General features: G+C 46.5%; 3 protein-coding genes across 3 annotated transcripts; all 3 read right to left on the reverse strand.

Moving 5' to 3' along the window:
• Positions 1-13651: 13651 nt before the first annotated feature.
• LOC308133275 (uncharacterized protein) lies at positions 13652-15263 on the reverse strand (the record flags this gene model as incomplete). Its single annotated transcript, XM_080500578.1, has 2 exons — positions 13652-14357; positions 14770-15263. 2 exons carry the CDS (start codon positions 15261-15263, stop codon positions 13652-13654), a joined length of 1200 nt encoding a protein of 399 aa, XP_080356704.1.
• A 5657-nt stretch (positions 15264-20920) lies between these two features.
• Positions 20921-25326, reverse strand: rpz (rapunzel). Its single transcript, XM_080500329.1, has 3 exons — positions 25285-25326; positions 23257-23296; positions 20921-22155 (listed from the first exon to the last, which is right to left on the reverse strand). The coding sequence occupies exon 3, from the start codon at positions 22146-22148 to the stop codon at positions 21450-21452; it is 699 nt and encodes a 232-aa protein (XP_080356455.1). The 5' UTR covers positions 22149-22155; positions 23257-23296; positions 25285-25326; the 3' UTR covers positions 20921-21449.
• Positions 25327-28041: 2715 nt separating this feature from the next.
• LOC308133977 (uncharacterized protein) lies at positions 28042-32601 on the reverse strand. The gene is made up of 4 exons (XM_080501550.1): positions 32058-32601; positions 30546-30815; positions 29705-29795; positions 28042-28783 (listed from the first exon to the last, which is right to left on the reverse strand). Exons 1-4 carry the CDS (start codon positions 32521-32523, stop codon positions 28438-28440), a joined length of 1173 nt encoding a protein of 390 aa, XP_080357676.1. The 5' UTR covers positions 32524-32601; the 3' UTR covers positions 28042-28437.
• Between the last annotated feature and the right edge of the window lie 20882 nt (positions 32602-53483).

The raw sequence follows: 53483 nt of genomic DNA on the forward strand, positions 1-53483 counted from the left end.
CACCAACACCTCCACCAACACCAACACCTTGACCAGCACTAAATCTGAGCCGTGCTACATGCTACATGCTAAAGGGATTTAGGCTCTCACACCAGCAATGCTACATGCTAATCATGATTAAAGTGACCAATCCTCTCACCAGCAGCTTGGTCGCTTGTTCTACACTCTACGGTCTACCGTCTACAGTTAGCATAGCGCCTAGCGGTGCACTATGCTACTGTAGACAGGGGTGACGTAGCGTCCACACTGGTGCAGGTGGAGGAGGTTGACGCTGATGTATAGACTTCATGCATGGTATATGAATTACACTTTATGGCAGTTAATAAGTACTCCTTTAAGTACTCTGTATCAGCAAGTAGCTAAAGGTCAGAACTAATACTCTACTAAACACTTTATATTTTCCAGTGTTAAATTGGATATTCCTTCAGCTCACACTACGTGTAGAACCATTTATTTATTGTCTGATTTCTGGTTGTCTTGCTGTGATTTGTAACTCTGAGCGTCGTTGGAGACCAGAGATGAATCAGACTCGCTCTTGTGGCGCCGGCGGCAGGTTCACCCACTCTCATGTGGAAGTGCCACGAATAGAGACGTCCTCCTACTCGTTATGAGCAAACTGGATTCCCACTATGAGGAAATGTGTCTTTGTTGTTCTTCCCCCCCTACAAAGTAAAACTCATCAGAACTGAGAGCGGATGACGACTCGATGTAAACGTCTTGAGTCACTGGTGGTTTTGAACCACGTCGTCTGTGCTGTCCGGAGTTTTGAGGAGATCCCCTCTACGACACTGTCGACATCCTGAGGGTTGTGAGCTCCTGCTGGGGAACTCCTCAGAAAATACAGAGGCGACAAAACAAATGTCACTGCAAGCTCAGACTTCAATCATGGGTAGAATGTAACATGTAGCATGTAGCATGTAGCATCGCTGTTGTGTGAGCCCAGAAACTCTTTCGCATGTAGCATGTAACATCGCTGTTGTGTGAGCCCAGAAACTCTTTAGCATGTAGCATGTAGCATCGCTGTTGTGTGAGCCTAGAAACTGTTTAGCATGTAGCATCGCTGTTGTGTGAGCCTAGAAACTGTTTAGCATGTAGCATCGCTGTTGTGTGAGCCTAGAAACTGTTTAGCATGTAGCATCGCTGTTGCGTGAGCCTAGAAACTGTTTAGCATGTTGCATCGCTGTTGTGTGAGCCCAGAAACTCTTTAGCATGTAGCATGTACCATTGCTGTTGTGTGAGCCCAGAAACTCTTTAGCATGTAGCATGTAGCATGACTCGGAGTAGCAGTTAAACTAATCACAGGTGATAAACTCCACTGGTGATAAAGTTGGGGATCCTTTTGATATTTTCTCAGAACATAATTTAGGTCCATCTTTCTTTTGTCGTTTTGTTCTCATTAATATTAAAGAATCTCCACTCTACCGACGTCGCTCGTCCCTCTTGCTTACGTAGTAGGAGTTTTAATAAACACAAGTACTCTGTAGTGTCAGTGCCGATACCGCGATCGGTTCGTCTCTAAATATCGTTTTCTCGTGAAGTTAAAGTCGTCTCTTGAGACTCTGGACACTTTCCCCTCTTTTCCTGTGGCGTCTATTGAATTAATGCAGAACCTGCTGAATCGGCGCTCCGCGGTGTCATGTGGACGTGAATCAAGTCCCAGATTACCCTCATGAATCGATATGAAGACACGCTGGCAGAGGAAGCGCTCCGGCCGGTGAGTAAAACCCTCCCACGCCGTCTCCTCCTCGACCACGAGGCCCGACGACGTCATGCCGGTTCCACGTTCACGTTTGTTTGTGTTTCACGACGGGAGAGAAACACGTCCTCTCTGTGTTTCCCCAGGAATTGCTCCAGTCTAGTTTTCCCTCGTTGTTTGGCGGCCACGCGCCAGATGTTTCCAGGTCACGCCGGACGAAGCATCGAGGCCAAGCGGCGGCGGCGGCGGTGGAGAGAAAGTACCCCCCCCCCGTTCGGTTCAAGGTTTGTCTCGTGGAAACTGACAAGCTGCCGTCACTTCCTCTTTCCTGACAGTGCGACAGGGAAGAAGTTCCACTTTTCAGGTCGAATCCTAGAGCTACACTCGGTAGAGCGCAGACCTTCGCCAAACGCCACGTCCGTCACCGTGGAAACCAGAAGGTTACTTGATCCGCCACACCTTCCATCATCTGTCGTGGTCGATTGATTTGCTTTATATTAGAATCTGTTTGACACTGATATACACACATTTTACAATTTCCTCTAGATCCCCCCTCACCCCCCCGAAGTCCCCCCCCCCGCAACCGATAACCAGAGAAATTACGTCACTGCATCATGTCCCATGTCAGAGGAAAGGGAATTGAAAACGGAACAGTTTGTCATTGGTTTGACATCGATCTGATTAAAGCTGACTGCGTTTTGACAAAATATGTTTTTCTGACCTTTGACCCTATTGCCCTGAACATTTTATAAAACGAATTCTTGAATGATGACAAATCACCCCTGAAAATTCAGAAAGAACCTAGAGCTATGTTCGGTAGAGTGCAGACTTTCACCTACGCCAATTTTGTTGGGGGGGAGAAACGAGTTAGCATTGCTACCATGATAGCCGTTAGCTCATATCGATGAGCACTGAGCAGGGAGCGTCTCCATGGCAACAGACTCTGATCTCCTTTGATCCCCTCTATGAGGTGCTCCTTTCATCCGCTTAAAACAGGCAATCTGTTCGCAGTTTTTTTATTTTTTATTTTATTTTTTTAATAAGAACATAACCGTCACCTTCAGCTCTTGTTGGTGAAGGTCACAGCGCCAACTAGTGGCCCAACATGGGAACTGCATATTTTTTAGACTGTTGCCGCGTAAACGTGAAACGAAAACGATGCGACGTCGTCGCGTGACCGCGGCCCTCGATTTGAGGAGTAGTCCCGTCGTGCCGGTGAAGCTTTAATCGCTGAGTCGACACAAATGTTAAAGATTAACTTCAATAAAGCTGCGTGAGGGCTGCAGGTGGAGCGGGCGGAGCAGAGGGCAGCTGATAACCAACCTCATTGTTCTGCGCTACAGCCGCGTTCGCCTGCCGCCCGTTTCCTCCTAGGCAGCAGTGACCTTCGGCCCGTCGGACTGAGGGAAGGCCTCCGTCAGCCTCCGTCAGCCTCGTTCTCCTCACAGTCTGACGTCCGATCAGAAGTAAGATCACAAACAGAACGAGGCCCGGACAGGAAGAGCCGGCGGGAAAAGAGGAACCGAGAAAAGCTGATTAGAAACTCCTTCGAAGTAGAAACACCTGGATTCTAGAGTTCGTCAGTTAATCGGCTGGTAGACTCTGGTAGAGAACCTCAGACTCCAGTGGAGAACCTCAGACTCCAGTAGAGAACCTCAGACTCTATTAGAGAACCTCTGATTCTAGTAGAGAACCTCTGATTCTAGTAGAGAACCTCAGACTCCAGTAGAGAACCTCAGACTCTGGTAGAGAACCTCAGACTCTATTAGAGAACCTCAGACTCTAGTAGAGAACCTCTGATTCCAGTAGAGAACCTCAGACTCCAGTAGAGAACACTAGACTCTATTAGAGAACCTCAGACTCTGGTAGAGAACCTCAGACTCAGGTAGAGAACCTCAGACTCTGGTAGAGAACCTCTGATTCCAGTAGAGAACCTCAGACTCTGGTAGAGAAGCTCAGACTCTAGTAGAGAAACTCAGACTCTAGTAGAGAACCTCAGACTCCGGTAGAGAACCTCAGACTCTGGTAGAGAACCTCAGACTCTATTAGAGAACCTCAGACTCTAGTAGAGAACCTCTGATTCCAGTAGAGAACCTCAGACTCTAGTAGAGAACCTCTAATTCCAGTAGAGAACCTCAGACTCCAGTAGAGAACATTAGAATCCAGTTGAGAACCTCTGACTCTCTTAGAGAACCTCAGACTCCGGTAGAGAACCTCAGACTCTGGTAGAGAACCTCAGACTCTGGTAGAGAACCTCAGACTCTGGTAGAGAACATTAGAATCTAGAAGAGAACCTCAGACTCTAGTAGAGAACCTCAGACTCCAGTAGACTGAGACGTCGGGACTTAATAATCTCAAACTTCTAGTTTTATATCATTAAGTTGCAGCTTTTCACTGCCGTCTGCATTGAGAGATGTAGAAAAGCCCAAACCGAAGGAAACCGCGGGGAAGGAACGGTTCCAGGTCACTGATCGATACAGCGATTAGCACTTTAATCAGCTAATGCTTCAGGACGGAGGAATTCGTCTTCGGGGGCCGATGATGCTGCAGCACAGCTTCCTGCTGAGACGTCACTTCAGACCGGACAGGTTCTGATTACAATATGGATTGAAAACGGTTTGAATGACGCTTTGATCGAAGGAAACGTTGATTTTGGGCAAAAACAACGACAATGAAATGTAATAAAATCACACAAAACATATAAACAAAGGAGCAAAGCAAAACAAATAAGTAAAAAGAATAACGAATGACCAGCGTGTGTGAAAAAGAGACGGATGGAGTTTGAGCTTCTCCTCCTCAACCTGTAGTCATTTTACACCAGAGTGGTTGTTTCACAAATAATAATAATAATAATAAATAATATACTATTTAAATGTAATCAATTACATTTTAAATACAAAATATAATGTGGCAGATATTTAAGTTAACATTCGCCGTAACGATATATAACTTGTATCATGGTCATTGAGTATTCATATATTTCATACAGTTCTTTTATTTTGATAGGGTTGGGGCATGTTGGGGGTCCCTGCTTGTTGCCCCGGGCCTTGAATCCGTCAGAGCCGCTCCTGGTCAGTTTGAGTCTCTGGAGGAATCAGACTGAGAGACGTGTCATTTCCTGTTTCTGCTTCATTATTTCCTCTTTCTCACGCTTTTACTCGTGTCTACCCTCCCACTCCCCCGAGACGACCCCCCCCCCCCCCCCCCCCCCCCCCACCCTCACCCCCCACTCTGCTCACATTGAAACCATTAAAGTCAAACATGAAGAGGTTGTTCACTTCCTGCTTGGAGGTAAAGAGGAGGATGGATGGAGGACAAGAACCATGATTGATAGTCCTGGGAGGGAGATCTTGTACTGGGGAGGTGGGGGGGGGGTATCTGGTGCTGCAGACTCATGAGTTCACCTCCTGCTGGATTAACACTGGAAACTCTCCTCTAACATCAGATTATAGAGCATCTTCCTCCCCTAACATCAGATTATAGAGCGTCTTCCTCCTCCAACGTCAGATTATAGAGCGTCTTCCTCTTCCAACGCCAGATTATAGAGCGTCTTCCTCCTCCAACACCAGATTATAGAGCATCTTCCTCCTCCAACGTCAGATTATAGAGCATCTTCCTCCTCCAGCGTCAGATTATAGAGCATCTTCCTCCTCTAACGCCAGATTATAGAGCATCTTGTCACGGCTGAGAGCCGGGGAGTGGAGTTTGAACCCAAAAGCAGACCTCAATGCAGAATAGGTGCAAATGTCAGTTTTTATTGCGCAGACAGGAAAAGGGGAGCTGGAAAGGTGCGTTGCACCCGAACCAGAAGTGCTGCGCCGGCAGGGACCTCAGCAGCAGGGACGGTGCGCGGCACCCCGTGGAGGAGTGCGGATGGCGCACGAGGACACTCACTCCCCGGGGAGGACAAACACAGACTCGCGCTAGACAGCAGTCGACAGGAGACTAACAATCCTCTGGCACCGGACCCACCTCACTGCAGGGTTTAAGAGCTCGGAACAATCAATTACTTGATTGCCTGCAGGAGCGTCAATGAGGGCGGATCCGGTGCCGGAGCGAGGTGTGGATCCTCACACATCTTCCTCCTCCAACATCAGATTATAGAGCATCTTCCTCCTCTAACATCAGATTATAGAGCATCTTCCTCCTCTAACATCAGATTATAGAGCATCTCCCTCCTCTAACATCCGATTATAGAGCATCTTCCTCCTCTAACATCTATATTTAAAGCATAATTTCTCCATTGAAAGAAACAACAGTTAGTTCCCTGAGTAACTAGTAACTAGAGTAACTAGTAACTGTCTTCAGGCTAGACATTTACACTGTTGGTCAACAATTAATCATCACTTTCCAACTCTGATCTTCAGGGTTTATTCAGATAAGTACTCTGTTACTGCAGTAACTCACTACAGCCTCCTGTCCACCAGCAGCTCAAGTGAAGGGGGCGGGGCTTGAGCAGGGGGTGGGCGGGGCTTGGCTCCGGGCTCCGGCCAGCAGCCGCCGTGTCACCGAACAAATGTTTTAATGCTCCTGATTGAGTTAGTTAGTCCAGTCAGAGAGCCGCTCGATGCTCCAGGGGGCTGATGGGTAATGGGCTGACGGACAGCCGCTCTCCTCCCATCGATCCAACCCCCCCCCCCCCCCCCCCCCCCCTCCTCCTCCTCCTCCCCCCGGGGGGCCTCGCCGGCGGCCATCCCGCCTTTATTTGTTTATGAAATATTGATGTCGGCTTCTATGTGGTCCTGGAGGGCAGATTGACTCCGAGGGGGAGGAAAAACCAGCCGCCGCTCTTCTTCAGCCTCTCCCGACTCACAGGAGCGTTTTAATCTGGGTTATTATGGGATGGAGGGACGGAACACAGTAACTGTAATCCTGACTTTGATATCAGATTACACTCAAGAAGAGAACATTAGCTCTCAAGTCAGAATCTTTGTCATTTCTCCTTTTTCATACAATTATTATGGGATGAATGAATGAATGAATGAAATCTTATATTGGAGCTATTTTGATTTCAAACAAAATATATATATGAAGCTGGAATTAAACCGTTCACTACACTAATGTCACTCATAATAGTGTTATAAACAAACATGAAAAAGCAACAAGAATGACGATAAATGACAATAATCTGATGACTTGAGTTGCTCTCAGAGAAGAAAACTCAATTTCCTATCAGACACTTTTAACACTGCAAAGTCCAGCCTTTTGTTACACCTACCATGCTGAACAAATGTCTTAGCTAGGCTAATTAGCAATTTACTGGGGACATTTCTTATCTAAATGCAGACATTAGCACTCAGAAGTCCAGCCTTTTGTTACACCTGCCATGCTCAACAAATGGCTAAGCTAGGCTAATTAGCACACGAGGTGCACAAGGAAAACCTCCAGCAACAACCCCCGACACCTGAAGAAGGGAAAAGGGCAATGTGCCAGGTGAAGTGTTGCTGCAAGCTAAACCACGCCACTCAGCGTTGTGTTTACTGGAACAAGTTCACATGTGGCAAATGCAGAAAGCAATAAGCAATAAAGATCAGCAAGAATGCAAACATGAACTGTGTTGACTTCTTGCTACTGCTACTTTCTGTTGTGATCACAAAAGTGGAAATATCATAAAACGCACAACAAACCTTTTATAGTCGGCTGTAACACAGTAGAGCACACATTAGAACTGTTTCCACCTTTATTTTTGATTGTAGCTTTGAAGCAGCAGCAGCAATAACACAAGTTGCTCCGCGGAGATCAGATGGATCAGATGTGAATCATCTCACAATATATTACAGTACAGAACAAATCCAGTCAATGTGAACATATATCAAATGGGCTGGAGTCAAATGATTTATACCTCGTCATATTTAAACTTTTAATAAGATATACTCAAGTACAAGAACTATCTAAATATAAACTTTAGTCTAAGTATACATATTAGTATAACAGTATAGCCTATTTTTAAATAGACTTGAAATTGACTTGGTGAAGTATACTTCTGAGAAGTGCAGTAGCAGTATAGTCTAAATGTAAGTGAACTTTAGTATAAGTATATATATAAATATTGAACACACCTGCACACCGGCTATTTATTATTCACACAGCTTGTTTAAAACTTCTTTGTTTGTGACAAACTAAAACAAGCCTTCCCGATTCCAGACATCCTGTAATCTGAGTAGTAAGGATTAATCAGATTACTTTCACGCCGTCGGACGAAACCAGCAGCAGCTCGTGAGGTTGAGTTGTGCAGGTTGACGGCGCCCCCTGTCGGCCGGCTGCATGCAGCGCGTCCTCAGCGGCCTGATTCAGGAGGATTTCCTCTGTAGCCTCAGATTAGCCTCAGATTAGCCTCAGATTAGCCTCAAACGAGCAGCAGCAGCAGAGTGAGGCGGTGGTCAGGCTGCAGTGGAGGTTTTCCACCGCAGCGTCGCAGGAGAAGATCCTGATCGATGGTCGTTACCGCGACGACCGCTGATCAATACTCTGGTTTCACATCCTCTGTGTGTGTGTGTGTGTGTGTGTGTGTGTGTGTGTGTGTGTGTGTGTGTGTGTGTGTGTGTGTGTGGAGGGGTCGATGTTGATGGAAGCTGGTGGAGATGATTTAAGACACAAAAGGCCGCAGGTGGAGTGTGTGTTCCTCCTCCTCCTCCTCCTCGTCTTCCTCTTCCTCCTCCTCCTCCTCCTCCTCTCCATCCTCCTCTTCATCCTCCTGCTCTCCATCCTCCTCTTACTCCTGCTCCTCCTCCTCTTCCCTCTTCATCCTCCTCCTCCTCCTCTCCATCCTCCTCATCCTTCTCTTCCTCCTCCTCTTCTTCATCCTCCTCCTCCTCCTCTTCCTCCTTCTCTTCCTCTTCCTCCTCCTCCTCTTCATCCTCCTCCTCCTCCTCCTCCATCCTCCTCCTCCTCCTCCTCCTCCTCCTGCTCTGCTCTGCTCTCTACCACTCAGATAACTCATGATGAAGAGTGACAGGCTCTGCAGATCCTCAGATATGAGTCCCTCCTCTTCCTCTGCTGAGCTCAGCTCTTCTGTGCCGGAGCCTCTGAGCGTCTGTCTACAGACCGTCTGTCTGCAGACCGTCTGTCTGCAGACCGTCTGTCTGTAGACCGTCTGCCTGCAGAGCGTCTGCCTGCAGAGCGTCTGTCCGCAGACCGTCTGCAGAGCGTCTGCCTGCAGAGCGTCTGTCCGTAGACCGTCTGTAGAGCGTCTGCAGAGCGTCTGTCTGCAGAGCGTCTGTCCGCAGACCGTCTGCAGAGCGTCAGAGGGTTTCCACTGCAGCAGGTCCAGCCTCTCGCTGGCCCAGGAACTGCTGACGTCCCAGTAAAGATCCATTCAATCAGCGCAGAGCAGCTTCAGAGCTCTGGTGCAGCGTGAATCAACCTCTGGACAGGAAGAGAGGCCAGATTAGATTAGACCTGTTTTCACTTCCATCTGCTGCTCGTTAATTGGCGGAGAAACAAGGAGGACCTCAGACTGGGGTGTGTGCATGTGTGTGTGTGTGTGTGTGTGTGTGTAGAAACACCTGGATTATCCACCAGAATGAGGCTCGTCAGTGGAACAATTCATCACGTTATTATCGTCAATCAGCTGTTTTGGCTGCAGGAAGTCACGTTTTAAAAAAACTAAAAATCTGAACTTTTAATCACCTGATTTATGACTTTACACCCAATTTAAAAACAAATCAAACAGACGTCATGGGATTATGGATTAAAGCTGCATCAGTCATTGGAAGAAGATGCTCGATAATCTGGATTTTAGAGGAGGAAGATGATCTAAAAGGAACAAAATATGTGAGATTATCTCCCAGGAAGCCAGCTGGAGTTACTGATGCGACAAGCTAATGCTAATGCTATAGGACACAGAGACGCTGCCCTGCAGCTCTTCAGTTGTTTTCACGAAAAACTTAAGTTTATATTAACTTAAGTAACTGTTACCAACTCCAGTAGTACTCAGTTACTATGAAAAGTACAGGTATTGTTCAGATTACGGCTCTTAAATAGAAAAGAAGTACAAAAACACAGAAAACCTTTGATCTTAATCTGACTTTATTGACGCGTAACATGAGCACATGACTGACGTTTGCATGTATTTTAAATACTTTTCACTCCTCCAACATTCCAGTATTATGAAACATGACCTGCAGCAGGATTGAGACACTCGATGATCCTCGTCTCCTGATTTCTGCCAGAAACTTCTGTCGGTTTTGAGAAACGAGCCGGCGAACGGAGAGAAAATTCAGTGTGGAAGGAAACGATGGATGGAAGGAAGAAGCGCATCAATTATTCAACGTTTTGAAATGTAGTAAACAAGAGGAACGTCGTGCGAGTTCAGGCTGCGCAGGTTCAGGCTGAGTGTCTGCAGACACAGGCCCGGCGTCTGCAGACATCGTCACTGTCAAGCGTGTACAGACACTAGCCACGACGTCTGCAGACACAGTGACTGCGTCTGCAGACAGTCATGGCGTCTGCAGACACAAGCGTCTGCAGACACAAGCGTCTGCAGACACAGGCCCAGCGTCTGCACACACAGGCGTCTGCGTCTGCGACTGTCAAGCGTGTACAGACACTAGCCACGACGTCTGGAGACACAGGCCCAGCGTCTGCAGACATAGTCACGGTGTCTGCAGACAGAGGCTCTGCGTCTGCGACAGTCAAGCGTCTGCACACACAGTCACAGCATCTGCAGACACAGGCGCTGTGTCTGCGACAGTCAAGCGTCTACAGACTCAGTCAAGCATCTGCAGACAGTCACAGTGTCTGTAGACACAGTCATGGCGTCTGCAGACACAGGCCCAGCATCTGCAGACAGTCATGGCATCTGCAGACACAGGCCCAGCGTCTGCAGGCACAGTCACAGTGTCGGTCTCCAGCAGGTCTGTGTTTCTCTCAACATGTTTGAAAAACCAGACACGTCTTCGGCTCCTGAAGCCAAAGTGAGACTGTTTTGTTTGTTTCCAGAGGAAAGAGTCGGACTGGAGCAGCAGGATTATATAATTCTGTTGTTATGTCGTATTTGGAAATAAAGAACTTTATATTTGTTGGTTTTAACATTGTTTTTACTGTTATTTCATTCAATACTTACGTCACAATATGACAGTATTGAGTCAAATATTTTAATATCAAGTGATTAAATAATCATTACAGTGTGTTAGATTTCACACACACACACACACACACACACACACACACACACACACACACACACACACACACACACACACACACACACACACACACACACACACACACACACACACACACACACACACACACACACACACACACACACACACACACACACACACACAGGCGAGCTGTTAGTGTTTAAACGAACATAAATAAAAACCCTCTGAGTTTCTATATTTCCTGTTTCCTGTGTCAGGGATTACGTAAATAAATAATCTTCCCTTTAATTTCACGTCAGATTCAGGTTTGTGTTTCTGCCTCAATAAACTTGAATTCAGCCTGAATTAATTCTAAGGATTTTTTCCCCTTGAAATAAAATATAGAAGACGAGATTATTAAATTCAGCTTCACTTCATGGTGCGTTCAGGGTTTCACCAGAACGTGGGAGAACAGAGTGACGAGGGTTTTAATAGCTAAATAAATAATTAAAACCTGAGTTTCACTGTATTTTTTATTTTTACCCTTAAACTGTAAATATTTGACATGAATAACATGAACTGGTAAATAGTATTTTCATTTTCTGAGTATAATATATTTATGTTCAAATAAATCATTTTTGAACAAAGGTTAAAAATGTTCTGGAGATTATATATATATATATATATAGGCGCTGGTCATATTATTAGAATATCATGAAAAAGTTGATTTATTTCATTAATTCCATTTAGAAAGTCAAACGTGTAGAATGTATATATTCATTCCAAACAGACTGATAGATTTCAAGTGTTTTTTGCCCCCCAAAAAAAGGATTATAGCTGACAACCAATGAAAACCCTAAATTCATTATCTCAGAAAATTTGAATATTAGTTACAACTAATACAAAAAATTATTTTTTAGAACTGTGGGCCAACTGAAAAGTGTGAACATGGAAAGTTTCAGCATGTACGGCAATCAATACTTCGTCGCAGCTCCTTTTACCTGACTTGCTGCAGCCATGCGGCGTGGCATGGAGTCTGTTGCACTCCTCAGGCGTTATGAGAACTCAGGTAGCTTTGATAGAGACCTTCAACTCTTCAGCATTGTTTGGTCTCTGGCATCTTCCGCGTCACAATACCTCAGAGGTTTTCTCTGGGGTTCAGGTCAGGTGAGTCTGCAGGCCAATGAAGAACAGGGATAGCACGGTCCTTAAACCAGGTACTGGTAGATCTGGCACTGTGTGCAGGTGGAAAAGGAATTCTTCACCTCCATAAAGTTGTTCAGCGGCAGGAAGTGTAAAGTCTAAAACTTCCTGGTAGACTGCTGCATTGACCCTGGACCTTAGGAGACACAGTGGACCAACACCAGCAGATGACATGGCACCAGACCATTACTGTGGAGGGTGGAGGGGTGGGGGGGGGGGGGGGGGGGGGGGGGGGCAGACCATTACTGACTGTGGATATTTGACACTGGACTTCAGGCAACGTGGATTCTGTGCCTCTCCTGTCTTCCTCCAGACTCTGGGACCTTGATTTCCGAAGGAGATACAAAATGTACTTTCATCTCAAAACAAAATGTACTTTCATCTCAAAACAGAACTTTGGACCACTCAGCAGCAGTCCAGTCCTTTTTGTCTTCAGCCCAGGCGAGACGCTTTTGACGCCGTCTCTTATTCAAGAGTGGCTTGACGCGAGGAACGCGACAGCCGAAGCCCAGATCTTGCATCCGTCGGTACGTGGAGGTTCTTGAAGCACCGATTCCAGCTGCAGTCCACTCTTTGTGGCTCTCCCCCACATTTTTGAATGGGTTTTTGTTTGACAATCCTCTCCAGGGTGCGCTGATCCCTCTTGCTTGTACACTTTTTTTTTCTACCACATCTTTTACTTCCCTTGGACACAGAGCTCTGTGAACATCCAACCTCTTTGGCAATCACCTTTTGTGTCTTGCCCTCCTTCTTTAAAGTGTCAATGGTCATCTTTTGGACAGTTGTCCGGTCAGCAGTCTTCCCCGCGATTGTGTGTCATGCAGAATCAAACCGAGAGACCATTTAAAGGCTTCGCCAGGTGTTTTGAGTTAATTAGCTAATTAGAGTGTGGCACCAGGTGTCTTCAATATCTGACCTTTTCACCATATTCTCATTTTCTGAGATAATGAATATAGGGTTTTCATTGGTTGTCAGCTATAATCATCCTTTTGTTTTGGCAAAAAACACTTGAAATCTATCAGTCTGTTTGGAATGAATATATACATTCTACACGTTTGACTTTATAAATGGAATTAATGAAATAAATCAACTTTTTCATGATATTCTAATTATATGACCAGCACCTGTACATATATGATGGTGCATTCAGGGTTCACCAGAACATGGGAAAACTGAGTGTTGGCTGAAGAAATGCTGAACATGACTTTGTTTTTGATGAGGAAAATATAGAATAAAAATGTTAATAATTTTAATGATAAAAAGACAAAACAATACATGACTATTCTTTCTTGTTTGGTTATACATTTTTTATGATGGATTTTTTTTTTTAATGTTAATTAAGAATTAAAGTGGACTATTTGAGAAAAGTAGTAATGTTTCCCTGAACAAATTGAACCGAAGGTTTACAATTAAATGAAAAAAAAAAAAAATCCTCAGAGATTAATACTTCAGGAAAATCTCGGAAAGTTTCAGACGGGTGTCGAACTTGGAATTTCCCACTGGGAAAGCGGAAACTTCCCGCTCCGAGGAGCCGTCAAACTCTTTTCCCTCTGACTTGATTTTCCTTTAAAACTCCGGAACAAGCGGGAAACGGCGGGAAAAGTAAAAAAAAACCCAGCTCAACACCTGGGAATTCCCACCCTCCCATTCCCGTTTCCCACCCCGCTCACTCGGAGTGCACGCACAGCGCCACGTTCTTGTGGCGCTCCCAGTAGTGGCAGTCGTCCGGGAAGCTCCACGCCGCCGCCGCCTCCTTGTGGCGGCTGACGGCGTGGACCACGAAGCCGTCCAGGCCGTCCAGCCCGCGCAGCGCCTCCACGGCGGCGGGGGCGTTGCTCCGCCGCGCCGCGCCCTCCATCAGCTCCCGGACGAGGTCGCGCGGCACTGGCCGCGGGCCGCCGCTGTACGACGCCACCAGGCTGACGTCGTTGACCTGCGGCACCTCGAACCAGCTCCGCCCCTCCCCCCCCGCCACGTGGTGGAAGCGCTCGCCGGCGCGCCAGTTGCGGTACGAGCTGCCGGCGTGGTTGACGAGCCGCACCGACCAGTGGACCCAGTCGTACTTCTTCGCCAGGAAGTCCAGCAGCCGGCGGGCGGCGTCCGGCAGAGGCTCCGCCCCCTGCTCCCGCAGCAGGCGCTGCGCGTCCAGCCGGGCCTGCTCGGGGAACGCCGCCACGCAGGCCTCCACCGCCGCCTTCATCCGCCGCTCCACCTCCTCCACCTTGGCGCTCCAGCGCCGGATCTGGTCCTGCTCCTCGGCGGCGCCGGCGCTCAGGGCGCAGTGGCCCAGCAGGGCGATGAGGCCCAGCAGCAGCAGCTCCTTCATGCGGACGCAGAAGTCCTCCAGCAGGCGGCGGCTCCGCGACACGTACCTGCGAGACACGCTAGCGCGGGTTAGCGGCGCACGGGTTTTGAGAGATAACGTCCAGATTATAGAGCATCTTCCTCCTCTGACATCAGATTATAGAGCATCTTCCTCCTCTGACATCAGATTATAGAGCATCTTCCTCCTCTGACATCAGATTATAGAGCATCTTCCTCCTCTAACGTCAAATTATAGAGCATCTTCCTCCTCTAACATCAGATTATAGTGTCTTCCTCCCCCAACACCAGATTATAGAGCATCTTTCTCCTCTACCACCAGATTATAGAGCATCTTCCTCCTCTAACTCCAGATTATAGAGCATCTTCCTCCTCTACCACCAGAGTATAGAGCATCTTCCTCCTCTAACATCAGATTATAGAGCATCTTCCTCCTCTAACATCAGATTATAGAGCTCTCACCTCTCCGCCACCTCCAGGATGGACTCGCCGAAGCCGCCGGCGCCCATCAGGGCGTCGTGGAGCACGAACAGGTTCTTCTCGCCGCCCGTCCGGGCGAAGTGCTCCAGGAAGAGGCGGGTCTTCACCTCCCTGAAGCGCGGCTCCGCCTCCAGGATGTCCAGGTACTTCCGGAACTGGTTCCTCAGGTTCTCCTCCACGGAGAAGTACTGGGCGTCCAGCCGGCCGCGGCGGATCTCGCTGTCGATGTCCTCCATCTGGCCGGAGAGCAGGTCCAGGCGGCTGCGCACCGCCACGAACTGCTCCTTGACGTAGAACACCTCCTTGCTCTGCACGTTGTCCAGCGCCAGCCGCAGGACGGGCGCCGCCGCCTCGCACAGCGGGAACAGCTCGCCCACGGCGCTCGCCATCACCTCGGCGCCGCGCTCCAGCGTGTCCATGGCCGCCTCGATGGCCTCCTTCCTCTGGGCCACGGCACGCTCCAGGGGGCTGCTCATGGCGCCGTCGGGTCTGGAGGACAGGGAGACCAGGAGAGAGGCTCAGTGGTCATTTATTCATTCATTCATTCATTCATTCATTCATTCATTCATTCATTTATGTATTTATTTTTTATTTATTTATTTTCATTTATTCATTTAGTGATTGGTTGATTGGTTTATTTATTAATAAAAAAAATTCAATGTATTTATTTATTTATTTATTTGTGTATTTATTTTTATTTATTTATTATTTTATTTATTTATTTATTAGACAAACTGAATCTATTACATGACACGCTCGATGCTCAGCCTTTCTCTGGAAAATCGTTGCCGTGGAAACGCGGCTTCAGACTCCAGAAACCGGAAGAACATGCAAACTCCAGTGGTGAAGAAGAAAATTTAGTTTTTTCTGCACATAAAACTGTTATTTTCCCTTTTTTGTTTTTTTCTCTCTCTTCCTTTAATACGTGAATTGAAACATTGAAGAATTGTAATAACTACGCTTGAGATTTTAATATTCTACTTATAATTCTAATCATTTAACAAGCGTGTATTATTCGTGTGTGTGTGTGTGTGTGTGTGTGTGTGTGTGTGTGTGTGTGTGTGTGTGTGTGTGTGTGTGTGTGTGTGTGTGTGTGCGCGTGTGCGCGCGACCTGCGAGTTGAATTGGATGAAGCAGCGCAGAAGATGGATGGACGGTGGATCTTATCAGCCGCAATGAGCCGCTCCGGTGCGCAGGACGCAGGACTCCTCCACCCTGAAGGACGCAGGACGCAGGACTCAGGACGCAGGACGCAGGACTGCTCCACCCTGAAGGACGCAGGACTCCTCCACCCTGAAGGACGCAGGACGCCTCCACCCTGAAGGACGCAGGACGCCTCCACCCTGAAAGACGCAGGACGCAGGACTCCTCCACCCTGAAGGACGCAGGACGCAGGACTACTCCACCCTGAAGAACGCAGGACGCCTCCACCCTGAAGGACGCAGGTTAAAATAAGCCGAGGGGGGTCTGAGGACGGAGGCGCGCGCACGTCCTTCAGTAAAAGTGACAAAACAAAACGTGACTTTCCTCCTTTAAACCTTTAAAAAAACAAAAACTCCACAAATCAAAGCAACTTCACTTGAGCTCAGGTGGGAACAAACCAACATTAAACCGGAACAATAGAATCAAAATGTAAAGATCAATTAGTGGAGAGGTTTCGTGCGCGTGAGGTCAAAACCCACAAAGAAAATGCGCAACAACCCGCAGCGGCTTTTTTTTTTTTACGCACGAACCGCGGACACACCTTAACACCCCCCTCACCCCTATATGACGCAAGACGGGAGACATTCAGCGCATTCTTGCGAGTACCGCACTTTATACCCCCCCTCCATCACCCCCCCCCCCCCCTCCACCACCCCCCCATCGGTACCTGAGCGGCGCCGCTTCACGCCTGATGAGCCGCAAACAGCCGCAAACAAGTTCCGCCGTCTCCTCCGGACTAATCCTCCACCGAGGCGCAGCGCGAGGTTCCCACGGTGGAGAGAGAGAGAGAGAAGAGAGAGAGAGAGAGAGAGAGAGAGAGAGAGAGAGAGAGAGAGAGAGGTGAATATCTTCGCGGGGTCCATTTTCTCTCCAGTGGTTGTTTGACCGCAGGACGCAGCGGATCCTTCCTCTTCCACCATCGTCACTATAAATTAATATTAATATTAATAGAAACATCAATTTGGTTATTTTCTCCACCTTTTCAACGCTCTTGGCGCAAATTCTTCCACATTCGGTCCCTCAAGCTCCTGATAAAGGGATTTAAAAGGATTTTTTTTTTTTTTTTTTAAAAAGAAGAAAAACTTGAGGTAAGGAGACTAAAATGTTAATTTTAACGTGTATTTTCCTTCTTCTTCGCGTCACGCGTCAAATAATGTGGATTTATCTTTCAAGATGTTATAACTTGCTCGTGCTCAGCGGGAGTCTGGACGTTTAAACCTCCGCAGATGAAGTGATTAATGCGCTCTGGTGAGGACGTGAACGTGTTCATTTAGAATCAATAATGTTCAGAAATAATCACATATGAAAAAAAAAAAAAACCTTTTCGAACCACACGAGTCTTATTTTTTTAATGGTGATGATGTGATAATAATTAAATAAGCATCACGTCTCTCCTCCTCCGGTGCGCGCGCTCACGACGCACGAGCCTGAGCCTCCCGCGCCCTGAAAGAAAAAAAATTAAATTAAAAATCAATTTCTCCTCCGGTTCTTTTTGTTTTCTTCTCTAATTGGATTTTCCAGCTTCGGACTGCGAGAGTTGGAAACAATCTGCTTCACGGCTCGGAGGAGGAAAAGAGGCTCCATCGCATGACGCACGAGACTCCGGCTCCGTGTTCGGGTGACACGCGCTGCACGCGCGCGCGCGCGCACACACACACACACACACACACACACACACACACACACACACACACACACACACACACACACACGTCGCACCGACTCGCGTCCGCGCGTCACGCGCGCTTCTGTTCCTGGTTCGGTTCTTCAACTGTGAGTTCAGCCGGTAACCGGTTCAGCTGGATTCAGCAGCATGAGGGTCATTCCTGGGACGTTTTACCCCCCGGGGTGGATGTCTGTCCTCGTGACCCCCTCTGGGTGGAGGTACAGCTCTTTCTGCCCCTGTGGGTGGAGGTAAACCTCTTTGTGGTGGAGCTAAACCTCTTTCTACCCCACTGGGTGGAGGTAAACCTCTTTCTGCTCCAAGAGGGTGGATGTCTGTCCTTGCGGCCCCCACAGGGTGGAGGTAAAGCTCTTTGTGGTGGAGGTAAAGCTCTTTCCACCCCCTGTGGGTGGAGGTAAACCTCTTTCTACCCTCTGTGGGTGGAGGTAGACCTGTTTGTGGTGGAGGAAAAGCTCTTTCTACCCCCTGTGGGTGGATGTAAACCTCTTTCTATCCCGACAGGGTGGAGGTAAACCTCTTTTTGGTGGAGGTAAAGCTCTTTCTACCCCCTGTGGGTGGAGGTAAACCTATTTTTGGTGGAGGTAAAGCTCTTTCTGCCCCTCTGGGTGGATGTCTACTCTTTCTGCCCCCTGTGGGTGGAGGTAAACCTCTTTGTGGTGGAGGTAAAGTTCTTTCTACCCCCTGTGGGTGGAGGTAAAGCTCTTTCTGCCCCTGTGGGTGGAGGTAACCCTCTTTGTGGTGGAGGTAAAGCTCTTTCTCCCCCCTCTGGGTGGAGGTAAAGCTCTTTCTGCTCCAAGAGGGTGGATGTCAGTGCTTCTGGCCCCCTGTGGGTGGATGTCTACTCTTTCTGCCCCCTGTGGGTGGAGGTAAACCTCTTTCTGCCCGCTATGGGTGGATGTCAGTGCTTGTGGCCCCCATAGGGTGGAGATAAACCTGTTTCTGCTCCCTGTGGGTGGAGGTAAACCTCTTTCTGCCCCCTTTGGGTGGAGGTAAAGCTCTTTGTGGTGGAAATAAAGCTCTTTCTGCCCCGACAGGGTGGATGTCTGTCCAGCTTGTGGCCCCCACAGGGTGGAGGTAAACCTCTTTCGGCCCCTGTGGGTGGAGGTAAACCTGTTTCTGCCCCCTCTGGGTGGAGGTAAAGGTCTTTCTGGTGGAGATAAAGCTCTTTCTGCCCTGAGAGGGTGGATGTCTGTCCTTTCGTCCCCCTGGATGGAGGTAAACCTCCTTCTACCCCTGTGGGTGGAGGTAAACCTCTTTCTGAGCGGAGGAGGAGGGTTTGTGGATTTGGTGGATGTCTGACGGAGTTCAGAGGAAAACGGGTGGAGAGAGGAGCAGGATGGACGCAGGACGCCCTCTGGTGGACAAACCTGGAAACGACCTGTGACGGTGTAACGAACTCGAAATACTCGAGTAGAAATACTGAGACCCGGAAAAGAACAAACAAAAAACAATAACGAAATTATTAATATTATTATTTTAATACTATTATTGTTGTTGTTGTGGTTTATAATAATAATAATACAGACAGACAAGATTAATACATGAATAAATAAGTGAACATAAAAATATTTAAATAAAGACATTGTGTTTGTTTGTTTGTAATATAAAACTGAAGAGCAACACTATTATTGTTGTTTCCTAGTCTTGATCGTCAGTTTATTACACACAAACACAATGTTTAGATTTTTGTTATTCCTTATTTTTAACCATTGATTTATGTATTATATCATGTTAATATTTTACAGTGCGCTCATTTAGAATTTATTAGAAATATAATAATAATTAGTCTCCCAGACACAATGAGACCTTCTTTAAATAAGACCAGGCAGCGCCATCTGCCGTCAGGCAGGGGAACTACCTGCCCTGGAGCAGGGGGTGTGTAACTTGAAGTAACTGAAGTACTTCGTTACTCGTGTTTCTTCCGCGATTCGTATGGAATCAGACGAGTCAGCGTTTTTTCCACACATGTTTTATTTATACTGGCGTCAATCATCCGAACAAACAATAATTAAAAAGAAGGCCACATAGACACATGATGAGTTTCCCACCACAATAAGAGCTTCGGCGATGATCCAGAGATGCAACGAGAAGAGAAGCAGCCACAGAACGGAAATATATAAATATATACAAACTATATAAAGCCGAGGAAACGATATAAAACTCCTTCAGGCACGTTGGTCACGAGAGACGAAGGTATAAAAATATAATAATAATAAAAAAAAAGATGATTTGAAGGTTAAGTCTTTAAAGTTTTCAGCAGCTTCAGAAAGAGGAAGTCGGCAGGTTTTTTATTTTGGTAATTGATCTATTATTCCGTCTGAAATGATTTAAACACATTTTCAGCCAAGCTGGACTCGAGCAAAGTGGGAAGATAAAATTCTTTAAACTTTAATGAATCTACATAAAATAAAGCGTTGATTAATCCTCCTCAGGTCTGTAATTCACTTTCAACTTGGATTTATTGTTTTAATCTTGCGGATTTTTTGTGATTTTTAAAATTTTTTCATCCGATTTGAATCCTGCGGTTGAGTCGAAGCACAGCAATCAGGATTTCTACTGTTTTTCTGGTTATTTTATTTATTTATTTTTTGCTGTTGATTTTTCCTGCTCAGGACGTAGTGATATATATATATATATATATATATATATAACATTTTATTTTTTTCTACATGTGATTTGTCCCATACCACTGGGGTACAAACAAAGATTGTGTGATATGACTTATTAACGATTCAGCGAAACGTTTCTGGAAAAAAAAAAAAAAATTCCCATATCTAGAATTTTTTTTAGTTTTCGTGTTACTATTTGTTGCTAAAAAAAAAAAATTCCAATATTGTCTGGAATTTTTCTAGTTTTAGTGTTTCTATTTGTTGCTATAATAAAATAAAATAAAAAATTCCCATATCATCTAGAATTTTTCTAGTTTTAGTGTTTCTATTTGTTGCAAAAAAATAAAAATTCCCATGTCTGGAAATTTTTTAGTTTTAGTTTTTGTTTATTGCAAAAAAAAAAAAAAAAAAAAAAAATATATATATATATATATATATAAAAGAAATCCAATATCGTCTAGAATTTTTCTAGTTTTAGTGTTTCTATTTGTTGCAAAAAAATAAAAATTCCCATGTTTGGAATTTTTTTAGTTTGTTTGTTTATTGCAAAAAAAAAAAAAAAAAAATCCCATATTGTCTAGAATTTTTCGAGTTTTAGTGTTTGTATAAAAAAATTAAAAAAAATTCCCATGTCTGGAATTTTTCTAGTTTTAGTGTTTCTATTTGTTGCTAAAAAAAAAAAAAAAAAAAAAAGAATTCCCAGTTCGGAATTTTTCTCATTTGTGTTTCTTTTGTTGCGAAAATTTTTTTTCCCCAAAGTGTCTTGAATTTTTAGTTTTAGTGTTTGTTTATTGCAAAAAAAAAAAAAAAAAAAAAAAATCCCATATCGTCTAGAATTTTTCTAGTTTTAGTGTTTATATTTGTTGCAAAAATAAAAAAAAATATCCAGTTTTAGTGTCTAAAACAAATACTAGTTGAGTTTCGTTCTCCGTTCTGAAGCAGAACCCGGTTGGATGTTTGGGTTCTAAGGAAAAACCAGCAAGTAACCGAACGGCGAAGAGAAAAGTGGGATGTTCCCAGAAGAAAGTGCGACGACGTTCCTGCAGCGATAGAAGAAGCACAGTTCGGGTTTCATGCGGGTTCCTCACAGACAAAAGTGGTGGTGCCCCCGATCCACTCCCCCATCCCCCCCTACCACCCCCCCCTACCACCCCTCCCCCACCCCCCTACTTGCAGCGGCGCAGCGCCTCCTGCATCTTCTCCTGCACGTGCTCCATCTTCTCCGCCCACTCCTCGCTCAGGCCCTCCTCGTCGTCGCCGATGACGGCGGCGTAGCCCATGAGCGCGATGAGGCCGATGCAGAAGAGGTAGGTGAGGCGGGTGCAGAGGCGCTCCATGGTGCGGCGGTCGCCCTGCGAGTGGCGCAGGTACACCTCCAGCACCGGCCGGCTGAACAGCTTGGGCTTGCCCGTCACGCCGTCGTACAGCGTGTGCAGGTTCTGGTCGCCCAGGTCGTTGGCGTAGCTCTCCTCGAAGTCCTCCTTCTTGCGCTCGCGGTGCTCGGGCCGCGCCTCCACCATCTCCATGAACTTGCGGAACTGGTTCTTCAGGTTCTCCTCCACGCCGCAGTACTGGCCGTCCAGCGTCTCCTTCTTGATCTGCACCAGCGTGTCGCGGTTCTGCCGCGACAGCTGGTCCAGCGCGCCGTTCACCGAGCCGAACTCGCGCTTCAGCGTGCGGATGTCCTCGTCGTCCACGTGGTGCAGCACCACGCGGATCAGCGAGCCCGCCACGCCGAAGATGGGGTTGACCACGGCGGCGGCCGAGGAGATGGTGGCCACGCACTGCAGCACCTTGACCAGGCCCTGCTTCAGCTTGGCGCGGTCCTCGCTCAGCTCCGGGTCCTCATCCAACATGGCCGACATGCCCGCGCTAAGGGCGATTTAGTGTGGAAGGAAGAAGAAGAGAGGAAAGTGGATCATTGCAGCTTTTCACTCTGAAGTTCTACTTTTATTGTGAAAGAACAAAGTGAAGAATTTAAAATTCGAGGGTACGTCACTTTATGTTATGTTTTGTATGTAGTTTAAGTCCTTTCAATTATTAAACTCTCTCTCTATATATATATATATATATATATATATAGGAGGCACTGATACCATCCCCGTTACATTTTCTGTGAATATATTTAAATGATTTTAAAATAGATTTTAAAAGTAATATTTATTCAAATAAAAAGTTCCCTGTTGCATCTTCTGTGCACAACTATATTTAAATAATTTTTAACTCATTTTAAAACTGATTTTTATTAAAATAAAAAGTTCCCTGTTACATTTTCTGTGCACAAATATATTTAAATATTTTTAAAATTGATTTTAAAACTAATTTTTATTCAAAAAAAAGTTCCCTGTTGCATCTTCTGTACACAAATATATTTAAATATTTTTTTAATTGATTTTAGTAAAACAAAGTTCCCCGTTACATTTTCTGTGAATATATTTAAATAATTTTTAAAATAGATTTTAAAACAATTTTTTTACTAAACTAAAAAAGAGAATTTAAGCCGATTATTCTACGTGCAGAACTCTTTAAAACTAAGCTAAATATATAAATATTTTTTTTTTTAAGTAATTTCCAAAAACGACAGTTTAGTGAACTAGCGTTTTAAACTGAAAACTGTTTTAAAAGAAGTTTATATTTCTATTTTGTAAACACAGACGTGCAAAACTTCATTTCTGTGCACGTGACAGGATTTAGTAGTGCCTTATTTTGAAATTGTAAGTATTAAGAAAGGAAAGATCGAATCAAACACGAAAGGATTGTGACTTTTAACAAGTAATATTTATATTAAATATCTACATTAGAACACTCTTATTAGCAAAAGTTTCATATCAGGGTGTAAATTCTATATAGAGAGAAGTGACCCGGGGGGGGGGGGGGTCACAGTTCTATGTGGCACCGGCGGTGACATCATCACTTCACATCAAATAATTTTTCACACAAATGAGATCAAAGTGTCGTCAAGAAGAAACTCACTGAGAATCTTTCCTCTCCGAGGAACTTCAGGGTCGAACTCCTGAAACGACACAAACACAATCAGTGTGTGTGTGTGTGTGTGTGTGTGTGTGTGTGTGTGTGTGTGTGTGTGTTAGAAAACACTGTGTATTTTTAGACTCACCAGTAAAAATAGATGCTCTGTTTTCAATCACTGCTGACACACACACACACACACACACACACACACACACACACACACACACACACACACACACACACACACACACACACACACACACACACACACACACACACACACACACACACACACACACACACACACACACACACACACACACACACACACACACACTTTCTGTTTTGCTTCCTGCTGCCTATAAAAGTCCCTGTGCTGCCGACAGGGGGCGCAGTTTCTCCCCCTCAGACCTGCAGCTCCTCATTTCAGCACCACCACAGTGGACTGACTGATTTTAACCCTTTAACTGCCGGATTGATTAAACAAAAATGTAAAAAGAAAAAAAAACCCCAACTAAATTAAATTAAAAATCGCTTTAAAAGCACAACACAGCAGGAACCGTCTACCCTTTGTCCTCATCCTCCACCTGAATGACCTCACAGAATTTGAAACGTATAAAATATGAGCCGTCGTTCATTTCTTCTTCAAAAACCTCCAACAAAATCCAGTTTATCCTGCTTTTAAACTGATTTTTGTTAAAAGCTTTTTTATTTTTTCTGCATTACTTGTGTTTGACAGAGACTGAAATCACATTTCTTACGTTTTATTCTATTTTCTCGTGTCTTTTGTTCGCAGGCGACGCTTCAGGTGTGGATGTGATGCTTCCGGCCGCAGCAGGTAATGAAAGGGTTAATGGGGCTTAAACGTACCTTTAAAACAGGATCAACGTGATGCGTTTTAATTTTTACAGCACGTGAATTGATCACAGCTGCACTCAGGACAGTGGGAGACAGAAAAACAACCCGTTTTAACTATGGAGGAGTTGTTAAAGGGTCAATTAACCCTTTGTGCCAATAACACTTCCCCTTTAAATCCACTTGGGCCTTAAATGTGTGTCAATGAAGTAAATTAACCATTTAGAGACATATTTCATCATTTTGTCGAATAAATAAAGAACTTTTTGGTCAGATGGGGAATTTTTATATTTTTTACAAAAAAAGTCTAATTAAAAAGAAAATCTCTGACCAATCAGAGCTTTTGTGATTAAAATCTGCGTGTCATTCAACCAATCACAGCCCGAGAGAAGAACTTGGCCCTGAAAGAGCTGCAGAGGAAACAAACTCACTTCACATCGTGACTCTGGTTTTACTTCAGTGCGTCATTACGCCAAAAAACAAGCTTCATAAATTCAAAAAAAATGAAGAATAAAGTGGCAGTTTGGAGGCGTGAAGATGAGATTTGATGAACGGATGGTGTGTGAGGAGGAGGAGGAGGGAGAGAGGTGGAGGAGGAGGCAGAGAGGTGGAGGAGGAGGTGTCATCCTGCTCTCACCTGGTTAAAACACAGAGGCCATCTTGAATGTTTGACGTGACCACGGCACTTTTACGCTTCAAACCTAATAATAAACAAACAAAAACCCTGTTCCTTTACGTTTCTCTGGTCTTTCCGACTCGTTTTTAGTCGTTTTGTCCAGGTGTCAATGTCAGATCTGCTCCTTCCTCGGGCCTTTGGAGCAGATCTGAGGAAGGACACGCAAACAATGCGCTAAAACGAGACACGACAATGAGGGTTCCTTCGGAGTATCCTGTGTTTGTGAGCGTTAAGATGATTAAATCATCCGGTGTGGAGCCGCCGAGGGCCCGTCAGCCGCCTCCCGGCCCTCCACAGCTCCCCCTAGCCGTCCCCTCCATGTTTCCTCGTTAGTGCGCACCGTGAAGCCCTGACCCTCCCTGATCCACCACAGTCAAAAAACACCCCAAAACACCCGAAAAGTCGGGACTTTTCGGTGTGAACGTGAGCTGGAGGGTGTCGTGGCGCCTCCAGAGCGTCGCGAGGCCGAACGGGGCTCCGCAAGGCTCCGGATTACTCACCTTAAACAGGCTGGACGCGCCTCAGCCTTCCCCTCACCAGAGTCCCAGGCTCGACGCACTCCTTCTTCTTCCCAGCAATCCCTGCAAAAAGGACACTTCCATGTTACTACAGTCTGCAGGGGTGATCACATCCAACTAAATCACCTTTAAACACCTCAAAAAGCCCCAAATAGCCCAAAATGGCACCAAGAGGCCTTAAAAATTTACCATTTTTAATATTATATTAAAAAATGGCCGAAAATTGGCTTTAAATATAAAAACCCCTTCCTCATGTATGTACAGTCGTACCCCCTATATTGTCGACTTATTGCGGTCCATTCAGCGTGGTACGGTTGAAACTCGGTAGGGTTTGTCATTGGGAGCGCAGCGGAACTTTGCGATGCGTCCTGCGCTGCAGCGCACCGGCAGGAGGCTCTGCACGCTCCTCTACAGCCCGTCCCAGGCCAGACTGCAGCCTCTCCTTGTGGATTTTCACTGACAAATCGCGAAGGAAAGATAATTTCACGCGAGTAGAATCCAACAAAGTCGAGGGAGTCGCGGCGGATCCAAGCGGACCTCTCCAAAAGTGCACTGGCGTCTCCAGCGGCACAGAGAGCTCTCCGCGGGCTCTGGCGCAGAGGTAACAGGGTTTTCCCCAACATAAAAAAGGTATATTTTTAATTATATTTGGTAAAATTGATCAATTATACTGAGAAAATGAAAGGGACGTGTGAGTAATGTCCATTTTTATCCACAGAGAAACGTTGCGCACAGAGAAACGTTCCCAATGACGCAAAAGCACTTCATACAAAAGATTGATGTATTTGAATATATAACTGGACAAATTCTACATTTCTTATTAATATTGAGTCTTTAGTATACGCTGGCAATAGAATTGACCTTTTTAATGGAGATGTTTATGGCCGGAGGGTCCAGAAAACGCGCCCCAGACGCTCGTTCATCCAGACTGCAGTGCGTAAAATTCCGTCCTGGAGCTTTTAAAGGACGACGCAGATCAGTCCTCGCGAGGAGGGGGGGAGGGGTGGGGGGGGGGGTTCCGCTCCGACGGTTGAAGTTGTTTACCCAAAATAAACCTCATGCAAATGAGTCCAACGGCCTCCAGCGCGTGTCTGCGGTGACGCGGCGTCCTGATCAGCAGCCTCCCGTGTTGACGCTGCTCGTTTCCACACAGCGCATCGCGATTACTGGGCGTTTTCAGGCCCTGCGTGTCCGGACCTGAGCCTCCTGCATGCGGGCTGGGGACCCCGTCATCTCCCACCCCCCCTCCCTCATCCATCCCCTCACCCTCTCACCCCGGCGGGCATGCGACATAACAGCCGAGCGCACAAGGAGGCCCTGTGTCTCCGGGAATGAAAGGACAGCTGTGCGCGCGCGGAGCCACAAAGACCCGGTTATCTGCCCGCGAGATGCGCTCGCCTCTGATTGGCGCTCCATGTTTTTTTTTTTTTTTTATCATCACGTTTCATCACCAGAGCGCAGCAGCCGCAGCTTTTGCGCGCCTGTCCGCCTTTTTACGCACGTTTGCAGCGCGGCAGCTGTCGAGGCGACTCGTGTTTCAAGTCACCAGGCTGAAGATCCGCAGACCCGCAAGGCAGCCGCGCAGAACATGTGCGGGGGAAACCGCCGCACCTGCGCGGCATCAGCTGATGCGCGTCGTTCTGGAGGAGGAGGAGGAGGAGAGGCGCTTGTTTGTCGCAGCTGGGAGGAGCCGCGGCAGCTGTCGGAGGGGCGGAGACAAGCAGGGACACGTTCCTTCGTCATGACTGAAAATATTAAGCCTTTTTATTTATTCATCTAAATATTGTGGCCTCTGTAGTAGAAATACTGATCTAAATGCATTTAATAGTAGGGGCTATTTTTATTTCTTAAAAGCCACAATTTCGTGAAAATAAAACATAAAACCTTCAGATGTTCCAAGTTCTCTCCACAATATGAACATTTTCAACTAAATATGTTCATATCTTTCATATTAAACACGTTCATCACCTGCTAATGTGTCAGTTATGGAGGTAAGTGATGGTTTTTTTCACATTGTGTAAAATCTCTATAAGAAATACAAATGTTATTTTATCGTGCATTAATAAAATGAAAAATAAAGGTTTCTTTTACTGCAGTGGAGGTTTTGCTTCTTGTCTGTGTGTTTAAATAGTTTTAAATGAAGAAATGATTCATATCCAACAGTCTGGCATCAGGGAATTTTATGGTAAAATGTAAAAATAACAATTCCTGTGAACATTTCTGAGAATCTTCAAGCTAAAAATGACATTTCTTGTGTTTCTGTTCGTATTTTTAGCCCCAAAATGTCTTTTTTTCCCTCCATTTTACATCTTTAAGTTTTTTCTACTGTAAAAATAGAAATCTATTTAAAACTAGAAGGCACAACAGTTGAATTGTAATTATTTAAAGTATGAACACAAGATGTCTATGTTCTTCTGGTGCACTGGCCACAGTATCCAGTGCTGACCAGCAGGGGCGCTGCTCCATCACTGTATATGTTAAATATACTTTATGATCGTTTTCAACCTTTATTCTGGTTTTATTGAAGAAATTGAGATTCTGCAGCTGAAAACTGAAGTGATTTACTGTAAAATAGCAAAAAATGTCCATGTTTGTGTCAAAATCTCTGAAATATGTCCACTTAATGTCTCTTTCATCCAAAAGTACACATTTTACAGACAAATGCACTCATTAGTTAAATGGTTATCATTTTTATTCATATAAAGAGAAAAAAATGCATTTTTTAAAGTTTTAACGAGGTTAAAGAAAATGAAGTCAAGTTTCAAGCCATTTTCACTGTAAAATACAACAAAAAGGGAAATAAAATGTAAATATTTGAATAAATTACCTGAAACAGACATTAGATTCCAACAGAAATTCACTTCATGTCACTTGTTTTTCTTCAAAATGAAAACTTTTTCTTTTCTTTTCTTTTTTTTGAAAAACTAGAAATCTCAACAAACGTAACACTTGGAGCTCCTGGCGGCGTGTTGCTGCAGTTACAGGTGTCGGCCTGTAGGGGCGCTACACTTACAAATCAGGATGTGTGTGTGTGGTGGCTCCTGTGCAGTCATGCAGTGGAGTAGAGCCCAAAGTAATGAGATTACACACAGAGGGGGGGGGGGGGGGGGGGGTGGTCAGAAGAGTCTGCAGCCATCAGCTGCACATGATGTCCCCGGCGTCCTGCGCGGCGTCCCCCGGCGGGCCGGCGCCGTCCGGCAGGTGGCCGTAGGGCGGCGCCTCCCCCTGGCTGTAGAAGCGGCTGGAGGAGGCGGCCCAGGCGTCCGGGTGGGGGGGCAGGGGCAGCGGCGGCGGGTGCGGGGGGGGCCCCGGCTGGGAGGAGAAGGGGCAGTGGGGGAAGGCCCCGGGCCGCGCCGGGGTGGCCTGCTGCCGCGCCACCTTGCGGGCGTAGTAGCGGCGCGACGCCGCCCGCCAGGCGGCGCGCTTGATCCGCTGGGCCTCCTCGGGCAGCTGGGACATGGGGACGCTCCTCTTCTTGTTCCTGGACGGGCGGGAGAGACGGGTGGGGACAGGTGGGGACGGGCGGGGACGGGACAAAAAGAAGAAAAAAAAAAAAGACACATTCTGACTCCGTGAATGAAACAAGAAAAACACTGAAAGTGTGAATAATTCGGTTTCTGATGAGCCGTCCAATCAGAGGGAGCCCTGCAGAGCTGGAGCCCCGCCCACTAGGGGAGGAGTGAGTGTGTGTGTGTGTGTGTGTGTGTGTGGAGAGCTGACCAACTGTTTCCATGACAACGGTTCAAGTGAAAAGGCATCGTTTTAGCATTTTGGTGTCAAAAAGACTTTAAAATGTTCTGAAAGTGATGCGGTTGGGGCTAGGTTGTCAAAATAAAAGTACCAAGTTGGATTGTTGTTACGATGACTGTCAAAATAAAACAACGTAGTTGGATTGTTATTATGGTAACTGTCAAGATAAAAGCATCAAGTTGGATTGTTATTATGGTCACTGTCAAAATAAAATTACCAAGTTGGATTGTTATTATAGGGACTGTCAAAACAAAAGTACCAAGTTGGATTGTTATTACGGTGACTGTCAAAATAAAACTACCAAATTGGATTGTTATTACAGTCACTGTCAAAACAAAAGTATCAAGTTGGAGTGTTATTATGATGACTGTCAAAATAAAAGTACCAAGTTGGATTGTTATTATAGGGACTGTCAAAATAAAATGACCTAGTTGGATTGTTATTACGGTGACTGTTAAAATAAAAGCACCAAGTTAGATTATTTTTACAGTGACTGTCAAAATAAAAGCACCAAGTCCCAGGAGAGTACGGAGTAAACTTTGTTCTGATTGACTGCGAGTTTAATCGTTTTCAGTCACGAAAAAAAACAAAACAAACCCATCAGGTCTGTACTGAGCGCGCTCAGACTGGCGCAAACAGGAAGTGGCGTCACCTCAGACTCTCGCCGTCGGAGATGTGCACTCCGCCCGGGTCGGGATGAAACTTCTCCTGGAGCCTTTTCCTCGGGCTGCTCGTCAGCGCCCCTGCAGGACAAACACTATATCATTATATCAGCCCAGAGGCCACATCCAGACCTCCAGAGTTCCAGACCCCCAGAGATCCAGACCTCCAGAGATCCAGAGTTCCAGAGCTCCAGACCTTGTTATTATGGTAACTGTCAAAACAAAAGTACCAAGTTGGATTATTATGATCACTGTCAAAATAAAAGCACCAAGTTAGATTATTATTATGGTGACTGTCAAAATAAAAGTACCAAGTTGGATTATTATTATGGTGACTGTCAAAATAAAAGTACCAAGTTGGATTGTTATTACTGTGACTGTCAAAATAAAAGTACCAAGTTGGATTATTATTATGGTGACTGTCAAAATAAAAGTACCAAGTTGGATTATTATTACGGTGACTGTCAAAATAAAAGTACCAAGTTGGATTATTATTACGGTGACTGTCAAAATAAAAGCACCAAGTTAGATTATTATTACTGTGACTGTCAAAATAAAAGTACCAAGTTGGATTATTATTATGGTGACTGTCAAAATAAAAGTACCAAGTTGGATTATTATTACGGTGACTGTCAAAATAAAAGTACCAAGTTGGATTATTATTACGGTGGCTGTCAAAATAAAAGCACCAAGTTGGATTATTATTACGGTGACTGTCAAAATAAAAGCACCAAGTTAGATTATTATTACGGTGACTGTCAAAATAAAAGCACCAAGTTAGATTATTATTACAGTGACTGTCAAAATGAGCTCCAGACCTTCAGCACTTACTTCTCCCCCCGGGACTCGGGCTGCGTGGCTCCTCCCCCCCCTCCCCCCGCCGCCCCCCCGCCGTCCTCTCCTCGCTCATCTCCCACTTGATGAGGACGGCGTCCAGGTCGCAGGCCTCCTCCTTGACCACGCCCCCGCAGGCGTCCGGCCCCCCCGAGGCCTCGGAGGACTGGTCCAGGACGGGCCGGCCCGGGGAGGGGGAGGGGGGCAGGGTGGACTCCAGGCTGTGGGGGGAGACGAGGGAGGAGGGGGGGCCGCCGAACAGGCCCACTGAGGACAGAGGAGGGGAGACTCCGTCAGACACCGTCACCTTCACCGCTTCGGTGTAGCCTCCGTCACTTCAGCTTGTCAGCCAGAAACAGTAAATACAACTTTATAAATACTATTAGAAACAAACCGTAAATACAACTTTATAAATATTTAGAGAAATAAACAGTAAATATAACTTTATACATTTAGAGAAATAAACTTTTGATGTGATTGTTTGTCAACATGTTCTGAACGAACTGCTGCTTTTCAGACCATGGGTTCAAAAATATAAATAAATAAATAAATAAATAAATAAATAAATTCTGGTGATCAGGTGAGTGGAGGTGATCTAGTGAGGGTGGAGGTGATCGACAATGAAGGTGGAGGTGATCAAGTGAGGGTGGAGGTGATCAGGTGAGGGTGGAGGCAATCTAGTGAGGGTGGAGGCAATCTAGTGAGGGTGGAGGTGAACAGGTGAGGGTGGAGTTGATCTACAATGAGAGTGGAGGTGATCGACAATGAGGGTGGAGGTGATCGACAATGAAGGTGGAGGTGATCAAGTGAGGGTGGAGGTGATCAGGTGAGGGTGGAGGCAATCTAGTGAGGGTGGAGGTGAACAGGTGAGGGTGGAGTTGATCTACAATGAGAGTGGAGGTGATCGACAATGAGGGTGGAGGTGATCGACAATGAGGGTGGAGGTGATATACAGTGAAGATGGAGGTGATCAAGTGAGGGTGGAGGTGATCGACAATGAAGGTGGAGGTGATCTAGTGAGGGTGGAGGTGATCTACAGTGAGGGTGGAGGCAATCTAGTGAGGGTGGAGGCAATCTAGTGAGGGTGGAGGTGAGCAGGTGAGGGTGGAGTTGATCTACAATGAGAGTGGAGGTGATCGACAATGAGGGTGGAGGTGATATACAGTGAAGATGGAGGTGATCTACAATGAGAGTGGAAGTGATCAGGTGAGGGTGGAGGTGATCTAGTGAGGGTGGAGGTGATCAGGTGAGGGTGGAGGCAATCTAGTGAGAGTGGAGGTGATCAGGTGAGGGTGGAGGTGATCAGGTGAGGGTGGAGGTGATCTACAATGAGGGTGGGTTGATCTAGTGAGGGTGGAGGATATCTAGTGAGGGTGGAGGTGATCTCACCATCCGTCCTCCATCACACACACACACACACACACACACACACACACACACACACACACACACACACACACACACACACACACACACACCTTGTCGACCGCTAAAACAACGTTTACTCACGTGAGATCCTCATTTCACACTCCTGCTGCTCGGCCGCGGCCTCCGGGTCCCCGCAGCCCGGGTCACCCCGGGCCGGGTCACAGCTGTCCGGGTCGCTGACCCCCCGGTAGTTGTCGTCCAGGTCGCAGCCCCCCCCGCCCTCGCTGCCCTCCGGGTCGCAGCCCCCCCCGCGCTCGCCGCCCGCCTGCCGCTCCTCGGAGCTCCGGGCCTCGTACAGCCCGCAGGAGCAGCCCTGGCGCCGCAGGAGCCGCAGGTCCCGCTCCAGCGCCGCCAGGCGGCCCTCCAGCCTCCGGATCTCGCGGTCCCGGCCCTCCACCACCCGCCGGTACTCGCGGCTCCGCGCGCCGTTGACGCTGACCAGCACGTTGATGACGGAGTCTACGGCGAGCCGGACGGCGTTCTCCAGCACGGAGGCCTCGTGGTCCCGCAGCGGCGGGTGGAAGAGTCGGTCCGTGTCCAGGTCCATCCTCCTCGGCGGGAGTTTACCGACGACGACGACGACGACAACAACAACCGGAGCGGCGGAAAAAATAAACACTCAGACCTGCTCAGGAAGCTCTTCTTCTCTGGGGTAAAAAAAAAAAAAAAAACCTGGCGGAGCTCCGCCCACAGCGCCCCCTGCTGGCCACCGCCGGGCACGACACGGCCGCTCCGCTGCAAGGGACTTTGCTTCTCGCGAGCGATTTGAGCAGATTTATTATTTATTACCTTAAAGGTCCTTGAAGTAATAAAAAAAAAACAAACACATTTCAAAGCGACAGAACCGTTGGGTTTTTTTCCTCTTCTTCACCGAAAACATTCAGATAAGCAGAGCGCCAACCTCCCGCGCCATCTGGTGGCCACAGTTCGTTATTACATCACGTGTCTGCAAATATCCCAAAACAACGTTCGTCCCCAGGAAGCGTTTAAACCGCTTGAGGGTTGATAAACACAACAAACTGTTTAAAAGTCCTTAAAGGAAGAAAACATATATATATATATCAAAGATACCCGTTGGTTTGCATTTCCAGAAGAAAATGCAAGTGTGAATGCTTGACACTTGGTTGAATAAAGCTGATCTGCTTTGACCAGCGTTTCCATGGCAACAGACGCTGACCTTCACATCATGCAGATTTTTGCGGTTTATTTGGAAACGGTTGAAGATATAAAAAGCACACAGCGTAGCGCTCGGCTCATCTTTAAGGTTTGAACATTTCAAATCGTTTAAAGATCTCAGGGGGAAACAGATAAACAATAAAGACTTTCACACGTTCACAGTCCTTATCCTCCTCATCCTTTGTTCTCAACGCAGATGCGTCGAGTTTCCAGTTGAAAATAAAGTTAATCTCTTTAGTCTCTCTAACCTCTAGTTTCTCTAGTCTCTCTAATCTCTAGTCTCTTTAACCTCTAGTCTCTCTAATGTCTAGTCTCTAATCTCTTTAACCTATAGTCTTTCTAACCTCTAGTCTCTTTAACCTCTAGTCTCTCTAGCCTCTAGTTTCTCTAATCTCTAATTTCTAGTTTCTCTAATCTCTAGTCTCTATAACCTCTAGTTTCTCTAATCTCTAGTCTCTCTTATCTCTAGTCTCTCCAATCTGTAGTCTCTTTAACCTCTAGTCTCTCTAACCTCTAGTGTCTCTAATCTCTAATCTCTATAGCCTCAAATTTCTCTAATCTCTTTAACCTCTAGTCTCTCGAACCTCTAGTTTCTCTAATCTGTAGTCTCTCTAACCTCTAGTCTCTCTAATCTCTAGTTTCTCTTGTCTCTCTAACCTCTAGTCTCTCTAATCTCGAGTTTCTCTAATGTCTCTCATCTCTAGTCGATTTAATCTCTAGTTTCTCTAATCTCTATTCTCTCTAATCTCTAGTTTCTCCAACCTCTAGTTTCTCTAATCTCTAGTTTCTCTAATCTCTAGTTCCTCTAATCTCTAGTTTCTCTAATCTTTAGTATCTCTAACCTCTAGTCTCTCTAATCTCTAATCTCTTTAGTCTCCCTAATTTCTCGTCTCTCTAATCTCTCCTGTCCCTCTGGTCTTTATAGTCTCTCCAGTCTCCCTGGTCTGGGTACTGGTCTCTGTGGACAGTAAAACCGGAGTGAGTCCTTGGGGGGTCTTGCTGAGCGTGCAGTATTCACTGCAGCAGGTCTGAGGAGGAGGACTGGACTCGGGTCTGGGATTCAGGTTGTCTTCACAGCTGGTCTCCAGGAAGTCCAGGTCCAGAGGAGGGACCACGTCGGTCCCAACGTGCACTGGACCAAGCAGACCTGTGGGGGCGTTCAACTGGTCCAGGCCCACGTAGGTGAGACCCTGAGACATCTGGGTCAGAGGAGCCAGGACCTGGTCCAGGGTCTCCTCAGGATCCTTCCAGACCTCCTTGGGGACCAGAGACACGCTGGTGAAGACCTCGTCCGTCTGCAGCGCCAGGACCAGTTTACATGGAGGGGAAGGCCAGTCCTGGAACAGTCCAGAACGAGAGACAGTCTGAGCAAACAGTCCTGGAATAGTCCTGGAATAGTCCTGGAACAGTCCAGAATGAGACAGTCTGAGCAAACAGTCCTGGAATAGTCCTGGAACAGTCCAGAACGAGAGACAGTCTGAGCAAACAGTCCTGGAATAGTCCTGGAATAGTCCTGGAACAGTCCAGAACGAGAGACGGTCTGAGCAAATTGTCCTGGAATACTCCTGGAACAGTCCGGAACAAGAGACAGTCTAAACAAACAGTCCTGGAATAGTCCTGGAACAGTCCAGAATGAGAGACAGTTTCAACAAACAGTCCTGGAACAGTCCTGGAATAGTCCAGAACGAGAAACAGTCTGAACAAGCAGTCCTGGAACAGTCCTGGAATAGTCCTGGAACAGTCCAAAACAAGAGTCAGTCTGAACAAATCGTCTTGGAACAGTCCTGGAACAGTCCGGAATGACAGACAGTCTGAACAAACAGACCTGGAACAGTCCAGAATGAGAGACAGTCCTAACAAATAGTCCTGGAACAGTCCTGGAACAGTCCAGAACGAGAAACAGTCTGAACAAACAGTCCTGGAACAGTCCTGGAACGAGAGACAGTCTGAACAAACGGGAACAAAGGTGTGTGGGGGGGGGGGGGTCATGTGATCGAGTCACCTGGATGTTAGTTTTCTGAAAGAAGGGAACCGGAGACGGGGTGAAGCAAACCGTCTTCATCTTCATCCTGGCGGCAGGAATGTAGAACAGGACGGCGGCCACGGCCACGACGGCGCCCAGCGGACCCAGAGTCCTCACCAGGACCGCCAGGACGTCTTCTGCGTCTGCGGAGGATTTTCGAAAACAAAACTCTTCAGTCGGCGAATCGGGAGAGAGAGAGAGAGAGAGAGACGCTTGACGCCTGACGTCCGTCTGCTCGGGTGGGGTTCGACCTGGCGCTGCGTCCGTCCAGCAGGTGGCGTGGCTCCACCGGCTCCAGACGCTCTCCGCGCCGTCCTCCACGCACGTGTACCGCGCTCTGACGCAGAACCCGGACGTCTGCGAGGACGCCCACCGCTCCACCACCGTGCTCTGAGCCGGGCTGACCAGGACCTGACGGAGACAGTTTGAGTCGCCGGGGGAAAACCGGACCGGACCTGCTCCGGGACCCAGGACCGGTTCCGGACCGGGTTCCCAGTTCCGGACTGACCCCGGCTCACCTGGAAATTCCTGGTGGGCGGAGCCTGCAGCTGCAGCTGGTAGCTCAGGGAGCCGTAGATGTAGCCGTGTTTCGCGTAGCGACTGGAACATGAGATGTTGAGGATGTGGGCGGAGCGTCGGACCTGGAGCTCTGGGGGCGGAGTCAACTGGACTGGAACACCAAACCGGGGAGAAGAGAGCGGCGGGACGCCTCCTCGGGTTAGACTGCTAACCAGAGACTAGTTGATATAACTAACCCAGATTATAGTTAATATAACTAACCCATATTATACTGCTACCCGGACTCTAGTTAATGCAACTAACCCAGATTCTAGTTAATATAACTAGCCCAGATTAGAATGCTAACAAGAGACTAGTTAATACAACTAACCCAGATTATAGTTAATATAAATAACCCACATTATACTGATAACAAGACTCTAGTTAATTCAACTAACCCAGATTAGACTGCTAACAAGAGACTAGTTAATACAACTAACCCAGATTATAGTTAATATAACTAACCCACATTATACTGCTAACCAGACTCTAGTTAATACAACTAACCCAGATTAGACTGCTAACTAGACTCTAGGTAATGCAACTAACCCAGATTCTAGTTAATACAACTAACCCAGATTAGACTGCAAACATTTAGTTGTTATAGCTAATCCAGACTAGTTGTTATAACTAAACCCAGACTAGCTGTAATAACTAACCCAGACTAGCTGTAATAACTAAACCCAGACTAGTTGTTATAACTGAACCCAGACTAATTTTTATAGCTAACCAAGATTAGTTGCTATTTCTAAACCCAGACTAGTTCTTATAACTAACCCAGACTAGTCTTAATAACTAACCCAGGCCCCCGGTCGTAAACCAGCTCCACCCGTTTCCTCAACGAACCGTGTTTCTGGGGGACGAACGCCGGCAGCAGCGGCACGCAGCCCGACTCGTCACACGCCTCGATGTCGTACTCGTCCTCGCTGGTCAGCGGGAATCCGTCCCTCTTCACGTCGCAGTCGCACACGTAGCCGCGAGCGGCCGGCAGCAGTGGACAGAAGACCTCCTTCGTCTCCCTGCGGTCAAACGGAGACGGCCGGCGCTCGTTAACCTTCCCCGCCACGAAGGGAACGTCTGTGAGGCGGCGGCGGCGGCGGTGGCGGGTGGTCGGGATTACCGGTTGATCTTGTCGGTGAACTTGAGGCCTGGTCGCCCGCCAGGGTCGCCGCTGATGTTCAGCACGCAGGACACGTTGGACCAGTAGTCGCTCACGCAGACGTGTCCGCCAACTGCTCCTCCGGGGGGGGGGGGGGGGGGGGGGGGGGACGGAAGCGTTAGCGTTAGCAGTCACCTCGTTTCTTATGACCGTCTATAAAAACAAGCTGAATGATTAGTTTGGCGGACTGTTAGCATTAGCCCAGATTATAGAGTATCTTCCTCCCCAAACATCAGATTATAGAGCATCTTCCTCCTCTAACGCCAGATTATAGAGCACCTTCCTCCTCTAACACCAGATTATAGAGCACCTTTCTCCCCGAACATCAGATTATAGAGCAACTTCCTCCTCTAACGTCAGATTATAGAGCATCTTCCTCCTCTAACACCAGATTATAGAGCATCTTCCTCCTCTAACATCAGATTATAGAGCATCTTCCTCCTCTCACACCCAGATTATAGAGCATCTTCCCCCTCTAACATCAGATTATAGAGCATCTTCCTCCTCTAACATCAGATTATACAGCACCTCCCTCCTCTAACGTCAGATTATAGAGCATCTTCCTCCTCTAACACCAGATTATAGAGCATCTTCCTCCTCTAACACCAGATTATAGAACATCTTCCTCCTTTAACATCAGATTATAGAGCATCTTCCTACTCTAACATCAGATTATAGAGCATCTTCCTCCTCTAGCACCAGATTATAGAGCATCTTCCTCCTCTAACACCAGATTATAGAGCACCTTCCTCCTCTCACACCCAGATTACAGAGCTTCTTGTACATAATGGTTCAGTACCTCGGAAGCAGCTGCTCACCGTCACCACGCTGAAGCAGCAAACCACAAATAGGAGCCGCAGACTCATCATGTCGTCTGGGAGGAAGAGAAGAGGAAGAAGGAGAAGAAGAAGAAGAAGGAGAAGAAGAAGGAGAAGAAGAAGAAGAAGAAGAAGGAGAGAAGAAGAAGAAGAGAAGAAGGAGAGAAGAAGAAGAAGAAGAAGAAGGAGAGAAGAAGGACAAGAAGAAGGAGAGAAGAAGGACAAGAAGAAGGAGAGAAGAAGGACACGAAGAAGAAGAAGAAGAAGAAGAAGAAGAAGAAGAAGAAGAAGAAGAAGAAGAAGAAGAAGAAGAAGAAGAAAGAAGAAGAAGAAGAAGAAGAAGAAGGCTTCCTCCCTCCTTCCTTCTTGCTCTCCCGATGCAGAGCTTCTGTCCCTGCGGACACACCAGAGCTTCACGAGTCTAAAGTGACATTTGCTCTTCCCACGCCTAAACTAAGATTTGACTTTATCTCCTGTTCCATCACAGGAAGTCAGAGCCTTTCTCACGTCATGGCTGTGGTTCGTCTCCCCGCGTGGATTTCTTTTCTTATCTTTCCGCCGATGAGTATCTGACGAGCCGCTGTGCTCCTGAACCCGGCGGTGCTGCAGGTCTAACCAGATACTCTGTAACCATGTCACCGAACTCCTGTTTGCTGGGAGCTGAAGCCAGAACCACTGGGCGTAGCATTAGCATTAGCATTAGCCTGTGTCCGTTAGCTTCCATCTGTCTGTGGAACGGTAGAGCTGAGCGTCGTCTGCAGAAAATATGGCCACGGAGAGATAGACTGTGGACCCCGGACGGAGCCCTGGGGGACACCGGAGGGGACGGGAGGGGATGGGAGGGGACGGGAGGAGACGGGAGGGGACGGGAGGGGATGGGAGGACACTGGAGGGGACGGGAACTAAAAGATTGTAACTGAAGGAACTGCTGCGACTAGAGAACTGGTTCATGGACGATAAGCCGTCCAGGTTAACCTCAACGTACAGGAAACCAAGGACACGTCCACCGAAACATCGGACCGAAGCTTCTAACCAGACTCTAGTTAATACAACTAACCCAGGCTAGACTGCTAACCAGAGACTAGTTAATAAAACTAACCCAGATTAGACTGCTAACCAGAGACTAGTTAATAAAACTAACCCAGATTATACTAACCAGACTCTGCTTAATACAACTAACCCAGATTACACTGCTAACCAGACTCTATTTAATACAACTAATCCAGATTATACTGCTAACCAGACTCTATTTAATACAACTAATCCAGATTATGCTGCTAACCAGACTCTATTTAATACAACTAATCCATCTTATACTGCTAACCAGACTCTATTTAATACAACTAACCCAGATTACACTGCTAACCAGACTCTATTTAATACAACTAATCCATTTTATACTGCTAACCAGACTCTATTTAATACAACTAATCCAGATTATGCTGCTAACCAGACTCCAATTCGCCCAGATTATACTGCGAATAAAAGACTAGTTAATAAAACTAACCCAGATTATACTGCTAACAAGAGACTAGTTAATAAAACTAACCCAGATTACACTGCTAACAAGAGACTAGTTAAAACAACTAACCCAGATTATACAGCTAGCAAGAGACTAGCTAATACAACTCACCCAGATTAGACTGCTAACAAGAGACTAGTTAATACAACTAAAACAGCTTAGACTGCTAACAAGACTAGTAAACACAACTAACCCAGATTATGCAGCTAGCAAGAGACTAGCTAATACAACTCACCCAGGCTATACAGCTAACCAGACTTTAGTTAAAATAAAAGATCAAAAAACGACTCCTCATCAGAAGCCCGGCAGCAGAACTAGTCAACAATTCTAAATATCTTGATTTTGATGAGTTTCTAGTTCTGGAGTTTCTTGTTTATGATGCGAAACAAGAAATTTCTCCCACAATCTTTGACAGACGAGAAAGAAAAAGCTCATCGACGTCGTCTTGTTCTGAGTTCCTTCACTCTGGAGTTCCAGCGGCGGATTGTGACACTGAACTACTTGAAACTGTGGCGCCGGTTGAGCGTCGAGGACGAGCCGACGAGGGTTCGTCTGTCCGGCGGCGAACAGTCAGAACGAGGAGATTCGGGCTCCTGATAAACGACGAGCGACAAACACGCTCTGCTCTGCACCGCCACTGAGATCAGAGAGCAGATTAATAACGCTTATTCGGCAGAACTCGCAGCGTCTGGTAAACCTCACGTCCCCACAGGACGAGCGCGCAAGCTAACGGACGGCCGGCGAGATAAGGAGGCGCTCGGCGTCCCAACGCAATTGCGCGGAGCTGCAATGCTCACAATGTGCACCCCCCCCCCCCCCCCCCCCCCCCCCCCGTCTGAAGACGCCACACGCTCTTTTCACCAGCGGGGTTTTTTAATGCAAAAGTGGAACGTCTGAACGTTCCGGCGAGCGCAAGAACGTACAGGAAACACTTACACGCTAACAGCGACAAGAAAAGGAGCACAAACACTCATTTGCACAGGTTTTTTGGGCGGGAAATTCTCTGTGACTCTGAGTAAAATTAAACAACAAAAAATTATAATCTGGCTCTGAGGTGAAGGATGTGTTCAACATGGAAATATCTCGAGACACGTACTTGTCAGAAAGTGCAAAAACAGACCAAATCCTATATTTTCTCAACATATCCGTTGAGGTATCGGACACTGAGGGATTCGGTTCCGCAAGGATATTTTTGCTGTCGTCGGCTGAAAGAAGCACCTGAAACACGATTTACAAGTTTAGCCTCGAGGTTAGCATGTGTTAGCATGTGTTAGCATGCTTGCGTGTCAGCGTGTTAGCATACTAGCATGACATCTCGAGCTGTTAGAGGAAATGTGGAGGCTTCCGACTCCACGGCGACCCGCCGAGTGTCGTGTTGCCACAGAAAACGTCATGTTGCCACGGCGACACACAAAACGTCACGTTTCCACGGCGACACAGAGAACGTCACGTTGCCACGGCAACACAGAGAATGTCATGCTGCCACAGCGACACAGAGAACGTCATGTTGCCACGGCGACACAGAAAACATCATGTTGCCACGGCGACACAGAGAATGTCATGTTGCCACAGTGACACAGAAAACGTCATATTGCCACGGCGACACAGACAACGTCATGTTGCCACGGCGCCACGCCGAGTGTCGTGTTTCCACGGTGCCACAGAAAACGTCATGTTGCCACGGCGCCACAGAGAACGTCGCGTTGTCACCGCGACACAGAAAACGTCACGTTGCCACGGCAACACAGAGAGCGTCACGTTTCCCTGGTGAGGAAAATGACCCGCCGCGTCACTTCCTCTCCTGAACGTCCCTTTGTGAGGCTGAACTTTGATCCTCCTGCGAGTTCCAACGTCTCCGAGGCGTCCGATTGGCCGCTAGCTTTGTCTGGAAAGTGCGGGCGCACGGTGGAAGTCCAGGAGGCGGCCGGTTCACGCCGGTCGCAGCCCGTCAGCAGCCCGAGTCGGAAAGCGCCTCCTGACGCCCGTCGTCCCGGACCTCGGCACCGAACATCCACTGCCTGACGTAGTCGGAGGGTGGGTGTTTGCCGAACGGCTCCTCCTCCGGCTCCGCCCGGCGGCCTCCGGGGCTGCCGCACTCGCCGAAGCCGCTGTCGATGGTGTCCAGGTCCACGCGGGGGTACCCGTCCTCCGAGTGCCGGGACGCGGAGGCGAAGGAATCCAGTGACGCCCTCTCGGCCTCGTCCGCCGGCGGGGCGAGGCGGAGGCTCGCCTCTGGCAGGTCGCCGTCCCCGTGCGGCGCCGGAGCCTCGGCGGCGTCTCGCCGCTCCCCCTCCCCCTCCTCCTGCTCCTCCTCCTCCTCCGAGGAGCTCCTCAGGGAGCCGTCCTCGTTCTCCTCTCCGGACAGCGTCACGGTGTGGATGGACGGGCTGGTCCCCTGCGAGCCGCTGCCGCCGCCCCCGCCCCCGCTGCCCCCGTCCCGCAGGGGGCGCTGCAGCGAGCCGCCGCCCAGCGAGCCGCCGCCCCCGTCCCGCAGGGGCCGCTGCAGCGAGCCGCCGCCGTCGCTCCACAGGAGAACATCGGGCCGCTTTCCGCTCGGGAGTTCGTCAAGGTTTGAACCGACGTGGTCGTAGTCGAACTCGCTGAAACCAGACTTCACCCAGTCCTGCAACCAGGAGAACGACGGAGGTCAGCTGTGTGTGTGTGTGTGTGTGTGTGTGTGTGTGTGTGTGTGTGTGTGTGTGTGTGTGTGTGTGTGTGTGTGTGTGTGTATTTACATGCAACACCTTCCTCACAGGATGTCGTTGTCACATCCTTTGCAGATTGTTTTAGAAGAACAACGTGCGACAGTAAAAAAAAACAAAAAAACAAAAAACAAAACTCGCCAGGCACATGTTTGCAACGTGATTAGCATGTGTTAGCTAGTTAGCATCTCTTAGCATTCCGCTGTCAATGTGAGCGGAAACAAGCAGATACCAAATATGGTCAAAGAGCCACCGCTGGGCCGTGACGGGTTACACACACACACACACACACACACACACACACACACACACACACACACACACACACACACACACACACACACACACACACACACACACACACACACACACACACACACACACACACACACACACACACACACACACACACACACACACAGCTCCTGAGCTTTGCTCCAGCAGCGCCCCCTGCTGGTTCGTTCTGCTCTCTGAAGCTCTCAGGCTTAATGAAAAAACAAACAAACAAACAAAATGCTCTCTGAAGCTCTCAGGCTTAATGAAAAAACAAACAAACAAACAAAAAAACAACAGTTGTCCCTTTAGCGTTCTCATGAGTTTAACTCACATTTTTAACAATCAGACCGTCAAACAAGCCTGTTTGATGGTGAATTCTGCTTTCAGCTGTTTGTGAAGGTGGAGGGAGAAGAGAAGGGTGGAGGGAGAAGAGAGAGGTGGAGAGAGGAGAGAGAGGTGGAGAGAGAAGAGAAAGGTGGAGGGAGAAGAAAAGGGTGGAGGGAGAAGAGAGAGGTGGAGAGAGAAGAGAAAGGTGGAGAGAGAAGAGAAGGGTGGAGAAAGATGAGAAGGGTGGAGGGAGAAAGAGAAGGGTGGAGGGAGAAGAGAGAGGTGGAGAGAGAAGAGAAGGGTGGAGGGAGAAGAGAGAGGTGGAGAGAGAAGAAAAAGGTGGAGGGAGCAGAGAAAGGTGGAGGGAGGAGAGAAAGGTGGCGGGGAAGAGAAAGGTGGAGAGAAGAGAAAGGTGGAGAGAGAAGAGAAAGGTGGAGAGAGAAGAGAAAGGTGGATGGAGAAGAGAAAGGTGGAGTTACAAGAGAAAGGTGGAGGGAGAAGAGAAAGGTGGAGAGAAGAGAAAGGTGGAGTTAGAAGAGAAAAGTGGAGGGAGAAGAGAAAGGTGGAGGGAGAAGAGAAAGGTGGAGAGAGAAGAGAAAGGTGGAGAGAGAAGAGAAAGGTGGAGAGAAGAGAAAGGTGGAGAGAGAAGAGAAAAGTGGAGGGAGAAGAGAAAGGTGGAGGGAGAAGAGAAAGGTGGAGGAGGAGAAAGGTGGACAGAAGAGAAAGGTGAGTTACAAGAGAAAGGTGGAGGGAGAAGAGAAAGGTGGAGAGAAGAGAAAGGTGGAGTTAGAAGAGAGATGGAGAGAGAGAAGAGAAAGGTGGAGGAGGAGAAAGGTGGAGGAGGAGGGGAAACACAGAGCTGAAGGTTAGAAACGTGAATCAAAGGGTTTTCCTTTGAGCAGCTCTGCCCCCTGCTGATGACTCATGGGGAGTCCAGGGAAACCCCCGCCTCTCTACCTCCACCTGCTGGAACCACCACCACCCACACCCACACCACCTCTCTGGCGCCACCTGCTGGACAACCTGCTTTTCACTCACCTTAAAGTTTCCTTGGTAGTTTTGGTAGAGCGGCTCGAAGAAGTGATCCGGCTTCGGCACGAAGGTGAAGAACTGCAGTTTCTTCTGCCAAAACCTGAAACCACAGGGAATATAGACTTTATACATAGAACAGAACTTAGTGTTAGTATTACTGTTGCATTTTTATTATTACTCGCTGCCTGCTGCTAGTGCAAGATCAGTCAGTGGGAGGCAGAGGCTCTATAATCTGATGTTAGAGGAGGAAGATGCTCTATAATCTGATGTTAGAGGGGGAAGATGCTCTAAAATCTGATGTTAGAGGAGGAAGATGCTCTATAATCTGATGTTAGAGGAGAAGATGCTCTATAATCTGGCGTTAGAGGGGGAATATGCTCTATAATCTGATGTTAGAGGGGGAAGATGCTCTAAAATCTGGTGTTAGATGAGGAAGATGCTCTATAATCTGATGTTAGAGGAGGAAGATGCTCTATAATCTGATGTTAGAGGAGGAAGATGCTCTATAATCTGACTTTAGAGGAGGAAGATGCTCTATAATCTGATGTTAGAGGAGGAAGATGCTCTATAATCTGGTGTTAGAGGAGGGAGATGCTCTATAATCTGGTGTTAGAGGAGGAAGATGCTCTATAATCTGGTGTTAGAGGAGGACTATGCTCTATAATCTGAATGTTAGAGGAGGAAGATGCTCTATAATCTGATGTTAGAGGAGGAAGATGCTCTATAATCTGACGTTAGAGGAGGAAGATGCTCTATAATCTTATGTTAGAGGCGGAATACGCTCTATACTCTGATGTTAGAGGGGGAAGATGCTCTATGATCTGATGTTAGAGGGGGAAGATGCTCTATAATCTGGATGTTAGAGAGAGAAGATGCTCTATAATTTGATGTTAGAGGAGGAAGATGCTCTATAATTTGATGTTAGAGGAGGAAGATGCTCTATAATTTGATGTTAGAGGAGGAAGATGCTCTATAGTCTGGAGATTATCTCTTCTTTAACAAACAGATTATGAAGAAGCAGAAACTTCACCACAGTTTCATAAAGTCTCACTGTGATCTTTCGCTCTGACGCTGCCGTGACGTTTGACTGGAGCTTCAGTGAGTCAACTGAAGAAACCCAGAGATGTAATCTGATTACAGAAGGTTGGTTCTTGTAAACCTGCAGGATTTCCGACCAGAGCAGAGCTGCAGCGGTTCTTCCACATGTGGGAGGGGGTAGCAGTAAAAGTTAATCTCGATGACACGCTTCCTGGCAGACAATGTGTCACCCACCTCTAATCCCCCCTCTAATCCCACCTCTAATCTGACCTTTAATCCTCATTGAAGTATTTCTCTTCATTTGTGTGCGGCTGACAAATAGTCAATTACAAAGAGTGACATGTTGAAACGTCAAAAAATGTTTTTACATGAAACCTATTCTCTTAAAATAATAATAATATTAATATTAATAATAATAATAATAATAAAATACTGAATGTATTTATTATTATTATTATTATTATTATTATTATTATTATTATTATTATTATTACAACATGAAATTAAATTGCAAAAATAAATTGAAAAGAAGAAAACACCATAAAAAAATTTATTATAATAAATAAAGTTAAAAATAGACTAGAATTCAATCAAAGATAAAGTTGCTAAAATCAAAAAAAATTCTAAAACACATTAAAAAAAATAAAAATTAATAAATAGTAACTCACGGTTTGTGCAGATAAGCCAGCAGGACGAATCCCAGGACGAAGACGACGGGCAGCGAGACGAACCACCAGGTTGGACGGACGCCTGAAATCAAACCCACTGAGTCACACGTCCTCAACACGTGTGTGTGTGTGTGTGTGTGTGTGTGTGTGTGTGTGTGTGTGTGTGTGTGTGTGTGTGTGTGTGTGTGTGTGTGTGTGTGTGTGTGTGTGTGTGGGGTGGTCCCTCACCGTCCCCCCTGGGCCGCCACAGTGCCGGCGGACTCCACTCGCTCCAGGGACCCTGGATATAATTGGCGGGAGACATTTTGGCCTGGACGTTGAGGACGAAGCTGGCGGCCGGCGGCTGCAGCCGGCGGCGCTGCAACAGGAAGCGGCGCTCCAACAGGAGGTGGCGCTCCTCCACCTCGAAACAACGACCGCTGTCCTGGTGGGGAGGAGATAAACAGTCTCACACCCATCTGTTAAGCCACCTACCCCCCCCCCCCCATATCTATAGGTTTTAGAAAGGCATCATCTCGGGCCTGCAGCATGGTTACCATGGTTACAGTGTTACCAGCAGCATAGTTAACCTGGTTACAGTCTTACCTGCAGCATGGTTACCATGGTTACATGGTTACCATGGTTACAGTGTTACCAGCAGCATAGTTAACCTGGTTACAGTCTTACCTGCAGCATGGTTACCATGGTTACATGGTTACCATGGTTACAGTGTTACCAGCAGCATAGTTAACCTGGTTACAGTCTTTCCTGCAGCATGGTTACCATGGTTACCATGCTTACAGTCTTACCAGCAGCACAGTTAAACTAGTTACAGTCTTACCTGCAGCATGGTTACCATGGTTACATGGTTACCACGGTTTCCGTGGTTACAGTGTTACCAGCAGCATGGTTACAGTGTTACCAGCAGCACGGTTGCCATGGTTACAGTGTTAGCAGCAGCATGGTTAACGTGTTACCAGCAGCATGGTTGCCATGGTTACAGTGTTACCAGCAGCATGGTTACAGTGTTACCAGCAGCATGGTTACCATGGTTACAATGATACCAGCAGCATGTTTGCAGTGTTACCAGCAGCATGGTTACCATGGTTACAGTGATACCAGCAGCATGTTTACAGCGTTACCAGCAGCATGGTTAACGTGTTACCAGCAGCGTGGTTACCATGGTTACAGTGTTACCAGCTGCATGGTCACAGTTTTACCAGCAGCACGGTTACCATGGTTACAGTGTTACCAGCAGCATGGTTACAGTGTTACCAGCAGCATGGTTACCATGGTTACAGTGTTACCAGTTGCATGGTTACAGTGTTACCAGCAGCATGGTTACCATGGTTGCAGTGTTACCAGCAGCATGGTTACCATGGTTACAGTGTTGCCAGCAGCATGCTTACCATGGTTACAGTGTTACCAGCAGCATGGTTACCACGGTTACAGTGTTACCAGCAGCATGCTTACAGTGTTACCAGCAGCATGGTTACAGTGTTACCAGCAGCATGGTTACCATGGTTACAGTGTTACCAGCAGCATGCTTACAGTGTTACCAGCAGCATGGTTACCATGGTTACAGTGTTACCAGCAGCATGGTTACAGTGTTACCAGCAGCATGGTTACCATGGTTACAGTGTCACCAGCTGCATGGTTACAGTGTTACCAGCAGAACGGTTGCCATGGTTACAGTGATACCAGCAGCATGTTTACAGTGTTACCAGCAGCATGGTTAACGTGTTACCAGCAGCGTGGTTACCATGGTTACAGTGTTACCAGCTGCATGGTCACAGTGTTACCAGCAGCACGGTTGCCATGGTTACAGTGTTACCAGCTGCATGGTCACAGTGTTACCAGCAGCACGGTTGCCACGGAGAGAGTGTGGGGTTGTTCCAGCGTTACCTCCAGCAGCCCGCTGTTCTCTCGGATGCACACATTGTAGAGGAGACTGTCGCCGCTGGCGACGCTCCACGTGACGTTGACAAACCCGTCGGCGTCTGTCACCCGGACGTCGAAAGGAGCCGAGGGTTTGACTGCAAGGCAAAGTGTTCGTGTCGTGAAGGAGCCTGCCAGTCGACGCCGAGGGCGAAGAGAAAACCCACAGTGGGTCAGAACACTGCAGGGCGACACCTGGAGCCGCCATGACTGGAACCTACCCACATCAGCCAGCGCCCAGCTGGACGCCACGGCGACGGCGGCGTCGCCCGGACGACTGACGGCCGACGTGCACCAAGTCCCTACAGACGCTACGAGATATAAATCCTCCATCAGCATCTGACACCAGGGGAGAGGCGGAGTGACGGAGCAGGAACCAGTGACGTTCTGGTCTTCACCTCTGCAGAGCAACAGGGACGTCCAGATTATAGAGCATCTTCCTCCTCTAACATCAGATTATAGAGCATCTTCCTCCTCTAACATCAGATTATAGAGCATCTCCCTCATCTAACATCAGATTATAGAGCATCTCCCCCCTCTAACGTCAGATTATAGAGCATCTTCCCCCTCGAACGGCAGATTATAGAGCATCTTCCTCCTCTAACATCAGATTATAGAGCATCTTCCTCCTCGAACGTCAGATTATAGAGCATCTTCCTCTTCTAACATCAGATTATAGAGCATCTTCCTCCTCTAACATCAGATTATAGAGCATCTTCCTCCTCTAACAGATAGAGCATCTTCCCCCTCTAACATCAGATTATAGAGCATCTTCCTCCTCTCACACCCAGATTATAGAGCATCTTCCCCCTCTAACATCAGATTATAGAGCATCTTCCTCCTCTAACATCAGATTATAGAGCATCTTCCTCCTCTAACGTCAGATTATAGAGCACCTTCCTCCTCTAATGTCAGATTATAGAGCATCTTCCTCCTCTAATGTCAGATTATAGAGTATCTTCCTCCTCTGACACCAGATTACAGAGCATCTTCCTCCTCTGACACCAGATTACAGAGCATCTTCCTCCTCTGACACCAGATTATAGAGCATCTTCCCCCTCTAGCACCAGATTACAGAGCGTCTCCCTGACGTGGACCAGCTGTACCTGCAGGAGACCTGGATTAGGACAGGAAGTGGTGTTTGGGCCCCGGAGCAGGAACAGTTGACCGACTGGTCGTAGTCGGTGGAACAAGTGACGTTGCAGAACGACGAAGCCGCTGCGGAACAGAAGGACGAGTTCCAGTGAGTTCGTCTTCAGTCGTACGCAGATTATTTTCATGTCATTGAAGATTATTGATTATTTTCAAATTCATGTCGACGAGCATCAGCAGCGGAACGTCTCCGTCATCCAGGGAGAGACCCAGACCCTGGCCCCCCCCCTCTCGACCAGGACTCACCTCTGGAGGCGGTTCCGCCCCCCCCCAGCAGCAGCAGCAGCAGCAGGGGGAACCGAGGACCACAGGCCATCGGGACGACGCAGCTGTGGAGACAAAATTAGACGAGAACCGCTGAGATCCGCCAGAACTGAGAGGAACCTGCTGACTGAAACCTGGACTGAAGACCTGACCCCCCAAGACCTCACCAGAACCTGATCCAGAACTAGAGCCTGATCCAGAACCTGATCAGAACTAAACTAGAACCTGATCCAGAACCTGATCAGAACGAGAACCAGATCCAGAACCTGATCAGAACTAGAACCTGATCAGAACTAGAACCTGATCCAGAACCTGATCCAGAACCTGATCAGAACTAGAACTTGATCCAGAACTAGAGCCTGATCAAAACCTGATCAGAACTAGAACCTGATCAGAACTAGAACCTGATCAGAATTAGATCCTGATCAGAAATAGAACTTGATCAGAACTCGAACCTGATCAGAACTAGAACCTGATCCAGAACTAGAGCCTGATCAAAACCTGATCAGAACTAGAACCTGATCAGAACTAGAGCCTGATCAGAACCTGATCAGAACTAGAACTTGATCAGAACTAGAACCTGATCAGAATTAGATCCTGATCAGAACTAGAACCTGATCAGAACGAGAACCAGATCCAGAACATGATCAGAACTAGAACCTGATCCAGAACCTGATCCAGAACCTGATCAGAACTAGAACTTGATCCAGAACTAGAGCCTGATCAAAACCTGATCAGAACTAGAACCTGATCAGAATTAAATCCTGATCAGAAATAGAACTTGATCAGAACTCGAACCTGATCAGAACTAGAACCTGATCCAGAACTAGAGCCTGATCAAAACCTGATCAGAACTAGAACCTGATCAGAACTAGAGCCTGATCAGAACCTGATCAGAACTAGAACTTGATCAGAACTAGAACCTGATCCAGAACTAGAGCCTGATCAAAACCTGATCAGAACTAGAACCTGATCAGAACTAGAGCCTGATCAGAACCTGATCAGAACTAGAACTTGATCAGAACTAGAACCTGATCAGAACTAGAGCCTGATCAGAACCTGATCAGAACTAGAACTTGATCAGAACACGAACCTGATCAGAACAAGAACCTGGTCAAAATTAGAACCTGATCAGAACTAGAACTTTATCAGAACTAGAACCTGATCAGAACTAGAACTTTATCAGAACTAGAACCTGATCAGAACCAGGTCCAGAACCAGGTCCAGGTTCTCCTGCCGTTCCTCCAAATGTTCTAAAGTTATTTTAATGTCAACGTGTTCCAGTGAAATCAAAATGAAACTCTTCTTTACTTTTAGCTCAGTTTTATTTCCTTTTTATGCAACAGATCCCTCCTCACACACACACACACACACACACACACACACACACACACACACACACACACACACACACACACACACACACACACACACACACACACACACACACACACACACACACACACACACACACACACACACACACACACACACACACACACACACACACACACACCCTACTGACAGCTAAAACACTTAATATCCAAAAATCCCCCTGAAGTGGCAGAAACACCCCCAACTGCCATCGTTTCTCTTTATTAATTCATTTCTATCGTCTTTATTGATAAACTTTATTGATAAACTTTATTGATAAATGTTTATTGATAAACGTTTATCGACTCAAAGCCGCTGAAAGATTAAACTTGACGAACGTTAAAACACGTAAATTAATTAAAAGTATGTCTGGAAATTACAATGTAAATTAAGATTGAAAGTAAAAAAAAAAAACATATATAGTTTAAAGTAAACATTTTATTTATCATATATAGAAATTATTTTTAAAAATGACATATTGAAAATGTTAAAATAAAATGTTTTTTGCAATATTAAAATCAACTAAATATATTCTATTTGTATATATCTACATATCTATATTTTTCTGGCGGGACCTTGTAAAAATGTATTTTTTTAACATTATGCTTGAAAATGAAACTGTGAAATCTAAATATTAAATAAAGAAGCAATCTATATAAATTAATCCTCAAAGATGTGCCGTCAAAAAAAAATAAAAATAAAAAATACAATTAAAATCACAGCAATTAAAATGAAATAATACAATTAAATTGAACAAAAAACATTGAAGATTATTAAACAATCCCTGATATTAAACATAAAAAGCAGCAAAAAACAAACCAAAAAAATAAACAGATTAGAAATGAATCCACTTAAGTTCCTCTTCCATATTTTAATACTAAATCATGTCCGTTTATTTCTACATTTATAATAAATAAATGAAAAAACTTTCTAGCTTTTTGAAAAAAATTTTTTTTTGGTATATTATTAATTAATTATTATATATATATATATATATATATATATATATATATATATATATATATATATATATATATATATATATATATATTATGTGATGATTTTAGGCCTTTAGTTAAAAAAGTGTAAATGTTAAGTTCTTATTTACAGTCAATATTTATAAAGTTAGAATTACTGAGAAGTTAAATAAAAACCGTTTGCATCCAAAGTGATTTTAATGACGCAGCATCACCTGGTAATAGACATCATATCCCTATTATGTTATTTCCTTTTATATATATATATAGATATATCTATATACATATATTCTAGGATTTTATCTTTCAGATTTTATCTTGACTTTTCATTTTGATTAAATAAAGTCACGTTAAATCTTTAAAATTCCAATAAAATCCGTATTATTGCATGAATCTCATGCGCGAGATCAGAGGTTGTTTCAGGAGAGCATAAACAGGCCGGACCGTCACGTTAGACTTTTAAACAATTATAAATAACATGATAAAGCGATAAGAATCCATATTTGTAACTGGCGGATCAATATAGTGACGTCTCAAAGGAGAGAAGAAGAAATGGGAGCAGGAGTGCAAATGAAAGTCCAGTCAGTCACTTTTAACAGAGCAAAGAATGGAAAGTGTTAAAATGTTTAAAAGAAAAGAGAATAAAGGAGAATAAAGGAGAATAAAGGAGAATTGTATTGTTGTTTGATGAGAAGCGGCTCTTCTTACCTTCACTGACGTGTTTGAATGGAACAACTGAGGCTGAAGCACCATGACTCAGGATGTGGTCTCAGTGTGTGTGTGTGTGTGTGTGTGTGTGTGTGTGTGTGTGTGTGTGTGTGTGTGTGTGTGTGTGTGTGTGTGTGTGCGTGCGTGCGTGCGTGCGTGCGTGTGTGTGCGTGCGTGCGTGTGTGTGTGTGAGATGAATATGCAAAAATCAAAACGTCAACAGGAAACTGAAACCGAGGAGCTGAAAATAGTCTGAGCTGCTCAAGTTGAAAAGAAAAGAAAAGAAAAGAAAAGAAAAGAAAAGAAAAGAAAAGAAAAGAAAAGAAAAGAAAAGAAAAGAAAAGAAAAGAAAAGAAAAGAAAAGAAAAGAAAAGAAATGAAAAGAAAAAAGAATAGAAAAGAGAAATGAAATTCTTTTAAAAAGTTTCTGGTGGATCTTTGGTGAGATCCTGAAAACGTGTGTGTGTGTGTGTGTGCGTGTGCGTGCGCGCGTGTGTGTGTGTGTGTGTGTGTGATCACACACCTGTCAAAGCTGTTGCTCAGGAGTTTCCAACTGAGATGCGAAATGAGTCAGAAAAGAGACTCAGAGGTCATCACAGACACACACACAGACACAGACACACACACACACACACACACACACACGGTAATTATACATCAAAATGTAAAAGACAAGAAAAGAAAAAAAGCTACAAAATTAGAATTTGGAAATAATAATAATTATTGAACTGGATTTCTGAACTTCGTAAAAAAAAAAAAAAAAAAAAAAAAAAAAAAAGACCAAGAAAGAATAGAATTCTGATTCTAAGCGACTAAAAAGAGAATAGAATCAGAAAATATCTTCTGCAACGACAGAAATGAAAGTTTTCATTATTGGAGACGATTCTGAGGTGCAGTACCTCACTGCAGCCACTGGGTGGCAGTGTGGACAGTCCGGCTTCACGTCTGGCACACTCAAGTGTGTGTGTGTGTGTGTGTGTGTGTGTGTGTGTGTGTGTGTGTGTGTGTGTGTGTGTGTGTGTGTGTGTGTGTGTGTGTGTCTGTGTGTGTTCAGTCCTCAGACTGACTCAGATTTAGTGTTTAATGATTAAGTGTCACGGCGCAAATAAACCACAGGAGGGTGGAGGAAATGTATGAAATATTCTCATACCAATCGGCCTCCAGGTGGCGCTGTGACGCTGCCAAACAGCAGAAACAGAAGAAGAAGAAGAAGAAGAAGACGGAGCATGAAAAAAAAAAATCCTCCAGTTGAACAAATCCATCAAGAGTATTATTAAAGCGAGGAACATCAGCGGCTCCTGCAGCGCCACCTGGAGGAGGCAGGCGGGTGGGCGTGGCTAAGTGACGCTGCAGGGGGGGCGGGGTTAGAGGTCGGGAGGCGGGGCCATGGTCCAGCCGAGACGGCGTTTTATAATTCACAAAAACAGTGAAAAAAGAACGACAACAAAAAAAAAAGAAGTAAATTTCAGTTGTTGGTAGCGAGGGAACAAGGGAGTGAGGGAATGAGGGAGAGAGGGAGGGGACAAGGATGTCAGGGAATGAGGGAGAGAGGGAGGGGACAAGGGCGCGAGGGAATGAGGGAGGGAATGAGGGGACAAGGGAGGGAGTGAGGGAGGGAGCGAGGGAGGGAATGAGGGAGCAAGGGAGGGAGCGAGGGAGAGAGGGAACAAGGATGTGAGGGAGGGAGTGGGTGCGAACGAGGGAGGGAACGAGGGAGTGAAAAAGGGAGTGAGGGAACGAGGACGCAAGGGAGGGAGCGAGGGTGCGAACGAGGGAGGGAGCGAGGGAGGGAGGGAACGAGAGAGGGAGGGAACGA

Source organism: Blennius ocellaris (genome assembly GCF_963422515.1).
Source record: "Blennius ocellaris genome assembly, chromosome: 8".
Lineage (NCBI taxonomy): Eukaryota > Metazoa > Chordata > Actinopteri > Blenniiformes > Blenniidae > Blennius > Blennius ocellaris.

What these genes read in the sequence shown, in the direction of transcription:
- rpz (XM_080500329.1), bottom strand. Translation starts at nt 22,148, where the DNA reads ATGTCGGCCATGTTGGATGAGGACCCGGAGCTGAGCGAGGACCGCGCC.
- LOC308133977 (XM_080501550.1), bottom strand. Translation starts at nt 32,523, where the DNA reads ATGGACCTGGACACGGACCGACTCTTCCACCCGCCGCTGCGGGACCAC. An exon ending in CCCGAGTCCCGGGGGGAGAA is followed by an intron (nt 29,796 to 30,545) that starts GTAAGTGCTGAA and finishes TTTGTCCTGCAG; the next exon opens with GGGCGCTGACGAGCAGCCCG. An exon ending in TCCGACGGCGAGAGTCTGAG is followed by an intron (nt 28,784 to 29,704) that starts GTGACGCCACTT and finishes CCGCCCGTCCAG; the next exon opens with GAACAAGAAGAGGAGCGTCC.